Source organism: Ambystoma mexicanum, chromosome 7q, assembly GCF_040938575.1.
Source record: "Ambystoma mexicanum isolate Mex_15411 chromosome 7q, UKY_AmexF1_1, whole genome shotgun sequence".
NCBI lineage: Eukaryota > Metazoa > Chordata > Amphibia > Caudata > Ambystomatidae > Ambystoma > Ambystoma mexicanum.
In genome coordinates, this window is record NC_090941.1 from 352,645,743 (window position 1) to 352,717,831 (window position 72,089).

Genomic DNA, 72,089 nt, shown 5'->3' on the forward strand with positions numbered 1-72,089 from the left:
GGATCGGCACTCAGCATGCATTTCAGTGTGGCAGGGTTTGCCCCTCCATCTGGACAAGGATATGTTCATGTGTGTGTTGGGACATGCATTGCCTTGACTAGACTCTCTTCCACATCACTTGTGCTACATCATGGTTTCCCCTACAGGGATCGGCAGGGTCACTCACCTCCATCTGCTGATGTTGTGGTACCCGTCTCCATCTCCCCAAATCCCTCGATGCACTCCAGATTGATGAAGGTGCTTGCTGTCTCCTCCCAGGTGGTCAGTTTGGCAGGAGAGTGGGGACCCCACCTGTAGCCATGGCCTCCCTCCTGTTGTTTGCAAGGATATTGCGGACCCTGAGGCAAGGTCATCCCACCTCTTCTTGCAATCCATCACTGTCGTGGGGTGGTTCCAACTTCGGAGACCTTGCGGGCTACCTCCTGCCAGATCTCCTTCTTGCACTGTTGCACCTCACGCTTCAGGTTCTGGTCTTTAATCACATCAGCATGTGCGGCAAGGGTGTCCGCAAGCATGTTCAATTCTGCATCAGAAAAGCGTTTTTTTCACAGGCGGGGGGTACTCTTCTGGGTTGCCTTCGACATGGTGTATGTATTGCCACTGGTCTCTCCTGTAAACCACTGTTGGTTTGGGAGGACTGCAATGGATTGTGTTTTTAAAGATGGCTGCCGGCACATTTCTCGTTACGACGCGATGACGTTACTTCTGGGTCCGGTATTACGAGCCCGGTATTAGCATGTTGTTATTACCGGGTTGGTATTAAGGGGTTCCTCCTAGGCACAGGCAGTATTGGCGGGTCCCGCGATGGTGCTATCCGGGGGTTGTAGGGCCTTTAGCGGCATGCCGGTATGGCCATTACCAGCATGGGGGTTCGTGCGTGCTCGCGCACTCGTAATCACCCGCTATTAGCAGCGTCATACGAGCACGGACCCGCTCTTACCTCCATGCCAGTAATGACCCAGTTTTTACCGCGCTACCCGTAATGAGACCAATGTGTTTTAAATTAATAAAAATATATATATAATGTCCTGACAGGGCTACAGATCACACTGGTAATTACATTCGCACCTGATCCTTCCAAGGTTGATTAAAGATATGTCCATCCTTTCTTTCTGAAATTTGGTCAAGTTCAGTTTTGAAAAGCATGTTGAGATATATCGGTACATTTAAGATAAGGCATGTTCAAGAGGCATGGCTTATGACCCCAAATTATTTTTACCAGTTTGAAGCCCATGCCCAAACCATTGCATTTTTTTGAGTACTGAATGATGCCCCACTCACCCAAAAATGTTCTCACATTATGGCCTTGGAAAATCTCACTACATGATTAGATCTGACAGACTAAATCCAGAAAAACACTCGTCTTAACTGTCAGTTTACCTCTCCCTTATACACCTTTTACTGGAAGGTCAACTTTTACGTTGACCTCACTGCATACAGTATTACAATATTTGAACTTTCAAAAAGATAGTGTATTTTAATGCAGAAATAATAGGTTTGATGCACAAGCTGTAATTAGGAACTAAACTTTATTTCGGTGGCCACCATGAGTTATCATGCCAGCTGACAAGACTGGAACTGATGGCTCGGAATACAGAGACCAATAATTAGGGGAAATAGAACAGGGATGGACAGGTCAATTGCAAAACATGATAAATAATGCAAAAAACGGATTGCCTACTGGAAGGTTCCAGTAAAAACACTTAAGTTTAATAAATAGATGAAGGTTAAAACAAGTATTAAATCCAAAGAAATGTGACAGTATAATCACAATCAAACACAATAGTGTGGTTTGTACAATATCAAAGAACACAACACAGTACTTAATGGCCACTGAACAAAACTCCAGGAATGGACTAAAATGTTCACAGAGTAAAATATAAGGTATATTATAAGGTATTTGCATAGGATGTGCCATTTCAACAGAATATACTGATATCACACACTGCACGAGCCATTCAGGTAATTGTTTAAAGCATGGTACATGCATCAGATCACTCTGAATCACTCCCCTGGTGTTTCATCAGTATCCGTCTTTTTCTCTACACTTCCAAGAAGAAATAGTCACTGAATATCTGCTGCAATGTAGTGACGTTTATGATGCAGCACATCCAGACCGTGCAAATGTATCAATGAAAGTATTTGCACAACTATAACTCCACCTGCAACAACCTCACACATGCCATCACCAAACACATCACCAATTCCATAATTTATTACATAATATGCAATATCAGCTATGAAATATCCAATGACATTGATGACAGTGCTTATGAAAAACCAATGGCATCATTGATAACATCATGGACGACAGCACACTCTATTAACACAATCTGGATATTCCAATTTCAACATTAAATCCCTCTTAAACTGATAATTTTGTAACATATTTGCATTTAAGATGAGCAAAGTTAGGCACCAAGTATTAAGAAATGCATTAGCCCCAATTAGCCATTCAAACCATCTACATTTTTCCGTACAACATTTATGTTCTGTCAGAGATTGTTGTGTATTTTCCAGGTTGCCCGAGAGACGGAGAACTCATGGTGCTTGCAGCATTACCGGTTTGATTCTTCATAGTGGTCTATGCGCCTCATTACGAGGCTTGCGCTCACGGAATGAAGGGGGCTGGTACGGGATTGTCCACATACAGGTGATGCCGGGTATCCACTGAAGAGATGGCTCCTTACACCAGTCCGCAACCCACGGGACCAGCATGAGGAGGACTACAACCATGCCCACTCACGTACCCGTGTAGTCATTGAACAGGCATTCGGCCTACTGAAGACTCGTTTCCGCTGCCTCAGCAGGTCTGGCGGGGCACTCCTGTACCGACATGAGAAGGTTGCAAAGATGGTCATGGCATGTGTCATGCTACACAACATGTGCGTACGTAGAAATGTGCCCATGCCCCCTGACGCAGAACTGCAAGCACCTGAAGATGGTCATGATGAGGGTGGGGATGTGGCAGCACCTTGAGGAGTCTGCGAGGCACAGGAGGGCCGTGACATTCGTCAGCATATCATAGATGCATGCTTCTAGCACTCACGCCTGGTGGCTGATACATGGACACGGGACTTGTGGCACTGTGTGTGTCTGGAACATGCACAATATGGACTGTACGCCTATAATGGCCTCGTACACAAAGATCAATGTCCACGCATCTCATTGTATGATCGTTCATTGTTTATGGCATATGTGATATCATGTTAAACACCCTATCGACCCGCCACCCAAGTGAGCCCAACACACCCCCTCCACCCTCCTACCCCCCCCCCGAACACCAGTGTCCAAAGATGCTCATTGTCAGTGGGCAGACGCTATTGCAAGCCCCCTCTCCGGGTATCAGGGGCACCCCTGCCTGTGGAGCGCAGGTTCCTCCCAGATCTACGTTGGGGGCTGCCCTGGACGGAACTTGCAACGGATGATGTCTCTGCCTGCTCACGTCCATGCATGTCCCTAAGGGTTTGTGAGAGCTCAGTGAGCACACGGCGCACAGCGGCAAGTTCATCACATACGTCTTTGGACGTCGCATGTAGTTCCCCCCTCAGGCTCTCGGTGCTTCTCTCCATTTGTGCCCTTAGTGTCTCTGTGCTTCTCTCCATTTGTGCCCTTAGTGTCTCTGTGCTTCTCTCCATTTCTGCCCTAAGTGTCTCAGTTGATGTTGGTTGATGTTGCTGGTGTCACAGAGGGGCTGGTCACCTCATGTTGCCTTGCCACAGGGCTTGTGGGGGATGGCCAGTCGCCGTCTTGTGGGTGCCCCTGCGTGGTATCCTCATGGTGTACGGGATGAAACAGACAGGGGGATTGAGACAGGTCATGGATGGATGTAACTTCGACATCCCCGTTTTCTGTGTCGGAGCATGCTGCCATTAATGCAGTGTCACCTATGGTGCTGCTGCCACCAGAAGCAGTGCCTACTGTGGCATCCATTGGGGGGACCTGTGGTGGTGCTGTTGTCGGCATGCTGGCTGCTGGGGTGCCTGTTGGAGTTCCCTCCTGTGTGCTGCCACTCGATTTGTGCTGCTGCCGTGTCTTGATGCGTGCAGCTGAGGTGGAGGGTCTTTGGCCGTTGGTCTTGGCCCTCTTTGCAGGTGTGCTGGTAGGGGTGTCCTGGAGCTCGTCGTTTGAATCGGACCCTGTGGTGGAGTAAAGGAGGGCGAGCGTTATAAATGGGTCTGTGGAAATTGGAATGGCAATGTATCACATGCATTGGGGTGGTACCTGAGGGTGATTTGGGTTGGGGCCTTGGAGGTGGTTTCATTTGTGTGTGGAGTGAGGGTGCAGTTGTTTTGCAGCCTGCAGTTAGGGTGTGCCTGCTGCACGTGTAGAGGGTGTTTTTAGGATTTTTAATTATTTATGTATTTAATGTGACTTTTAAAGTGTGCTATCAGGCCTATGCATGTGGCCGTTCTCCTGGACATGTGTTACTGTTGCACTATGTGGACACGTGGTACTTCACATGATTGGACATTGTGGCTTTGGCATTGTTTTATTTGGGGCACCTACCTGATTCTTCGGTTGTCTGCACTCCTTTCTCCATCCCTCCGACTCCCTCTATACTCTCCATTCCAATGGTGGAGGCACAGATTTCTTCCCAGGGGGTCAACTTGATGGGTGATTCCGATCCCCCACCGGTAGCTGTGGCAATGTTGCGGTTGGCAGAAAGTATGCTACGGACGCGGATCCGCAGGTCGTCCCATTGCTTTCTGCATTGCTGTGGGTTGCGGGGTGCGGTCCCCACCGCACTTACCCGCTGTGCCACCAGGGCCCATATGGCCTTCTTGTTCGCAAGTGCCGTCCTGGTCATTTGCGTGGAGAAGACGGCGGCAGCATTCTCCTGGAGGGTCTCTGTGAGCACGGTGAGTTCCTCACGGGAGAAGTGGACCTGCCGCTTGCGGTCGCACGCTTTCTTCGCTACTTTTCCCATTATTCTTGGTTTCACTAGGGTGGCTAACGGGTTGGGATGTGTCTCAGGGTAGTGTTTTTAATGGTTGTGTGGAAATAGTGTTTTTATAGGTGTACGGCATGATGTTTCCCGTTCCGGGACCATGTTTTTACTTCCGTTTCCGTATATTTCCGGTCACCGTACTTTCCGGTTGCCGCTCATTGCGGTGACCGCTAAGATGGGTGGCGGATTTGCACCTAGGGTGCCGTACGGCGGCGGTGTGGGCCGTTTTGGGGTCATTTCCGCCATCGCGGACTTTGCACTTCCGCCATGGCGTGGTGCTCGTGCCCGATGGGTCGGAATGAGCCGCACTTTGCTCCGTCGTGCAATGGCGGAAACGCTATTTACGCTATGGCGGTCCGGTCGGTCGATTTCCGCAAGGGTCGTAATGAGGGCCAATGTCAATTGGGATTAGCCATGGTGTTAGCATTTGAGGAATATAATCTGTTCATAGGTGTTGGGCTGATTTACCTTGGGGGGGGGGGGGCGAATGCAAAAATGATCCCTATGCAACTCACTAAAAATCAATAGTTCTGGTCAAAGGTCAACAGACAGAGTCCTTTGGCGACTGAAATGCCTCAAAACAGCACAAATCTGAATTTACTGCCAGGAAAAAAGGTGGAACTTCAGTCCCTCCTCGCTGCAAGGGCTCAGTGCTTCTCCATTGTCCATCCTTCTGTCTGCCTCCTGTCTTCGTGCCAGCTCCGGTTGGGCCTGCACACAGCAAAGGTCTCCCTCTCTGCCTTTCAAATGCAGCTCTTTATAATTTCTGGGCTCCCAAAGTTAGTATCCTCTATTAGCAAAACCATCTGTCAGCAGCTAAAAGATGCTTAAACAAACACCCTGGCTCATTATCAGTGTTCAACATTTTCCCTGCGAAGCACACAAAGTTTGTTTGTGTCTTGAACCATTCACCCATTTCCGTTAGCTGCTAGGCATCAAAAAGCTCTGCAGGAAGTTCTATAGTATTTTCATAGTTTTATAATTCTTTCTGTTTGCTATCTCAGTCTTGTTTACTATTTACCATTGCACTTGGCCAACTTCTCAGGAAGTCTGGAGCGCAGCCAGAGGGTTCGTTTACATTAAGTGTGCACACTTATGATGTTATAACAAGAAGGTCACTTGGCACCCATCCCAGACTCCAAAACAAACACAATTGTCTGTTCGATGTACAATTATGAACTCTTTTGCTTAGCCTAGCCTCCAATGTAATGTAATTCAAAGGGCATTACTGAGGCATTGCTCGTGTTTAATAAATATGCCTTTGTACTTGCATAATGGCTTGGGATTATTGGTCAAACATCATGGCTATATGTGAGGTTGCATGTCAGGACAGGGCTGCCTTCAAGGTGGCCCAATCATCAGCATGGCTTCACCACTCTTGCTTGTCCTCTCTGCCCTGACTCAGCCATGTATTGCTGCACTACAACAGAACCATTACAGCAGAGGATGTGATGACCCAAGGCTCACATGAACTGCTCCATGCATCTCTGCCCGCCCCTCCTTCCTGCTCCCAGATCATGGAGCACAGGGCAGCTGCCCAATGCGCAACCATAATCAGCCTGTCTTTACCACTCTATGCTCTCCCCTTTGTCCCAATCACCATGGTGAATCACGTGACAGTCAATGTGTCTTTTCTCTGTCCTCATCTGTACCTGTGCTTGGGCGTCCTTGCCCTGGACATCCCTCTCTATGGATGACCCTTCTACCTCTTGTTTGTGCCAAGTGCATCTGCTATTTTTCATTTCTCATCTTTGACTCCTGTAGTCATCATCTTCATCTGTCTCTGTATCCAGTGCTCATGTCATGAGCCCTTCACTTCTAATGTTCCTTTATTTCCCTTTGACTTTCCTCATGATTTCTTCAATGCCAGTACTTCATACTTCAATATCTATATTAGTTTCCCCCACTCAATTTCATAACTCCTTGAATTGTATCCACCTTCGTATTGCACACTTTCCTTCTCCCTCTATTTATATTGGTTTTTAGAGTATTCTGTTAATCTGTAACAAATTCCACTTAGTTCCCAATGTTTTCTTTAGACGTAACTTGTTGTTTTTATGTCTCACAGAAACCAGGATACATTTCTTCAACACTGTCATCACAGCTTTCCTTTCTTCTGCTCTAACTAAATTCTCTCATATTGTCCATCTTAATGACATAACTGATGCAGCTGACATATTTTACCATTGCTTTTGGACACTTCCCCCCCTCTGCCCTCAACGTTCCCATCCTTTTCCTGTTTTTTTAATATCACTAAGCTTGCTTTTCTAGTCCCTATTCTCTGGCTTTTCTTATTCTATATCAATTCCCTGCCCCTTATCAAGTTTCTATCATGACTTATGCTCTCTCCTCTCCACTCTGCTCCTCCGATCTCTTTATTCCATTTTCTTGGTGACTTTAATCTCCATCACTCATCTCTCCACCAATAATTTTTCTTCACTTCTGCTACCTCTTCTATAATCTTTTCAGATCAAATATTTTCCCTCTCCCCCTTGCCATGTTTCCGGCCTCTTTATCACCCTCTTCTCTTCCCATCCTTCTTATATTTTTGAGTATACTAACTCTATTTACTCGTCTGACCATCTTCTCTTGTCATTTTTCTGTTCTCTTTTCAATCTATATGCCACTTTGATACTTCTCTCCTTCTCTCATCCATTTCTTCTTCTCTACCTTCTACCAGCATGTTCTATACCTTCTCTCCTGATGATGCATCTTTCACTCACCCTCCATCCCCAGCTATGGCACCCATTCTCTCATCTAATTGTCCTACTGCTCACTTAGCCCTGTTGTCTTTTCTCCCCTCACTGACTTTGACTCTACCTCCTTTCTTTCCCAAGCCCATCCTACAGCCTCACCTATTCCTTCCTCCTAATATCTTCGATCCTTTAATCATCCCCTACCTGACTTATTTTCTTGATATTTCTTTTGCTAGGTATTTCCATCATCATGTAAGCACGATGTCATCTTCCCTATTCTCAATAATCGTACTCTAGATCCATCCTCCCCTGCTAATTTCCAACCAATCTCCATTACTCTATTCTACTTTTTCTCTCCAACATCTAGGAAGAGTTGTTTATGCTCAAATCTCATCCTTCTTTTTTTCCCATTCTCTACTTACCTCTCTCTGGTCAAGCGATCATTCTCCACACTCCACTGAGACTGCCCTGCTCCACATTTCTAACTCTATTCTATATACTGGTCGCAAAACGTTCTCATCTATACTGATCCTCCAGAACTGCCCTGTGACTTTCGACACAGTTGATGGTCCCACTGTCCTTTACGTTCCCACTTCTCTAAGGTTTTCTGTTGGCATCCTCAGTGGTTCTGGTCTTACCTATCTCGCTATTTCTACTCTGTCCCCTCCTTATACACATCTTTTCAGTGTCCTTAGGGTACAGTACTCAGTTATCTCCTTTTCACTTTCTATAATATTCCACTCTTTGCAGTTATCATTTCCTTTACACTTTCCTGCTACCTATCTGCACACGATTCACAGATTTTCCTCTCTCTTTCTTCCTTGTCTGACTCTTTACACTCTACCATGTCAGTCTGTCTGTCGGCTATCCAAACTTGATTGAATCCCACTTTTACCATTTGTCCTTTGTCTTCTACTTTGCCCACCCCTCCTGCCTCTGGTATTTTCTTTCCTCCTGTGTTTCTTCAATTCTCTTACTCAGCACGTAAACTTGGCATCACATTTGATCCCTCTCTTTCTTTTTCTCATCACATTTCTACCACTGCCTGGATCTGCTGTTGTAAGTTTTTCAATATTTGTCAAATTCACTCCTTTTCCTCTTTTTACACCACTAAACTTGTTATCACTTCTTTTGTGATTTTACAACTTTATTATTGCTCTGCCCTTCTCTTTGGGCTCCTGGCTTCCTATATTATACTTCTTCCCTCTGTCTTCAATTCGACTATTCGTCTTCTGTCCTCTCTACCTCTCACTCCTCTATTACTCCAACCCGTGATGCCAATTCAATTCTGCCTTTTGACTTTTGCTTTCACTTCCACTTTCTTTATATTGTATGCACATGTGTCCATATTCCTGTCGCCTCTTAATTATCTGACGCGGTCCCTATCGATGCCACCACCAAATCCATGTGTTCTCAATATCTCCATTTCCTGTTCACTTCTAGACCTCCTTGCACACCCACTCATTTTCTCTCTTTTTACCTGTTTGCGCTAAAAGCATTGAAATAATTTGCATTTAAATACTCGCTCTTCACCCTCCTTTGACGCTCTCCGTACCTGACTTAAAGCCTATCTATATTCTTTTCTCACTGCCCCTTAAATCCACAGTTAATTTTATTTGACCTTTTCCATTTAAATCTGCACCACATTTTAGTAATTTTTTGCACATAACTTTGGTAAACATGCTATATAAACTTCAATAAACACAATCCCAAGACAATAAGGTTGAGCCTCAGAACACAAAACCATCAAATTCAAACCAGCTAATGTTAACCATGCAGTGTAACTTACACACACACTACAGATAAAATCACAAATGCCATTATCTATAAACTCACGTATGACACCGCTAAGGACATTATCGTAATATAAGTGGTGACTTAACACTACTCAAACTATAATTAACGTTTCTGATGTATAACTGACTCAATTAAAGGATACGTTTAGTACTTGTGAGGTGGCCATAAAATCGCCTGAAATCAAATGATGTTATGAAATGTGAGAGAGTTTTCCAGTTTAAACCACAACCTGTAATCAACAAAAGCATATGCAGAATATCGATCTCTGCAAGTAGAGCCATGAAAAATGTGTTCAGAATATGTGAACAGTTCTTCAAAACGTTTCATGCAAGCGAATCCTTGTGTATTAGTTGAGATGGAAACCTCACAAAATGATTTTTTTTAAAAAAACAAGTCACTACAGAACGTATTAGCATAATTGACCTAAAAACATTTGACCTAAAACATTTGATCACATTTTGTTTTACTTTTTCAGTGAATGTAATTAAATATATATATGGGGGTGGGTAAGGTCATAGATTAGGTTGAGGGGAAGTAGGGTGGGTTGCAGGGGGCTCCCCGCATTTTAGACCAAAAAGAAGGTCAAATAAATTCCATCAAACGTGATTAGGTCAAATGTTTTTGATGAAATAGACCCAACCCGACACAGACACAAAAGCAAAATATAGGAGCACAGAAGTTCATGGAACAGATTTGTTTTCTAAGTAAGCACATAAAATAAATGATAAGTGCAAGCAAATGCTCTTTTAGGAAAAGGTAACATTGCGCCCAAACATTGTTAACATTGCACGATTTGAAGACGTCATTTTCAATTTAGTGGTGAAATGAGCATGGGGAAGTTCACCCAATTGTTTAGTGAAAGGACACACATCGCTATTACATCCGGTCCGGTTGACAAGGCATGGAAGTATTATTAGACACAATGAAACCAGTCAATGTGTGAATCGGGAGCCTACGTGCCCCATGATCCCCGTCGGCATACAGAAAAGGAAGAGCCTTACTTGACTCCACTCTGCTGTTTCTCAAATAGACAAAAAAAATGATATATGGCTTGCACAGGTGTGTGAACCATAAGAGGAGGAAGAAGCACCAGGCGCAACAAATGCCCAGTCCACTGAAGTCCGTTGGTCCGGAATAACTGCAGGAACAACCTGAGACATAATAAGATACCACAAGGGAATACAACCAAGCATTGGCAATGCCAACCGTTTTTTTGTTTTTGTGTAGGCATGGGAAGTGCATTTGCCAGGCACTGCCGTAGTACTATCAACTGGCAATCAATGGTAGCAACTGCAAAATGGTAGGGCTGGACAAGGGTATACCAAAGCAGTGCCTGGCAAACGACTAATACTTAAAGACAAGCCAAAACTGTTGTGTTTCCCAATGCGTATTTATAACAGGACTTCAGTGAAGGACAACATTGTGCTTATACATCGAGTGGCTGAAGGCTAACATGGTTACAACATTTTTATTATGCCAGAAGCATGTTTACAGCTTGAATTAACTCATTAACTCTCAGATGACTGCTTCAAAAAACACTGGCAGCATCATCGAGCACAATGTTTGATGATAAGGCTTGATAACGCTGTTTCAAAGAGACCCTAGTAGAATGTGTTTTGAGTGGGGAGAGGCAGTATGTGCGTGGCAATGGGCATGGGGATTAGCATAGTCACGGCTAGTCAATCGGTGGGTAAATAACCAAACAACAGCTACAAGCTTTGTGTCCCTCTTCATATTCCATGTCCTTCTACCTTTACTGCAATGCAATAGTTTGGCTTTAATGTGGTGCTTCAACACCACGTAATAGCCACAACTAAAAAGGAAGAGTTGACACACATCTTCCTTCCTGACTAGGAGTGAATCTACTACAATCTAATGACTTGATGGTAAGGGCACACACAGTTGCCTTAACGTTTTTTGATTTTCCCAAAAGCAAAGACTAGGAACCAAGAACATGAGGAAAACATTTACAGGCAGCACTAAAGACCACAAGTTATCTTGTTGATTCCAGAGTATGACATTCAGAAAGTAAATAGGCACTGAAATCAGATCTAAATCCCTTTGTGTAACCCACTGTCTGTTACTTTGAACTCTAACAGAAAACCCGGCTAAGTGTTGAAATATTCGATTTTGGCAGGCCTTGAGGCATTTAATGAATTATAATCACAACATGTTTACACTGCACACTGTAGACCAGGGTTCCGAACTATGTGCCTCTTTGCCTGTCAAGATAGTTTGTACTACAGCTCTCTGTATTGTCAACGGTGAGTGATCCTGGGAGTCATAGTTCAATACACCTAGAAAGTCGCAGGTTGCAGACAGCTGATGTATACAGATTAACCAAACCATATGTGGAAACACTAAGGAATCAGCAGTAACTCAGACTTGGCAAAGAGAACATTCATTCTACTGTCCAAACACGTGAAGAAGAACACGTGCAGGGGTAAGCAGGAAGTGCATTCAATGCTTCATGCTAACATGTCCTAATTATGAGGACAGTGGGACTAGGTAATTGATCTCCCGAATGAGATATTGGAATAACAGCAAAAACTGCGAATGCAATTCCCTTTATGGTGGGCATGGTGCTTTTCTTTAATAGGAGATACGAATTGTGGGCCAATGTATGATCCAGACAGAAACATCTAAAAACGGGGTTTGTAGGGGGATCCTTGACTTTCGGAGGACGTCTGGAAGTAGTCTTTATGATAAGAGTATGAAGCAGTGACAGTGTCAAGAACGAATTACCCAGATGACTGGTAGTATGTGCATTTCCTGGTATCCTTCCTCCCTGCCAATCAAACGTGATCATGACTTTCGAGCACGCATTGCACCCTGACTTTTACCAGACACTATAATCTATAGGACAATGTGGCTCCTTTGAATAGCAGTGCCTCACAAAAGTCTCAATCCGCAGTTTACAGAAACGTTGCCTGTTGCATGTGCAAAGTTGCTTGGTATTAGCACTAAGAAAAAGATGTTCCTAGTGCAAACAACATTGCTGCCATATAAGAAAACATTTGCACCACGACAAGTACAGTTTTACATGGCATTAGCACTATTCTTTTAATGCAGTTTTTAACCAAGGCAAAAATTGCCCTAGTGTTAATAGGAAATGGTATTAGCATTAGGGCAAAATTGCCCTGGTGCAAACATGCATTAAAAGTATATGTTTATGAACTAGGAACATTTTTGCCCAAATGCTAATAACATACAAAATTGCAAAGGTGTTCTTACATGGACCCGATGTTCTTTACTTTAGGGCAAACAATGCCCTAGTGTTAGCACCGTGCAAAATTACTTTTGCACTGGTAACATGTTTCTGTAATCTGGCATGGTAGCTTACAATAAAGCCATGTAAGGCTCAAAAGATGGTATCCCTTGATTACTAGTCTTTTTTATCTTGGGGCTGTACACTTCTGGTTTTTGCTGTTTATTTCTCTGTTTTGTATTTTAAGTGCAATTGGAAATTACCTTATAACCCCCCTCCTTTTCGGTTCTCCACTAACAATAACCCTTTTGTTGACATGCTGATGAATAAGTCAATCATAGCCACTGCCCCTTCCCCACCCCAATATCACACAGTTGAAAAACTTTACCCACTAATGTGACAGTACCACCCTTATCCCAGGCAGGTGCAGCAGGAAATGGACCTAATGTAACTACAGATGGCGCGAATAAACAAACTCACAGTGAAATAACACACGTGCATCCAGGGCTGTCACAGGATGAGGTGAGGCCCGGGGCAAACATTTGGTGAGGCCCCTTCATTTCTTGCACTTGGCCAGTGACACCGTAAATAAGTAAAGCAAGAAATCTCTACTTGAGACATGACCTTTCACCCCTTGACAACACATCAAATAGCATTGTTCACTACACTACGAAAAATATGGTTATGATTTCACTAATGTGATATACATTTCATACAAGAATGGATCGCCATATGTATCATTAATATCTGTGTGTACAGTTCCATATTGTCAAATGACTGTGAATACAAGCTAACGCCCAAGGCCAAATGATAATGTCAACTTATAGCACTTACACTTAAGCTCTTTTTTATAGAACAAATATGCATACAATATCACCCAACCTGTGTTGATACTAATTTATCGACCTCAGAAGGATGAAAGACTGAGATGGCATTGCTGGGATTCAAACCTGCAACCTGCAGAACACACACACATCACAGCAGCGAGTGCTCAACCCACTGAGCTATCATATCGGCCATAGTAAAATGAGCAACTATTCTGTAGTGGATTATACCATTAAACTGGTAACTGAGATTTAACAGCAGACCAGTTAAGTTCATCTGCCGGTGTGGTGTAAATGTGGCCACATCATGTCAGGCCTGCATGCATCTACTTTTCAGGCTAGTCTATTGTGCTATCTTCAAACAAAAGTCTTCAATTGCATGAACCAATGGAGAGCTCCAGGCAGAGAGGAAAAAGCATTGTTCACATTCGCTATTGCCGATAGAATTCTAATCAAGCTGTGAACTGAAGAACAAAAGCAGGGCAGACTCCCCCTTTGTAAGCATGTAGACATGTGCTCCCGGAAGTGGGAATGGAGTGGGCAGATTGCGGGAAGGATGGCCTCTGCTGCCTGGCATTACTCAAAATAACTGCATTACCAAACAGTACAATTCAAATACGTGACTTAAAAGCCAATAGAGGAAAGAGTTGCATCTCCAGACTCCAGCAGCTCACCTGGCGTCTATGTGGTGGTGGTGGGCGAGGCTGAGCTGGGCTGTGTGTTGGGTAGAGGGTCAGTAGGTCAGAAACACAAGGGAAATAGATGTGCCATTGGTACGGAAGATTAAAAAAAAGCAAGCTGCATAACATTTCACCTGCTGCTGCCTAGCTTCACCCAGTCTGTTTCAACATTGCCCTGTAAGATCAATACTGCGCAGGCGGTGTCATACTGCCTACACAAAGCGTCCAATATATGGTATCCTTATGGGGGAGTTTCATTGAGCGTGGGCCGGGCTGCGGCAATCACGCAGTGGGAATCTGCCATCTGGGCGCTCAGCACTGTCAGTGTAGTCCTCACCCGCCGCCACCAAATACATGTAAACTCACACACATTGTGTTGCAATACACACACTCAGAGACACACACATTCATACAGACGCACAGCACACACCATTTGTGTACATTGTATTCACAACATTCAGGCATGTATTTTTTTCCCTACTTACCTTTTCAAGTGTGGGTCGCCTGTCCTGTGCCGGCCGCCGGCCTGGGTCAGGTTGGCTGCCTCACTAGTGCCGCTCTCTGTGCCCTCCTTGGCTGGCTGGGGGAGCATTGAGCGGCCCTCTCTTGCTGCTGCTGCTTGGTGTGCTGTCTGTGCTTTGGTCCTCGATGGTCTGGGGACTCCTGACTGACTCCTGTGGACAGAGGCCTGGCCTCCTCCTGATAGCGGCCTCCTCCTCGACCTGGTCCTGGACCTTGACTCGCCTGGCCACGGCTGAGGTCTGTCCTGGACTCCTGGCACTGGTCCTCCTCTTCCTCCTTTCTGTTTCTGTGCATGGCTGAGAGGCTCTCTCCAGCCCAGCCCAAGTCCTCTCTGTGTAGCTCCTGTTGTCAGCTAGTGTCAGGGCAGCAGTGTCAGAGCAAAATATAGGGGCGGCCCACCAGGCAGTGAGGGCTGGTGGCGGCACAGAGTCTCGCCGGCCGGCGCTGGATTTTCATTGACCATTGTTGCTTTCAACTTTGCAAAGTGGCGTGCAACAAATTTGTTGCTTTCTTCCTGCAATGCAAAGTTGAAAGCAACCTTCATGTGCACGCCGCTTCGCCAGCCCGGCAGGCAGCCAGGCTCTAGGCTCCTCCAGCAGCCCAGGAGGCCAGGTGTGAATCTCACACCGACACGCAATTGCAAAGAGGCACTTGTTCTCTGTGTGAGCCGATGGAGCGGTAGCCTGGCACGAGCACGGTTCGTGGACCCCGGCCCTCTTGTTGTTTTTTGCATAATTGGATTGCATGCTTGCTGCCTGATGCATGCATCATGCTGCAAATCAAAGCAAGGTAACAATGAGTGTTACCTTGCTTTGATGATTTATGCTGCCGCCCCCACCGCCCCAGGCCCCAGCCAACCCAACCCCTCTGCTCCCTCCCCCCCTGCATAGCATCCGAACCGACACCAACGCCATCCTGCCTGCTGGGGTGGCCGCGGCCTGCTGCGTGGGCAAAAGCAAGTTGCAAGTTGCAAGAGCCTTCCAGCCCAGAGGTTCTTTGCCTGTGGGTGGTGCCATGCTTGAGCATCGAGCGTGAGCGTGAAAGAGAAAGATTCAAACAAACAATTAAAACCATGTTCTGGTGTCACTGGTGGTGTTCAATAAAATGCACACAATGCTGCGACGCGGCCCCGTCTGTGCGGCAAACTACTTGTAATGTTCATAGAAGGATAAATTAAAATTTCATAAAACCGGCCCAGGCAGGCCAGCAAGAAAACTGATACCCCCCACCCCCTCCCAAGTCTTCAAGATCCTTGACAGATAGCCCCAATCTGACCCTGCATCCAAGGCAGGCAGCAGTGAGGCCAGGCCCGCCTGTTGTTCATGGTGTGATTCACACCTTGGAAGTTAACAAGTCTTCAGTGGGCGGACCACCCTCCCACCCCCCACTTAACTTTTTTATTGTTGTCTGTGACTGCCTGTAGGCTTGCACTGCCCCTGCAGCCAGCAAATTATCAATGTATTAATGGCACAAACACCTTGCACAAATCTTTCCTTTCTCTTGTGACATAACAGCAGCAGCTGTGCGAGGCCCCCCTGAGCGCGAGGCCCGGAGCAGTTTGCCCCCCCTAAGCCCCCTTATGACGGCCCTGCGTGCATGCAACAGACACAAAGCAAATATACACTCACCATGAAGAAACAAGAGCAATAGGTCAAATATACATTTATACACAAAGAATAGTGATTGCATCCATTTAGTCATGAAGAATATTAACATAAAGTGTGTTTAAACTGAATGCAACATGAGGTATACGCATATATAGCTCACTAACATAGGAATGCGACAGTAATGGGCAGCCATCGTTTCCAAAATGGAAGCCACAGCACACATTTAAGTGAATGAAAGGCCTCGAGACTCAACAGTAACTTAAACTGCTGAATTAACAAAATACAGACCGATTGTTGCATGGCAGAGACAGTAGCTATACAACCCAAGCCAAGGTTACCTAGAAATTAAGGAAGGTTTGTACGGCTCGGAGAGAACACAAGATGATAATTCCCAAGGCATAACCCATATTTTTAAGATTACTTAAAAGAACAACCAGTCTTTGAGATTCAGGTGCAGAATAATTATATGCCCATAAACATCACAGGGAAGGAACAATGCAAGTCCCTTGTGGTAGAAAAAGTAATAACATTACCATTTTTATTAGTTAAATTCCCATTAAATGCAAGATGAAATAATTTCAAGTGTGGTCTCATCACATGTGACGCATAGCTAGAAGACATTATTCATTAGCCCCAGACACAGATAGGACATCTATCTTACTCCTTACACATATTTCCAGACATGAGGCACCTTACAAGGTTAACTGCACACAAGTCACTCTGGCTCATAGCCTAGGAATAGTGGATAGTATATTTTTTAATTGAAAGGAATGCAGTCCGCAGACCTATCTCCCTCTACTACAAACCTATCAGTTGCCCACGATTGGTCGGGAGACTGGCAACCAATCAGGAGCCTCAATGTTGAACCGCCCAGTAGATGTTGTGCTAGCCAATTATGTATTTTAGAGATGACATATATTAACTACTAGCAGAGGTTGCTGTTCTTTGAACGGGTTCTGTTGACAGACATAATAACACTGATCCTGTAGGTCTCTATTCTGATTCACTTCTTGTTTGATGTGCTTTTCACTCTGAAGTAAACGTCACTGAGAATGAGTGCATGTGGCTGGCTGACAAATCCCAGAGCAGACGTTTGGGGGAGGCGAGAGTTGGTGTGTTGTTGCATACTGGGACCTTCTGTACTCTCTCCCCAACTGTCACCTCACCCTGGAATGGTGCAGTTCATTGCGGTGCAAATGACTTGGAAACCATGCATCCGAGGAGCTGGACCTCGAGTTTTGTTCCTTGTCTCGGGACCAATCCTTCTACAACCACATTGATGTTTTGCCAATTTCAGGCAACCGTTTCATGTGTGAAGATGCTGAACTCTGTGGATAGGGGTGGGGTGTCTAAATATCATGTAACTAGTAATGTCCGGTGGGTACTAACAGGTTACTATGCAAAATTTGGTGCAGATTGGTGAAACGGTTTGCAATTGTATAAGGAACAACGCTTTTCCACAAACCCACAAACACATGTTCACTTGAGCTGAAATCACAGGAGTACGGTGGGTTGTCCAAATGTCATGTAGCTAGTAATGTCCGGAGGGTCCTAACCGGTAACTATGCACAATTTGGTGCAGATTGGTGAAACGGTTTGGAAATGTATAAGGAACAACGCTTTTCCACAAACCCACAAACACATGTTCACTTGAGCTGAAATCACAGGAGTACGGTGGGTTGTCCAAATGTCATGTAGCTAGTAATGTCCGGAGGGTCCTAACCGGTAACTATGAGCCTTCCAGCCCAGAGGTTCGTTGCCTGTGGGTGGTGCCATGCTTGAGCACCGAGCGTGAGCGTGAAAGGGAAAGATTCAAACAAACAATTAAAACCATGTTCTGGTGTCACTGGTGGTGTTCAATAAAATGCACACAATGCTGCGACGCGGCCCCGTCTGTGCGGCAAACTACTTGTAATGTTCATAGAAGGATAAATTAAAATTTCATAAAACCGGCCCAGGCAGGCCAGCAAGAAAACTGATACCCCCCACCCCCTCCCAAGTCTTCAAGGTCCTTGACAGATAGCACCAATCTGACCCTGCATCCAAGGCAGGCAGCAGTGAGGCCAGGCCCGCCAGTTGTTCATGGTGTGATTCACACCTTGGAAATTAACAAGTCTTCAGTGGGCGGACCACCCTCCCACCCCCCACTTAACTTTTTTATTGTTGTCTGTGACTGCCTGTAGGCTTGCACTGCCCCTGCAGCCAGCAAATTATCAATGTATTAATGGCACAAACACCTTGCACAAATCTTTCCTTTCTCTTGTGACATAACAGCAGCAGCTGCGCGAGGCCCCCCCTGAGCGCGAGGCCCGGAGCAGTTTGCCCCCCCTAATCCCCCTTATGACGGCCCTGCGTGCATGCAACAGACACAAAGCAAATATACACTCACCATGAAGAAACAAGAGCACTAGGTCAAATATACATTTATACACAAAGAATAGTGATTGCATCCATTTAGTCATGAAGAATATTAACATAAGGTGTGTTTAAACTGAATGCAACATGAGGTATACGCATATATAGCTCACTAACATAGGAATGCGACAGTAACGGGCAGCCATCGTTTCCAAAATGGAAGCCACAGCACACATTTAAGTGAATGAAAGGCTTCGAGACTCAACAGTAACTTAAACTGCTGAATTAACAAAATACAGACCGATTGTTGCATGGCACAGACAGTAGCTATACAACCCAAGCCAAGGTTACCTAGAAATTAAGGAAGGTTTGTACGGCTCGGAGAGAACACAAGATGATAATTCCCAAGGCATAACCCATATTTTTAAGATTACTTAAAAGAACAACCAGTCTTTGAGATTCAGGCGCAGGATATTTATATGCCCATAAACATCACAGGGAAGGAACAATGCAAGTCCCTAGTGGTAGAAAAAGTAATAACATTACCATTTGTATTAGTTAAATTCCCATTAAATGCAAGATGAAATCATTTCAAATGTGGTCTCATCACATGTGACGCATAGCTAGAAGACATTATTCATTAGCCCCAGACACAGATAGGACATCTACCTTACTCCTTACACATATTTCCAGACATGAGGCACCTTACAAGGTTAACTACACACAAGTCACTCTGGCTCATGGCCTAGGAATAGGGGATAGTATATTTTTTAATTGAAAGGAATGCAGTCCGCAGACCTATCTCCCTCTACTACAAACCTATCAGTTGCCCACGATTGGTCGGGAGACTGGCAACCAATCAGGAGCCTCAATGTTGAACCGCCCAGTAGATGTTGTGCTAGCCAATTATGTATTTTAGAGATGACATATATTAACTACTAGCAGAGGTTGCTGTTCTTTGAACGGGTTCTGTTGACAGACATAATAACACTGATCCTGTAGGTCTCTGTTCTGATTCGCTTCTTGTTTGATGTGCTTTTCACTCTGAAGTAAACGTCACTGAGAATGAGTGCATGTGGCTGGCTGACAAACCCCAGAGCAGACGTTTGGGGGAGGCGAGAGTTGGTGTGTTGTTGCATACTGGGACCTTCTGTACTCTCTCCCCAACTGTCACCTCACCCTGGCATGGTGCAGTTCATTGCGGTGCAAATGTCTTGGAAACCATGCATCCTAGGAGCTGGACCTCGAGTTTTGTTCTTTGTCTCGGGACCAATCCTTCTACAACCACATTGATGTTTTGCCAATTTCAGGCAACCGTTTCATGTGTGAAGATGCTGAACTCTGTGGATAGGGGTGGGGTGTCTAAATATCATGTAACTAGTAATGTCCAGAGGGTGCTAACAGGTTACTATGCAAAATTTGGTGCAGATTGGTGAAACGGTTTGCAATTGTATAAGGAACAACGCTTTTCCACAAACCCACAAACACATGTTCACTTGAGCTGAAATCACAGGAGTACGGTGGGTTGTCCAAATGTCATGTAGCTAGTAATGTCCGGAGGGTCCTAACCGGTAACTATGCACAATTTGGTGCAGATTGGTGCAACGGTGTTGAATTGCAAATGGAACAACGCTTTGCCAAGAAACAAACCCACAAATACATTTTGACTTGTGCTGAAATCCGGAAAACGGGTTGGGGTGTCCAAATGTCAGGTAGCCAGTAATGTCCAGAGGGTCCAAACAGGCAACTATGCAAAATCTTGTGCAGATTGGTGAAACGGTGTGGAACTGCATAAGGAACAACGTTTTGCCACAAACCCACAAACACATTTTGACTTTTGCTGAAATTTGGGGAAAGGGCAGGGTGTCCCAATGTCATGTAGCCAGTAATGTCCGGAGGGTCCTAACAACTATGTAAAATGTGGTGCAATTGGGTGAAACAGTGTGGAATTGTATAAGGAACAATGCTTTGCCACAAATCCTACCACAAACACATTTTTTATTTTATATGTATAGATTATCAATTTCGAGGTGATATATAATGCCCGATTAGAAGACTAAACTGCACATCATGTGTACATAGTCTATCCCTTTGCCCCATAGGTTTTTAGTGTTATGTCATTATGATGACATGTTTTTTGTTTATAATCTGTTGTTTTGCACGAGAACCTTGGCGAGGCGCAAGATCCAATGCTTGTATGCTGTCCCTGCTTTATGTTGGATTGTGAATAAAGCAGGTTTTGCCTTTCACTTTGACTATTTCCGTTATTGAGTGTGGGATTTCCTGACCTCTCATTTCTGCTTAAACTTGGGTTTTCCAAACCATCTGAACACTTTCCTGTATCTTTGTTGTATTTATTGTTGTATGTAGTTTTAATGTGATTCTTACCGAACAGAGATGAAACTGCCACTGATGAGAAGATATTTCGCTCGTCTTGTAATGGTGACTGGGCTTTTATGTTATGTGATTCACGCTCATTATGCTAGATGTTATGGTAAAATACACAGAATTCCACTCTGCCACGCAATACAAAATAATCATGTCATCTCAATAAAAATTAATCCACAAACCAACTTTTCATTATTTTGTTTAACAGCGGCTCTATACCTAAAAAAGTCAGATGCAGAATGTATAGGTGCATTTTAAATAAAGGATGCCACTTGTTTCTGGAACTAGTAGCATCATCTCGGAATAGTCGTACTTCTCATATGGCTGAGGCAGCCCAATGCACACACCTATTAACAATACTGAGAGGCACAGCATCCGCTGTAAGCGGTGTCTCCCATTTCAGTGTCTGCTGAATTTATGATAATAAAGTCCCCAACCGCCAATAGGGCTGCAGCTATCTGGAATAGGCATCCGCTTCCGCCGGGTGACTTTTCCGGTCACCTGTCTCAACTTCCCCGCCTCCTTCATGTCTGCGCATAGTGCTGCATCTCAAAAGGTGCATTGTGAAACATGTCCCATTCGTTAGAAGTACCTTTTGACATAAAAAGCTGATCCCTCAGAGCCAACGAGTGCTCAAAATCTAGCACTCTAGCCCATAGTAGCTCTTAGGTGTCCCTCAGCCTTCCTTATCGACCCTCACTTTGGTGGGCCATTAAGTCTCGCTTTACATGCACCTTATGCCCGCCACCCCCTGCCCCCCAAAGGCTAATTCGTCAGCATAGGCAGCAGAAGCAACGAGCTGGCTTTTCGCTTTAAATGAATGAAGGATGGAGACTCCACTCTGGTCACACAGGGTTTTAGAGAAAAAGGGAGAACACCAATTGCTCAGTAAGGAACAAAGTTGCCGAAAAATCCCTCAGGGGAATAACTGGATATATCACCTAAGATGAACTTGGGGGATCAGGCGCAATTCAACAATACAATAAATAGCCAATGCCATTCAGTTTTAAAGAGACAGTCAAGAAACGTTAGGCAGCTTAAAGATAAGATGTATCAAAAATGGAAATAGTTTCACAGGAGGCTTCACTGATTTTTATGGTAGAGAAACAAAAGTTGGCAGTCACTTCGTAAACACATCCGCTAAATACTTGCTGGTTGTACTCATGAGTTAAATTCCAGATGTCTTGCTTCTTTGCACAATGATGTATACACTAAGCACGGATTCTTATGTATTGGTGGATTTATGTGATGTAAAAGGGATTGTTAATTTGGAATATGTCATTAGCATCGGTTTTTTGTTTATAGGACTTTTTTTGGCAGGCTCATGAATGCTACTATTAATACTACCATTCATACTACTACCACTAACCACTACTACTACTGCTAATAATAAGAACAGCATTAATGATACTACTACTACTACTACTACTACTAATAATAATAATAATAATAATAATAATAATAATAATAATCTGTGCGTAATGCATCCGTGTGTACTATGATGTATTGTGTAGGGGTCACATTGCTAGTTATACACAACTGTGTCGTTCCAAATGCCTTGCTACTTTTGCATGCCTCCACAATTAAAACAAAAGTAAACTGCTTTACTAAGGATTTTCACTTAAGCAACTAATTAAGGAAGATGATTGGCATCTATTTCAAGGGCTCATTGCATCATTAATTCAAGGCAAAATGCAGTATAAGGAAATATGTATTACACTCCGAAGTAAGCAACCATTAGATTACCTTTGTGTCTTTTTTAGGCAGTTCAACGCGCAATAATAAGAGATGAAAACTCTCTTCAATACAGATAGGTGCAGACATATATATTGAACTCTTATATTACGATAGAAAGTGAAATAATGTTCATTAGATATTCAAGAACCCTCTACTGCCTAATGTGACTAATAATGGAACATCAAGTTTGCACAGCGATCACTAGAAGCACATTTGGCAAATTACTTTCCTTTTATGATTCATTTATCTTTTATGACTAGGGACATTATTTGACATTATAATTCCCAAGGGGCTCAACTATGTGAAGTAACACATTTAGCTTAACATGTGCAATTTTCCGAATTCAGATAAAGCAACTACCCTGGGCCATGCCAACACTGTATGCGAGGCTGCTGCAGTTGTACATAATTCGCTTCAAAAGTACATACTCTTAAATATGTATTTATGTTTGATGTTGTTTGCAGTGCATTTTAAGAGTTGACTTAATTGGAACTGCTGTTTCTGCGCAAATTAGAACCAGTCTTGGAAACGAGTGCTCTTGTTTGGCCTTCAAATAAAGTAACTGTTTGTATCCACCAATGCAGAATCTTTCTCCTGCAGCTTCTGGAAAGCTGTGGATAAAGGGCTATAGCTGTCTTATACGAAAGATTCCCCTTGAAGTGTCCATAATGTCTTCTAGTGACACCAACGATGTATTCTCACAACATTCTTCAGAATTTGACATTATTTCTTGATGTAATGATTTCAGTCTTACATGGAAAAAATCATAAATTCCAAGATGACACCAAATGAGTTTGCTTATGGGTGATCTCGCATAACCTGCTTAGCTGTTTTAAGTCTTGGTGAGTGCAATTGTTAGATTCCGCTCTGCCAGCCGCGAAGACGAAATCTGTCAGATTTAGATCCGCTTCCTGTTGCCCGTCTGCCGGGACGCAAGTTTTCCGATCGTGTGCCAGCTTCCTTCACCCTTACAGCAAACCCATTCTAAGCAAAGCTCAAACATGTTTGTGCCGCATTTTGCACGCAACGGACGATTTGCTTTCACGCCCCTCTGCCCATTTCTGGTTCGGTTTCATGCCAATGATGGACATCCATGTGTGATTGCGCGCATGGGCTTTGCATCGCGTTTCGGACACGTTGTTTTCGGTACATGTTTGTTCCCTGTTTCACGCAGGATGCCCAATTCGCTTTTGCGCGCACGAGCGTCTCTGTCCAATATCGGTTTCATTTTTGGTTCCGGGCCAATGACTCGCACTCCATGGACCAGATTACAGAAACCTTGCGCCAATGCAAGGGCAACGTTGGACTGTATTAGCACTAGGGCAATACCGTGCAACTTTGCACTTGCACCAGTGCACAGTTTCTGTAATCTGGCCCCATATATGTTTTGTGTGCGCCACAGTCATGATTAACGTGACCCGTGCTGGTGAATGCTTCGCGCTACATTTTGCAGCAAAACTAAGTGAGAATGGAAAACATACCAAGCACAAAATAGTGTCCCACGATTGGCTACCTTGTCTATAGCAATGCATATATAAATGTAGCCTTACCTCCAAGTCTCCACCGCAACTCCTGTTTGGGAGAGGAGTGCTAGGAGCAGCAGCATCCCCAGCACCTTCATCCAGCAGCAGCTGAACTTTTTTGCAGCACCAGCAGCCAGGACAACCACCTGCAGCAGGACCATCAGCAGGCAGGAGGAGTAGCGTTGGCAGGCACCAGCTCATGATGGTGATAGGAGGTGATTCACCACCGTATGCAGCCAGCAGCAGCAGCAGCACACCACCACAGGAGAGGCAGGACCTGTTTCCTGGTGCAGAGCAACATCAGCGGATGACAGCCTTGGCTGCCTACTGTCCAATGTGGGCTTCAGTGACAGAATGTATGGCAGCCCAGCGCTGCTGCCTGCATTCTGCGCCACCACCACGGAAGCAGACCCTGAGGAGGAGGCCGCATCATCAAACAGCAAGAGGAAGCAGAGGAGGAGGAGGTGGGATACCAGGGTGCTACTCCTTCAACCTTCTACTTTGCAGTGCACACAAGTCCTTCACCAGTCTTGAGGAAGACTCGCAGCAGCCACCACCAGTACAGAATCAGAAGAGGAAAGCCTTCACTGCACCAGCAACCATCGCCCCCACCACCACCACACCAGGAGACAACACCACCAACAAATCAGACTCTGAGGATTCCAACACCATTGTCTTGGAGCATGATGATAAAGGGGAGGAGACATTCATCACAGGGCTTGACCTTCCTTTTCGAGTCAAAGGACTTGTAAGCAGTGTCTGCTTCACTGACAGCGAGCAGGTGGAGGAAGATGAGTGCCCAGTGACACCACCAGAAAAGAAGCAGAGAGGGGCACTAACTACCACCACCCCTAACCCAGAAAATGGAACTAGCACAACAGCACCAATATTGGCAAAAGCAGCAGCCACCCTCTGCATTCCAGGATCAGTAGCCACGGCACTATCAGCTACAACAACCACTGCCGGACAATCAGCTCCCACCATCACTGCCAGTCCATCAGCTTCCAGTACCTCTGCACGACCATTAGCACTCACCACCACTGCCAGACCATCAGCCAGCATCACCATACCAGTACTACCTGGTGCTGCCGCTTGAGGCAAGTCATGGACCTGAAATCACTTTGCCTTTCTGCCTAGACTCAACATGATCAAGGCTGCTGTAACTGTCATCTGCTTTCAATGTGCAAAGTTCATGAGGAGTTGTTTCTGGGAAATGCTCGCTTGGCCTATTGCCCATGTCCCTACACCAAATGGGCTGTCACAAGATCTCCAGAGGTTCCGAGGACCTAGCTCCACCAGTGGTGACGACATCAGGCAGCACATCCACCACTGTAAGAACGATGATTGGCACAGCAGCAATGAGGGACAACGCTCCTCAAGGTGACTCATTAAGGAGCCTTGAACCTCTGGTTATGACCACAAGCAAGCCACTGAAACACATGCATCAGGGTCCTAATGTTTCTGCTCTATTGGGTTGTGGGATCTCAGGAGTGGGGACACAGAATTGCAAGGCGTTCCTTGGTGGCTTGGGTCAATCATGCTGGTTCTTTGGGTTGCTTCTGGGGTGTGGCCAGATGCTGCTTCAAAATGTCTTGACTATTGTCCATGAACACATGAAGAAGAACCACCCTGAATAGTGCCAGGCAATGAGGAATGAAGAACAATGCATCAAGCAGAGCAGTGCCCTACCACCGTGTGACACTCAGCAGAGGAGAAAGACGGGACTAGTATGAGACAGATGATGCTTAGGCACATATACACACACACACATACACCTTATTAACTAACCAACACTTTTTCTTTTTCTTTCTCACGAGAACCATTGAAAGGGAGTGGTGGTGTTGGAGAGGCCCCATCACAAGACAAGGAAATTAGTAGACCAGAACTCCAGGATAGAATAAGTAACACACACACACACACACCCGTGTGTTGGCAGTGCAAGGGGTGGTGATGGTTCCCTGCCAGAAGACAAGGAAGCTGTCAAAACCAGCACTCCAGGAAAGGCCAATACCTACCTAGTCTTTCTTAACTGTTTTATTTACTCTCTCTCTTTTTTCTCTTTTACCCTCACAAACACACAGGCAGTGCCCCAACTAAACTCCAAAAAGGGGAGCACAACGTTTCTTGGTTCGCTGCGTGAAACCAACATGGATCGAAAAGAACCCTTCAAAGTTTCATAGCCACAGCAAAAATGTAGCACAAATTGAAATTGGTTGCGCATAGTTTCTTGTTTCTTTCCATGAAACAGACATGGGTCAAACAAGAACAGCACAAAATGTTGTGTGTGGCTGCACAAAACCAGCACTGGTTGCGAAAGAACCACACAAAGCTTCTTGTAATGCACTGCAAAACCATCATGGGTCGGGAAAAAACCTCCCACAGTTGTTGGTGTTGCTGCACCAAACCAGCATGGGTTGGAAAAGAACCACAGAGAGTTTCTCGTGCTGTTGTGCGAAAATAGCACAGATCGAAATCCCACACAAAGCATCTATTTCCGCTACACGAAACTAACATGAAAATAAAACAACACACGGTTGGTACAAAACGAAACCAGAACTGGTCTATTGTTTCATTGTGCATACAGCACAATGGGTAATGAAAAGTACCGGGGTGGGCGGTGGTTGGTTTGCTCAGATAAAAGAGGTAATTGGTACATGTATTTCCTGAAGCTCTGAATGAAACCACAAAAAACGCGATGAAAATGCGTCAGCGTTCGAGGTGGTGAAATATCAGTGGTGAAAGAAACAGTCATGCTAATTATGCAAACGGGTGGAAGTGGATTCCAATGCAAATTTCGCACTTTTTCACCTCGCAGGCAGCATTTTCACCCAGAACTAATTTTAAGTACAACTGATTAAGTCAGATCTTTTAATGAGCTTTACATATATATATACACTTCCACATGCAGAATAAATGTTTCATGTCCAAGTTTCAAGTCACTTCCAAATGGTTCTATGAGTATCTCAATATTTGATCAATGGCTTACAACTATCCCTACCATGTTGTGTGCAATGTCACATTTGCTCTGAGGCCTAATGGAAAGGCTCATTCTTAACAGCCTTATACTGGATATTTTACACTTTGTGCTTGCTGTATTGGTGCTGTCGAGTGTATCATTATCAACTTGGATTCATTTTATAATGCTGCAACAACAGACACAATCATTGTATTGTCTTGATTAGAGTACTGTTGTCTCTTCAAGAAAAACGAGCTTTGGTGTTTTATCTACTGAGTCTGGAAGCAGACTGTTGGTCCTGCTTTTTCATTAAGACTGTTCATCTGTTCTATTGAATGGGGCTTGGATGGGGCTGGTTAAAGGATAAGCATTCTCTCATCTCAGAGGAGATTGTTAACACACATCTTCAATGATGACAGCTAAATTGGACCTCCCATCAAGATGGAGGACGCTATGGGTATTCCTGTTGCCACCAGATATATATATATTGTGTATAAATGGTTGTTTTAAGCATAATAGTTTGTATTCTAAATAATGTTCTCCTGACAAAGCCATTAAGCTAATTTTACATGTGGTAATTAAATAATTAGCACCCAGAGGAAATCTTAAATTCTGCTAACCAATCAGGTTCCAGGGCTTTTGTGAAATATGTGCGAGTGTAGCTGTTATACCCCATTACTCGTGGGATTCTTTTGGCCACTCTGGGTGTCACGCCTTTTCCCCCACCTCATCCAAGGTGCTCATACTCACCTCTCTTCATCCCTGCCACATCCCTGCACCTCTGCCAGGCACTCCTCCTTTCCTGACCTCAGGTTTCAGTTTCCTTCTCCCTAGGCCTCTCTCGGTATAGCTCTGGCATTGAAGCTGCCTCCTCCCTCCTCGTCTACCCCATCGCTGAAGAGTGAAAAGGCATAAGGGCTAAGTCATGCAGGCTGCCAAGTGCCATTGTACAGTGGAAGCACATGTTTCTATTTTGTTAAATTTCTTGCTTCAAAGCATGCCATCCAGCTGGTACTTAATAGTCCTTTTGTTTGCAATTGCTAGAGAACCTGTCCTCTTATGTTCCCTCAGCTCTCCTTATGCACCCTCACTTCAGTCTGGCCCATAATTCAGGATTCCGGGCAGATAAGTAGCCATATTGCCCGCATCTCCAGGCAAAAGTCTTAAAGATTTTACAATTAACTCTACCTAACAATAGAAATACCAACAATAGTAATAATATGAATAACAAACATTACTTATTCTCTACTCTGTACAGATTGTCAAGTGCATTAAAGGCCTTTATCAGACTCTTTAATGCATTTCTAAAACGCAGGTTAGTATTCCTATTACAAAAGGGATGAGAATAGGGGTGGTAAGAGCAAAGACTTATTGCAAAATAAAGCATCAGGGAGACTGTGTGACCCATAGTTTTATATTTAAAAAAAACATACAATGATGGCTGGGGATGTCTGCAGAGCCCCACTTACCCTTCACAATGAGTCATGGTTGGGTACTTCTGCACTGACATTGTGAACATTTAAAATTGAACATTTATGGGTGAAGAAAGCAGGGGTAAAATACATTCAGGATGGAGGTGCTGATGCACAGCTAAGTATGACAGGTGTGTGGGGGATAATGGGGGCTGTTGGAAGTGATGTCATCTTTGATGTCCTGGGTGTTAGTCTTAGCAGTGCACGGTGGTGGCACGAGTTATGATTGCTTAGCGTACCATAACTGACGAATTTCAGGTTTTTTTTTCGGTTTGACTTGTAACCATAACATCCCTTTAACAAAGTTTTTTCGCTGAATTTCATAGGTTTCTAGTAGCGCAACTTAACCATAACGTCCCATTAACAACGGTTTTTCACTGAATTTCATAGGTTTATAGGAGCGCAACTCAACCATAACGTCCCTTTAACAAGGCTTTTTCACTGAATATTATTGTTTTTTTGGAGTGCAACTTAACTATAACATCCTCTTAAAAATGTTGTTTCACTGAATCTAGATATAGAAATAGATATAGCATGATATGATATGGCATTTATAACGCGCCTATACACAAGTGTTTCAAGGCGTGACGAGGCAAGGGAGGGAAAAAAGTGGAAAGACAGACAACAATCCTACTATGCCAGGTGTCATTCAGATCGCGCAATTGCAAGGTTAGGGAGACAGGGAAAAGTGCCTGGGGGAAGGGAGAGGGGGAAGTGCAGCACAAGGGAGAGAAGAATAAATACGATAGGTAAAAGCGGCCTGATGGTGGCAAGTGCAAGGTAAGAGCAGACATAAGTGCTGGTAGGGGGACTGTAGGGATACAGAAAACCAGTCCCTAAATGCGGGGGTTGCCAGGGAGGCAGGGCAGGAGTGCAAAAGGCGGGACCTGACCCCAAGATCAGAAAGGGTGGCCAGGTAACCAGTGCAGATTCGGCCGGGAATTGCAGCAGGGGAGAGAGACAGAGAAAGCAGAAGCAAAGAGGAAGGTTTTGAGGTGTTTCCGGAACCGGAGATGGTTCTCCTCAAGTTTTAGGGAGGCAGGAAGGCTGTCCCAGAGGGAGGCCCCTGCCGAAGAGAGAGTTCGACCACCAACTCATTGCTTGGAGAAGCGGCTGACCCTGAGGGAGTTGGAGGCAGATGAGCGAAGAGCCCGAGAAGGAAGGTATTTAGGAAGAGAGAGTTGAAGGTAATGCGGCCCCAGCCCCCAGGCCCCAGAAGGCCTTGTGGATAATGCAGAGTATTTTTAACTTAATCCTTGCAGCCACTGGGAGCAGTGCAGAGATTTCAGTCCTGGAGAGATATGATCCCTGGGCTTGAGGCCAAGGACAAGTCTCGCAGTCCTGTTTTGGATAAGTTGCAGAGGGCGAAGAGTAGAGGCAGCCAAGTTTAGATAGAGGCTGTTGCAATAGTCCAGCCTAGAGATAACCAGGGCTCTCGAGACGGTGAGTTTCTGGGGGAAGGAGAGGAGAGGGAGAGGAATAATAAGTCTGAGGAGGTGCAGCTGGTAGTGTGACTTCTTAGAGACGTCGGAGATGTGAGGAGAGAAGGAGAGTGTGGAGTCGAAGATGACCCCAAGTTTTTTACCCTTGCAGGTGGGAGCAGGAAGATGGCCAAGAGAGGCATTGTTGTGTTCTAAAAGTGTTGGGACTCGAAGCTCTGACGTTCCCATTGCTCTGCTCCACACGGCATTGCGAGCCGTAGCTCTTGCCGTACCGCTTCCTGGAGGAGGCGTGTCTTCAGCGCTCCACGTGACCAAGCACGTGACTAGCCCACGGGCTTTTAATCAGTCTGGAAGCGCCCGAGCGGCGCATTGTTGTGTTCTAAAAGTGTTGGGACTCGAAGCTCTGACGTTCCCATTGCTCTGCTCCACACGGCATTGCGAGCCGTAGCTCTTGCCGTACCGCTTCCTGGAGGAGGCGTGTCTTCAGCGCTCCACGTGACCAAGCACGTGACTAGCCCACGGGCTTTTAATCAGTCTGGAAGCGCCCGAGCGGCGCATTGTTGTGTTCTAAAAGTGTTGGGACTCGAAGCTCTGACGTTCCCATTGCTCTGCTCCACACGGCATTGCGAGCCGTAGCTCTTGCCGTACCGCTTCCTGGAGGAGGCGTGTCTTCAGCGCTCCACGTGACCAAGCACGTGACTAGCCCACGGGCTTTTAATCAGTCTGGAAGCGCCCGAGCAGCGCATTGTTGTGTTCTAAAAGTGTTGGGACTCGAAGCTCTGACGTTCCCATTGCTCTGCTCCACACGGCATTGCGAGCCGTAGCTCTTGCCGTACCGCTTCCTGGAGGAGGCGTGTCTTCAGCGCTCCACGTGACCAAGCACGTGACTAGCCCACGGGCTTTTAATCAGTCTGGAAGCACCCTCGCGGCGTTAAGCCCGGAGGAGTAAAGTCCAGCTACTGTTGTGCGGCTGTTTTGCGGATGGTGGCGAGGTGACATATTTATTGACTGGTAGTTTTTGATGATTTCTATTTTCTAACCATTGTCTAGCTTTTACTTTAATTGTCTTCAGTCCATCTTCTCTGCTTGTCATAATATTAGGTTTTAACAGGTGTAATATATTAACTGTTGGTTCGTTTTTAAATGTTCACTTTGAAGACAGGTATGCCCTCTGATAGTACTAGAGATTCTATGTTGCAACAGTCTAGTGAGAGGCAGGGTCCATCGGCTCAAGTATCCCCCCTACAAACTCCTCTTAATAAGAATACTCCAAAAACACAGGAGAAGCCTAAAAGTGGCACACGAGTGTCCAAAAAAAAGATTATCTTGACACCAATTAGTAATAGCCCTTGTCAGAATGATATACGTAAATTTTATGAAAAAGTACAAAGCGGGAGAACGTTGATTGAGCCGATGAACTCGCCGCTTCCGGTGGCCAAAACCGTAAAACTGGGTATCCCTATGTCAGTTTTAACTGATGGGAACACATCTATAAATCAATTAAATAGTGTCATTACTGCTTCCACCCTAAGCACTACCATCTCAGATCAGACGCTATTAACTGCTATGCATTCCCCTACAAGAATCCGCAAACCTATTCAAACCTTTGCTACACTTTTAGAAGAATCAATGCAAGAGAGTGAAGACCCATTAAACTCAAATCTCATTGCAGTACAAGAAACAACAACTTTGAATGATTCGGGTGCTTCTGTAATCATTGAAACTGTGGGACATGTTAGTCCCATTAAATCCCTTTTGCCCTCTCAAACTGATCCCATTGACTGTAGGGATTTAGAAAGCTCGAGGGCTTCAATTGGGACTAATTATGCCCAATCTTGCTCCTTGCATTCATCTAGAGAGGAGGAGGTGTCCTTTTTACAACCAACACCTCGTCGCTGTCTAGCAACTGACAGGGATAAATTAAGCAGCCCAGTAGCTGCAAATCCGGCCCTTTTAGAGGTCACTCTGGGGGCAATTAATACTACTATATATAGCCTATTTAAGCTTTTTAATTCTTTGGAGCAGAAAATAACTGCTCAAACAAATAAGCTAAACAACGTCAGTGAATGGATGAGAGAAAGCGCAGCGAAAACCAATGTAAATCTTTCTCTAGGAAATCTGGAGCAAAGAGTTCTCTTCTTGAAACATATGTCTCATCTCAGCAAGTCTTGCTTGCAAATCCTGGTGCGCCTATTACGCACCACATTCGCACAGTGGAAGTCCCCTGCGTAGAACCTGTGAGCTTAACCTCTGCATTACCAACATTCTCCAATGTTATTCGTCCAATTGAGTGTGCGGAAGATGCCGGGACTGCAAAAAATAATGAGTCTTGGATCAGCGTAGACTCTCCACCTAAGAATGCTGTTCAACATTCTGACAATTTTAACTCACACGGCTTTTTTAAGCCTAATCTCCAAAAGAATGGTCGTACAGCGGCGAGTAACAAAAAATCAAAAATTGCAGCCACTAAGATTGGGGCTAAAAAACAGCCTCAAAAGCGTCCCGTGACAGAAGCTCAAAAAAGCAATTCTTGTATTCCGAGTATATCTATAGACAGTGGTGCTGATATTATACAGTCTGAATCAGACACCAGCCCGAATGTACCCTCGGCAATTAAAGCTACGGCAGATATTTCTTCAATTCCACAAGTGGCCTCCAAGGAGGCTTCAATCCCGCCCGTGGAATATGATCCTCTGAATGAGTTGGTAAACTTATTGTTAACATCCCCCGACAAGATACAAACGTCGCCTGCTGTGCAGACGACTCTATCCGTACATCCACAAACAACTCTAAGCGGGTATGTCAAACATGTCAAAACAGGTATCCCATCAGCAGGTAGTATCGATCGATTAACCTCATTGAGAGCTGTAGTAGATTCTTATTTAGTAAAAAGAATCGCAGAGGCCCTGCCAGAAATTTCAAGTGGTAGGGCCCCCCCTTCTCAGATCCATGAGCCACATAATGAGAGTGTCATCGAAGTACCTTCTAACAATAGAACTGATATGAGTCTAAATCAGAATCCACTTCCAGGAAATACTTGTTGTAAACAAGATATTGTAAAAGAAAACATTAGAAAGAGCTCAGAAACTGGCAAAGCTATCAATAAACATTATACAGATGATGTTAGCACTGCATTGTCAAAAAAGTTCAACTCGTTTCATACCTTAATTTTGAAGTGTCGAGATGGGTCTTACCCAAAATATGACTTATGTCGTGCCAGTGTCCTCAATATCTTTGGAGACGTTGAAGGTTTGGATGCCATCTCGTCTTCTGATATAAATCAAATAGAGTTTTTGTGCGACAAGAATCTCTCCGTAGTAAGATTGTGGATTAAATCTGGAATAGTCCGCAATACACTTTGGAATGCAAGAATGGAACTATTTAATCTTGGCTTCTTATTAGCTCAAGATCCAGCACGCCAACTCCCGAATGAGTCAAATAATAAAGAAGCTTCAAAATTTAAACCGCAATCAGTATGTAGTTGTAACTTCTGTATCAATGTCTCACATATAGGCGTGTCGGCTTCTGTCAATCATAACTCATAACCACTAATAAATCCTCCTCTCACTGAAATTTTACTAGCCTGCTGGAATACCCGAGGTCACTCCCACTTGCAATGGACATTAAATAATCAATTGAATACATATGACATTGTAGCACTACAAGAAACATGGTTATTAAAGCCGCCAATCTGGGATGACCACGATATCAGTCTACTTCCAGCCGAACATAGCGGCAAAGGTAGACCCACTGCCGGCCTATTAGTTGCGGTGAAAGCAAGCAAGGGTTATAAAATCTTCCCCTGGCAAGCGCCAAATAAATACATACAATTGGTCAAGATTTGCTATCAGACGCAGACATATGCTCTTATCAATGTGTATAGAAACCCCGCAGGCATCACTGATGAAAGCTTTTACACAACCCTGTCGTCTCTCTTTGAATTGATCTCTATTCAGGGCAATATATCTGGAATTCTTGTAATGGGCGATCTAAACTTTTCATGTGTCGAGCATAATTCAAGGAGCAAAAACCTCAATGGAGCAAGATGGATGTCTTTTATGAAAGATCTTGACTTAAAAATTGCAAATGGCACAATTATAGGAGATATCCCCTCAATGAACACCTGGGAGAGAGGTAATTCAAAATCTACAATTGATTATGTTTTTATATCTAACAACATTTTCATGAATGCCTCTAAATTTGTCGTTGTAAAACAGACAACCAGTGATCACCATCTTTTAGCTCTATCTTGGTTAGTCCCAACGACTGATTGCTCAAAAAACGCACATTATTATAAACAAATCTTGGTAGTAAATAATGGCAAAAATAGATTTAAGTGGTCCACGAATAAATTGTTGGCTTTGAATGAAGCAATTTCATTAAACAATCATAGAGCTCAAGGGACCACAACTTATATAGATGTCTTAAGTACTTTTTCAAATATCCAGCCTGTTCACGACAGGCCGCTGAAAAGCCATGCTCATGGGTTTGATCTGGCTCTCTGTGAGAGAAAGAAAGCCTATCGCAAAGAGATCAGAAAACTACGAAAATTACCAATAATTGAACAGACTAAAGCGGTCAGGTCTGCCAACACAAAATATCGAAATTGGACACGGTCAAGGAAAGCTGCACTATACCAACTAGACAGTGAAAGGTTTTTACAAATATGTTGTAATAAAAACTCTGGTTTGATCTGGGAACTGCTGAATAAATGTAGCACAGCACCACAAATGTCCTTTCAACTCAATGGTGTTCCTGAATCTGTGTGGCTTAAACATTTCTCCACACTATATGACGATCCTAAGATGAGTAGCTATATTTACAATGGCAGTTCTGCAAGAAGTTGGGAGCTGCAATATACTGAAAACACCATCCAGACCCTCATCAAAACAGCATCCTCGTCAAGAGCAGCAGGCCCTGACGGACTTACAAACTGGATGTTTAAACAAAACATAAATGAATGGGCTCTCATTCTTAGCAATGTATTTCATCACATTTTGCAAACCAAAAGCTTACCAGACTCTTGGCGCTCATCCGTGATTATCCCGATTTATAAAAAGGGTGATCGCATGGACGCCAAAAGTTATCGTCCGATAGCGCTATTAGACGCCCCAGGGAAGTTGTTCACCACGTTGGTATTAAGAGATTTCAATCTCTGGTCATCCATAGCCTGTCAACGCGATCCAGCACAAACTGGTTTTGTGGCTGGTTTGGGTACTAGTTTTAATTTACTCTCTTTAAATGCTATTCGACAACAAGCCCAGTGTAAGAGACAGCCCAGATATTTTGCATTTGTGGATTTACATTCCGCCTTTGATTCGGTATCAAGACCTAAACTCATCAATAAGTTAATCAAGGCGGAGTGCCCCTCCACCCTTATAGACATCATTTTTGCTTTGCATTCCAAAACTAAGATCTTTGTAAGATTAAATGCTGAAGGTCTTTTATCATCCCCTGTTCAAACGTATAGAGGGTTAAAGCAGGGATGTAGCCTAGCGTCAGCCTTGTTCAATTTCTTTATCAATGATGTTCGGTGGATCTTTACTAAAATAGTGGCTGACGCTCCAAAGCTAAATGGTGTCAAAATTAGTGCCTTATGGTATGCAGATGATCTTGTGCTTGTGTCAAAAACATCTAGTGGCCTACGCAATCTTCTGTCAGCACTATGCAGTTATTTTAAAGAAAATGAATTAACTATAAATACTGCTAAAACACAGATTGTCACGTTCATCCCTAAAGGTCTACACAAGCATTTGTTAGAATGGCAAATTGAGAGAATACCCATAAAGATAGTTCCAAATTATGTTTATTTGGGTGTCATTTTTGACGGCTGTCCCACATTACATTCACAGTTGAACAAAATTAAGCAGAAGCTAATTATAGCAATCTGTCAAACTCGAATAATTGTATCTAGGTATGGTAAATTCACACTCAAAGCAGCCCTTCTATTTTGGAATCAAAATGTTGTTCCAACTATTCTTTATGGTTTGGAAACACAAATCCTACCAAATGGTTTTCTTAATCAATTAGAATCCAAATTTTGGCGAGCCATTCTACATTTACCACAATGTATTCCTGGGGCGATGATGCGATATGAATTGGGCATAATTTCATTAACTGCCCAATATAATTGGCGCTTATGCACATTGTTTCGTAAGTGTTTGCTCTCAACACAAGACAATTCTGCTTTGTCATCTATCTCCAAAATATACTAAACTCAGCAGAAATATTCCCGAAACAGTGGTCCACAAATGTTCTCTCTGTCATGGTGAAGGCCGATATTTCACTGAGCCTTTTATTAGACCATCCACAGAGAGCAAAAAAGAAAGTCCATATGATGGACTGGATTGAGACCCGTGAAAAATGTTTAACTTATAAAGATTTTGACACTGCTATATTTGGACCTAAACCATATAAAGACACTGCCTCGTACTTGTGCTTGGCTCCCTCCTCTGCTATTAGATCTGATATCTTGAGGCTGCGGTTTAATATCTGGCCTACTAGGGAAGTCAAACTAAGAAGGAGACAAATTACACCAGACCTTAATTGGTGCAGGTTTTGTCAAGATACAGCAATTGTTGAAACCTTGCAACATTTATTACTGGAGTGTACAGCCCCTAAACTCTTGAGTCTAAGAAACATCCACTTTTCCAAATATTTTGCGTACTTTGCACAAATAGACCCAAGCAACAGATGGGTCGCTTTGGCTGCAACTGAATGTATGGGCATAAGGATTGCTACCAGTAATTTTTTAAAATCCTTAAATATGGAATGACCGATATACAGTATATTAAATTAAATGTCAACACTTGAAAGATGGATGTAACTGTAATTGCAAATGTATGTTTAATTGACTTATTGTTCATGTCAGTGTTTTTACTTATGAAAGAATGAATTTTTGTAATATGTATAAATTGAAAAAGTTGTTGTAAATGCAACTATATTCAATAAATAAAAAAAAATAAAAAAAAAGAGGCCGGCCAGAGAGCTGCAGGGAAGGAGGGAGAGGGTGTGTGTGCCGATGAGTAGAATCTCAGTCTTACTGGCATTAAGGCAGAGGTCCTTGGCGGCACACCACTCCTGAATAGTAGACAGACAGTCAGAGATGAGGGAAGGAGAGGAGGAGGCCGAGGGTAGCCTGAAAATGTGCTGGGTATCATCCGCATAGCACTGAAAATTGGGGCAGAGAGTGGCGATGCAGTGGGCAAGGAGTGTCAGGTATTGGTCGAACAGCCAAGGAGAGAGGTTAGATCCCTGGGGGACACCACAGGTAGACAACAAGATATCCGAGAGGAAGGACCCAAGTTGGACCTGGGAGGGTCGGTCAGAGAGGAAAGAAGTCAGCCACGCCAGAGCCTGTCCAGTGATACCCAGGTTATCATGGAGACGGTTGGGCAGGATGGCGTGGTTGACAGTGTCAAAGGCAGAAGAGAGATCAAGCAAGATGAGGACACACAGGGTGTTGGAGTCAAGGTTGGAGAGCAGGTCTTCATGGATGTTCAGGAGAGCAGTTTCTGTGCTTCTGGCAGCCCTGAAACCAGACTGCTGTTCATGAAGACAACCAACAGATTTGGAGCGGAGATTAAGATGGGAGATGGCCAGTTTCTCCAGGAGCTTGCCCAGGAAGGGAGTGATGGAGATTGGGCGATAGTTAGCCGGGCAGGAGGGGTCAGCAGAGGGTTTCTTAAGAAGAGGGTGCACAAGGGAGTGCTTCAGGGGGGATGGGAAGACTCCAGTGGCAAAGGAGTGATTGCAGAAATCAGCCAGGGCAGGAGCCAGGGAGTTGATTTGGTCCTTGATAGTTTTGGAAAACAGGGGTGAACCTGTTTTGACGAGACTTTCATAGATCAGACTTGTCGAGAAACCTTGTCTGCAGAGAAAAGGGGAAAGGCAGAGAGGGGGGGTGTCAGCAGAAGGGCCAGAGGAAGAGTAGGGGATAGAGGGAGGGAGACGGTAGGAGGAGAGTGAGGACAGGATGTCCCAAGTTTTTGAAATGAAGTGAGAAGCCAGAGCTGTGCAGAGGGCCTGGGAAGGGACAGGAGAGGTAGAGACAGCAGCAGGATTGGCCAGTTCCTTGCAGATTTTAAAGAGTTCAGCCGAGTTGTTAGATGCCGCAGAGATCCGGGCTTGGATATGGGCTCTCTTCTTGGTGAGAACGGAGAGGCGGTATTGCTGTTGCAGCAGGCGGCAGGCCAGTTTGTCAGAGGATGAACATGAAGCACGCCATTTACTCTTGGCCACCCTGCACTCGCGTTTTAGGGTGACACGATCGGAGTCATACCAGGAGTTACACTTGGCTTTGGGCTTCAGGTGGATTCTTATGACAGGGGCAAGGATATCAAGAGTATCAGATATAGCAGAGTGGAGCATGGAGAGGGCTGTGTCAGGGTGGGAGTGAGCCAAAGGGGGAGGAGCGTGTGAGAAGGTGGCGGCTAAAGCCTCTACTGACATGTGCTTCATTGGTCGGATGACCGCAAAGGTGGGTGGCAGTGATGAAGGTGGCTTGGCCTGAGGGGTAGGGAGGGCGAGGTGGGAGGATAGGAGAAAGTGATCACTCCAGGAGAGAGGAGTGGAGAGAGGGACATAGAGGGGAAGGTCAGAGGGGATCAGAGCATCGAGAGTGTGTCCTGCAGAATAAGTCGGGCCGGAGGGGAGAATGGTGAGTGAGAGAGAGTCGCAGAGGTCACAGAAATGTATCCAGAGGGGGAACAGGAGGCATCCAAGTGGATGTTGAAGTCTCCAAGAAGGAAGAGTTGAGTGGTTGAGGCCAAGAGAGAGGAGGAGAGGTCCGCCCACGTGGCGAGGAAGGAGGAAATCTGCCAGGTGGCCGATAGTAGCCACAGTAAGGGAATGGCTAGGAGAGAGAGAGAGCCGGCAGACAAGGCATTCAAAAGAGGAGTAGGTCTGCGAAGGAGTGACAGAGGCAGGAATCCACTCAGGGAAGATAAGGGCAACACCCCCACCAGAGTGGTTGGGCCTGGGCACAGAGAGGATCTTGTAGCCGTCAGGTAGAAGCATGTCAAAGCTGGTGACAGAGCTGGTCGTGAACCATGTCTTAGTGAGACCGAGGACATCTAGGTCAAGTTCTTCAAGAAGGCAGCAGATATCAGAGGAATGTTTGACAGCAGAGCAAGAGTTAAGAGTGGCAATGTGGAGAAGGTTGCCATCCTTGAAGGACTTCTGGGGAGGGGTACAGATCAGAGGTACGCCCTGTGGAGTTGTAGAGGTAGCCCAAGAGGAGGCAGAGAGGGAGGAGGAAGGCAAGGTAGCCAAGGAAAGGGGATGGGGGACAGCAGGAGAAGAAAGGAAGTTGATGAGGCGCAGGAAGCGTCTATCAAAGAGGTGAAGGTTGGCCTGAGGACCTTGGACCAAGATGGTCCCATTAGAGTAAACATTAATGATGACCTTAGAGGAGTGGAAGGAGGCCAAGAGGACATCCTAACGGGTTCCACCATTAATGGGAGAAGAGGAGAAAGGAGCGAGCACAGAGACCATATGAAGGGGCCATAAATCAGGTGAAGACACGACAAAGAGGATGTTGGTGATGGTTTCCTTGGAGGAGGCACTGGTGTAGGTGTCAGCGATAGGGAGGCCTGGATTGGAGACCAGGATGTCCTTTTTAAACTTTTTCCTACCAGATTTAGTGAGGAGAGCAGGATAGTCAATAGAGAAGCAGTTAGAGAAGATAGGAGAGATAGAGAGCACCATAGAGTAGGTGATGAGGAGGGGGCAGAGGGGGGAGGCGAGAGGTGAAGACACAGGCGAGAGCAGGCGGACAAGATAGCGAACGACAATTAAGTTGTGCAGTAGGACAGACTCTCAGGGTAAAAGAGCTCACAATGCTCAAATATAGAACCGGGGAGAAGCCAACTAAGTTTGCGAATCCTGAAAGGGGAGAAAAGACCTAGTTCACACAGCGCAACATTTTAAATACTGGTACAGTGCGTATTAAACAACATGTGGAGAGACCACCTAAGTTTGAGAAACCTGAAAGGGGAGAAAAGGTCTAGTTCACAAAGCGCACATTTTTAAATACTGGTACAGTGTGTATTAAACAACATGTGGAGAGACCACCTAAGTTTGAGAAACCTGAAAGGGGAGAAAAGGCCTAGTTCACACAGCACAATTTTATTTAAATACTGTTACAGTGCGAATTAAACAACATGTTGAGAGACAACCTATGTTTGAGAATCCTGAAAGGGGAGAAAAAGGACTAGTTCACGCAATGCAAAATTTTAAATACTGGTACAGTGCATATTACACAACATGTGGAGAGACCACCTAAGATTGAGAATCCTGAAAGGGGAGAAAAAGGCCTAGTTCACACAGCGCTAAACATTTTAAATACTGGTACAGTGTGTATTAAACAACATGTGGAGAGACCACCTAAGTTTGAGAATCCTGAAAGGGGAGAAAAAGGCCAAGTTCACACAGCGCAAAATTTTAAGTACTAGTACAGTGCGTATTAAACAACATGTCGAGAGACCACCTAAGTTTGAGAAACCTGAAAGGGGAGAAAATGCCTAGTTCACACAGCGCAAATTTTTAAATACTGGTACAGTGCATGTTAAACAACATGTGGAGAGACCACCTAAGTTTGAGAATCATGAAAGGGGAGAAAAGGGACTAGTTCACACAACGCAACATTTTACATACTGGTACAGTGCGTATTAAACAACATGTGGAGGGACCACCTAAGTTTGAGAATCTGAAAGGGGAGAAAAAGGCCTAGTTCACACAGCGCTCAATGTTTTAAATACTGGTACAGTGTATATTAAAAAGCATGTGGAGAGACCACCTAAGTTTGAAAATCCTGAAAGGGGAGAAAAAGGCCTAGTTCACACAGCGAACATTTTTAAATACTGGTACAGTGCGTATTAAACAACATGTGGAGAGACAACCTAAGCTTGAGAATCCTGAAAGAGGAGAAAAAGGCCTAGTTCACACAGCGCAAAATGTTAAATACTGGTACAGTGCATATTAAACAACATGTGGAGAGACCACCTAAGTTTGAGAATCCTGAAAGAGGAGAAAAAGGCCTAGTTCACACAGCGAAAAATTTTAAATACTGGTACAGTGCGTATTAAACAACATGTGGAGAGACAACCTAAGCTTGAGAATTCTGAAAGGGGAGAAAAAGGCCTAGTTCACACAGCCCAACATTTTTAATACTGGTACAGTGTGTATTAAACAACATGTGGAGAGACCACCTAAGTTAGAGAATCCTGAAATGGGAGAAAAATGCCTAGTTCACACAGCGCTAAATGTTTTAAATACTGGTACAGTGTGTATTACACAACATGTGGAGAGACCACCGAAGTTTGAGAATCCTGAAAGGGGAGAAAAAGGCCTAGTTCACACAGCGCAAAATTTTAAATACTGGTACTGTGCATATTAAACAACATGTGGAGAGACCACCTAAGTTTGAGAATCCTGAAAGGGGAGAAAAAGGCCTAGTTCACACAGCGCAAAATTTTAAATACTTGTACAGTGCGTATTAAACAACATGTGGAGAGACAACCTAAGTTTGAGAATCCTGAAAGGGGAGAAAAAGGCCTAGTTCACACAGCGCAACATTTTTAATACTGGTACAGTGCGTATTAAACAACATGTGGAGAGGCCACCTAAGTTTGAGAATCCTGAAAGGGGAGAAAAAGGCCTAGTTTTGACACAGCACAAGTACTGGTGCAGTGCGTATTAAACAACATGGGGAATGGCACAGCCGTCTTTATGAGTCTGAAGGAGGGGTAGGCAGGGAGGCTAGTGGGACTAATCAGTGGAGACTGACTGGCAACTGGCGTCCCCTGCGGACACCTGCCGACACAACAAGAGCCACAGCTGTGGGAGCCGCCCTTTGCCTAAGGGGCCCTTAGCCGTGGGGGCTGCCGGGCAGGGGGCTGCCCAGGAGGGTCAGTTTAGACCAGATGTGCACCCAATAGGGGAGGGGAAGGGGGGTGGTGGGCGGGCAGGTAGGCTGGAGGGAAGTGGGGACCCAGAAGTGGCTGCAGGGGGAGGGGGGTGGGGAAGAACAATGCGTTCAGAGCGCAAAGCAGGACATTTAAAAAACAAAACAAAAGAACACTCACAAGAGGCCCCGAGGACCGAGCTAGGATCTAACCAGCAGCTGGACTGCCGGCGAGCTGCTCACACCCGCTACGTTCTGCAAAGAGGCGAGCGGGGAGAGCAGCCGTCGGGCAGTCCAGAGGGAAACCGACAAGCACCATTCAGAGGGGGGGTGGGCGTGCAGATAGGCAGGAGGGACGTGGGGACCAGGAAGTGGCTGCAGGGGGGGGGAGAACAACATGCTCGGAGCACAAAGCAGGAAATTTAAAAAACAAAACAAAAGAACACTCTCAAGAGGCCCCGAGGACCGAGCTGGGATCTAACCAGCAGCTTGACTGCCGGCGAGCTGCTCACACCCGCTACGTTCTGCAAAGAGGCGAGCGGGGAGAGCAGCCGTCGGGTAGCCCAGAGGGACACCGACAAGCACCAATCAGAGGGGTGGTGGGCAGGCAGGTAGGTGGGAGGGAAGTGGGGACCAGGAAGTGGCTGCAGGGGGGAGGGGAGGGGGAGAACAACGCACTCGGAGCACAAAGCAGGAAATTTAAAAAAGAAAACAAAAGAACACTCACAAGAGGCCCCAAGGACCGAGCTGGGATCTAACCAGCAGCTGGACTGGCGGCGAGCTGCTCACACCCGCTACGTTCTGCAAAGAGTATGAATATCATAGGTTTTTAGTAGGATTCCCTTACTTTATATACATGTAACATAGAACATACTGAAGCCCCTGTCCCACGCTAGTGATTCTGATGTCCCTGGACCGTGCGCATGTCCGCAGACGGACTCGGTCAACATCAACACTATCAAAACACTCAGGGGGTATCTTAGATTGTTGTATCATGCAATTAAAACACTGAACTTGTTCAAAGAGCAGCATAAAAATAAATTACATGAAAAAATAAATAAGAAGTGCATATGTAAGATACCAGCAGTCCAATTACACTACATTTCTCTAAATACACCAATTAATAACCATTATTTTATGTGTGTACTTTTTTAAACAGAACATACAGACAATAAGAATAATATTCTAACAGACACCAGACACAGACACAGCGTTTAGAACAAAAAATGGATGAACTAATATCCCAACTAATGTCCCAGCCAACCATCCCCAAAAAATCTCTATAAGGAAAAACGTTATGATGAGACTTCACTCCCTTCCTCCCCTACCATCCAACATGTACACATGTACACACCCCTAATTCCCCTGTATTTGTATCAATTTCTGCTTCCCCTCTATTTCATATTTTTTATATTTTTATACAATAATAAATTATGTGTACGGTTACTATATTCCTCTGTGTCTTGTTTTAAAAAAAAAAACAGTTAGGGTATCCATGGACAGCGTGGGTCTCAGGGATGTCCGCTTTTAACCAAAATGGGGGTGTCCTAAGGACACTATACCTGTTCGCACTTTCCGCAATCAAAATGGAGGTGTCCTTAGGACACATATGATGTCTGCATGTCCGCAATTAACCAAAATGGGGGTGTCCTAAGGACACTATGCCTGTTCGCACTGTCTGCAATCAAAATGGAGGTGTCCGCAGGACACTAAATCCGTCCGCATGTCCACAACTATTCAAAATAAAGTGTCCTAAGAACATCCCCCCTGTTTGCATTGTCCGCAACCAGAATGAATATGTCTGTAGAACACATAGCCCGTCCGTCTGTCCGCAAAGTTGAGACGCACATTTAATAGTTCGGAGACCTGAACACTGTCCGTAGAACAACCGCATGCATGCATATCACACCCATGGGTCCTACGAACATTGTGCCTGTCCGTAACTGTCCTCTGCATGTGTGTCACACTTTTAATTAGTTTGGGGACACAAACCCTGTCCGTAGAACAACTGCACACATGTGTACACCCAAGCCCGCACATTTGGTGTCCTATGGACACCCGTGCCATTCGCGAACGTGTCGGCAATGTCATCATGTGACCGCACCCACGGTAAGCATGGGTTCTTGTTCGCAAACACAGTCTGGGCCCCCAGACATTAAAAAAGTGCTACTTTGAGCACTCCAAGGTATTTTCCTGTGAAACTTCACCCTTGGACGTGTCTCAGACCATGTCACTAGCAATCTGCATACTTTTTTGAGCTTTTTAAAATCCTTTTTGGTGCTCGAAGTGTTCGCAGACAGCACAGGTGTCTGCTAAACATACACCAGAACCCATATAAAAGGCCACACCCCAGAGGTGATCCTCATTCTGATTTTGGATTTCCAGAACAGAGCATTGCTCCAGATTGCTGGTGGTCACAAATTGCTTTTGCTGTGCTGTGCTCCTTTACATTTGGAGTCTCAACATCAGCACCACCCCAACCCCTCCAACACCACCACATCCCCAAGGGCCTGCAAAGGGGAACATGCATGAGGATGCAGAGGAGGATGAAAAGGATGACAAGGATGAGGTAGTGGAAGTCCCTACTACTAGCACTCACCGTGAATCTTGGGTTTGAAGGTTGTTGCCACTCTTGATGGAGTACCGAAAGCTTGTGCAAACAAGGTGCGCTGCACTCAGTGCAGTTGGTGCTGAGTCGTGGCAAACCGGGTTTGTACAGTTACAGTACTACCTCAATGAAGCAACACCTAAGGTTGTTCCATGGTGGGTCTATTCTGAAGGTTGTACCTTGCGATAAACGTATTAGGTTGAGTTCCCCTGCAGCATCTTCCGTTTCTGCTCATGCCACCACAAGAGGCACTCCTGTGGGGCAGCACATCCCTCCAGCTGCCTCACAGGCCATACGTGATGCCGTTGACTCTTACCTTTCGAGGGTCACAGTATTGTGTATGTACTGCAACACAGTACTCTGAAGGGGGGAGACCCTTCAAAGTGCTTTTTGAGGCTGTGGTCCGGGAGCATGAGACGGACTGCCCACTACCTGAATAAGGCCCACCCTACATCTTCCTCTCTCCATCTGCCCTTTCATATCCCCATGGTTGGTGACCCTTCCTTACCCTCCCTTCCCTTCCTTTCCTGATGTGTCATGTCTAATAAAAAATAATACTAAACAACAAAAATCAGAGCCGCCTTTCACAGTACAAAAATAGAGGTGCCAATGAAATGCTACAGGGCCCTGTGCATTTTAGAAGTCCACGGATATTTAAATTCTTTGGGGTGCTGCCGTATCAAAACCATTGCACTCTTCTCCAGGAGGAAGTGGTGGCTCTGAAAAGAGACTTTTGGTGGTGTTTTTGTGTGTTTTGAAAACTTCAAATGGTCAACAACTTTGGAAAAAAGATTGCTCTAATTCCAAAAAGGGTTGCAATGCATTTTGTATATTTCACAGAAAAATCTGATTGCCAGCATAAGTAAGATGTACTCCATCTCTGCGAAAAATGAGTGTACTACGGAACATCATATTTTCATTGTGAAAAGAGGACATGCCAACATCTCCCAAAAAGGCACAAACAGCCTTGTTGACATTGTGCTTGCTTTCTCCATTTGTGGACAAAATGTAGAAGAATGCAGCCACATTTGTCTCTGCACAATACGGGAACAAATTACTCAGAACTTTGGAAACATGTCCATGACTTTCCCAAGTCCTTCTTTCATTGCTCATTGCAAAGAGATTTCAGAGACATGTCCTAAACTGTTCCCTCCACAATCAATAATAACAATGTCTGGATGACACTGTGTCACCAAAGTAGCACAAAGAGGTACCAAATCCTGCCACTTCATTCCACGCACTCCATGCCAGTGCACTTCCACATGAGGGAATCCAAGATGTGCAGCCACTCCACAGCTATCTCCATGTACCTCCAACCAATTTATCCATGAGTCCCGCAAAATCCAGACAATCTGCCTTCTGAAAGACTCAGCCATAGCTATCTGCTATCCTCTCAGGAAACAGATTTTCTGCCAAAGTCTCTCCTTACACATAACACCCAGTAAACCTTATTGACCAACCCCTCGTCATGCACAGTCTCATTTGCATGCCTCTCAGCCTCAAAATCCCCATATGTAATACACGCTGAACAAATTGTAAAATCTGAGAGTGGGGAATGAAAATTTAAATAGTGTGCCCCATTTCCCCTTTGAGGTTAGCTCTGAAAAGAGCCTTGTTTTGGTTTGTTTTTAAGATGCTACAGAAACACCTTTTATTTTATATTTTTATTGTTTGTTTTTTCCTTATTTTTCTCCAAATAGCTTCACATTAGCTTTTCCAAAGCAATCCTTCTATTCCAAAACAGAATGGCATTTCCCATGAAAGATAAAGACATGCCAATTTCTTTAAAGTATACGACATTACCAGATTCAATGTTGTCATTATTGCAAAACAAAATCCCAGCTCTAATCATAAAAGCAAGCATGCCTTGGATAATTAAACACCTAGCAACATTTTGCTGAGGACAAAAAACAGAACTATTGTACCATACTGCCCTAGGTAACAAAGCAGAAGAAATAACCTTGGCATTTGGAAGGACTTTGATGACTGCCTGAACCAAGTTTTGCAGATCTTGCAACAAAGTAGGGGCACTGACATAGCCCAAATGCACAGCACCACAATGCAGGATAACTACATCTGGACTATTGAACCTAGCCATATCCTGACAAACTTCCAGCATTGCCTGCAAATTGAAACCGGACACAGTGCACCACACCACCTCCACTCCTTTTATGACTTTTTCCACCTTTGCCATCTTCACTACACAAAGCCTCTCTCAATACAAAGTAGAACCTCAATACCTGATTGGCTAATCCCCAAAATACACTCCCATTTCAAGTTTAGAAGCCCCGAATGTGGCACGCCCTGTCCACAAACACCCACGGTGTCTGCGGAATGCGTAATTCTGGGGCAGCCCTTCTACCCTTTCCACTTCACTCTCTGCACCATTCCCTCAATGGCTACTGCTAAGCAGTCACACAACCATCCACCAATCACATCCAAGAACTCTACATCTAACTCCATCATCACAGTTCAGCACTTTAGATGTACTGTTGATCGCTCTGAGTACAATTGTGATGCGATTGCAAAGCACCTACAGCAAACAACTACTATAAAACTCTCCAAGATTTCTTCTTGCAGATTCATGCATATCCACATGCATGAACACAAACTACATGTATGAATATTTTCTGCACAGTACATGTACAGCTCTTGTATAAATGCATATATGCAGGGTAACTGCCACTTACCCTGTATAACCTATAACAAAAAGCTTACTGTACTTTCTCCCATCTGCTATGATCAAGTGTCACTTGCAAAACTGTCTGCTGTCCACATTTCTATTTACCATATTACTAACTGTAATGTGCAAACTGTTATTTTGTTTCATTCATTCTGTCATGTGTGTAACCACTGCCACCTATTTATCCACATTCCAACCATAATAGCATTTAATGCATTATAGTGCATAGGATGTACATACAAATTCCTTTCTATACTTTCAGAATATTTAACATACATTCAATCATTTGAACTTCCTTTAGGAATTATTATAATAGTAATCAGACAAAACACACACAGCTGTCTAATAAAGTGTCATTTCATGTTAAAAGATGGGAGAAATAACAGTATAATTGTGGTAGAAGGTTTTCTAGTGTGTTATACAGTGACACGTAGCCAGGATGAGTACATGCATATTTATTCATGCACACAGATAGCCAATATCATTTGAAAGGCTCCCAGCTGAAACAAGACCACTGCCTCTACAACTGTTCTTCACACCTAGACAGCTCTCTCATTCCAGCTGGTTCCCCATTCCATTCTAGATTTTACAACAACATTCAACTATACACAGGTGCAGTCATGCCTATCACATCATGTAAAACTATGTACAAACAGTGTAGTAAACCAAAACATACAACATCTTCCCCATTCCCACCAGTCTGCAATGCAAGCACCAGACCCTTCATTGCATTCCTTACTTTATTTCAGACTCTCCCATCTCCAAGCACCACAGCATCACCCAGTAGTTTGCTAATCACTTGCAGTCTGGTAAACTTGCTTTGTCCCTTTGACACATCTCCAGGCTTTCTTATTTGAACCTTCTCCCCTACAACTATCCTGGAGAGTAATAAGCTCCCAAACCCATCAAATCCTTCTGCTTTATTTCCCACACCTTCACAAAAACATACATTGCATGCTGTTCAACGCAGTTCCTGCCATTTACCCTGTTTAAATAGCAAGAAAAGCATACGGTTATTTCTCCTATCTCCTAACATCCAATAACACAGCCTTAAAAAGCAAAGTGTGCTCTGTGTGCTTACTATTGTAATAATTTCTAAGACAAGTTGAACTAACAGTATCTAAGTAAAATATACAGAATGCACATAGACAAAGGAAACTGCAACTACATGCTATGCACACTTGTCAAACATCACTACTACTGCTAAAACAAACAAATGCATGTCTACATTAACAACAGTTCTATTAACAAACACATTTACTAACTACGTTCTTTAACAATTGCAGTGAAGACCACTCTCCTGAAAACAAGCAGTGTCTGAAGTACGAACCAGAACTCAGAATAAACCTACTCTTTCCATCCAAAAAAGAAAGTGCAATACTGCAATAATGTACTGTTACTCAAAACCTTTAGAATTCTAGTATTGTAGAACAAACAATTGTATTAAACCTGCAGCATTAGATTCAGTATTACTGCTTGCCCTTCAGCAGCAGCATACTTTGTATTGTCATCTGAACACCAGTTTAGTAATACACACATACGAGAATAGACTTGCCAACCTGTAGTAACAGTCCATTGCACAATCACACACCTCTACATACATGTTTACCATCATACTCAGACACTCATGACAAACTACACATACACTGCACAACATCCCAATCCACATTTTCCTTTTTTCTCCAACAGACCCCAAAGAATGCCTACCAAAAAGCAACTCTGTAGAAAGCAACGCATAAGTAGACAAAATCAAAATAAAAGTGTCTAAAATAAATATCCACTTCTAGCAGAATTTGTACAAAAAATTCAAACAAAACAGCTAGCATAGTCACTATGCGAAAAACAAAACCAGCTTCCAGTAAAGAAACTTTACCTCCTCTTTCAAAATGTAAAACGAAACAGAAACTGATTAACAAGACTGCAGCTATCACTAGTGCTAACACTGCACCTATAAATTTCAATGTAGCCACAAGTAAGCATACCAAAACATTTTTTTTACAAACTATGTTCCACCCACAGAGACCTTCAGAAACGTATCAAAACAAGAGAGAAATCATGCAATGACCCTTAAAACCTACCTTAGAAAATGTATCTTAGAAGCTCTCATAGACAGTGCAATCCTTCTCAAAAGGAAATGATTTATTTTAGTTTTAAACATAATGAAACCACTAACAAAACTAAGTACTAAACTACAAAAAAGACTTCTCAATAAACGGAATATCAACAAAGATAGCTTTGCAAACATCTGTGGGGGTGAATGGAGTCACACCACCAGCAGAGAACCATATTTCAATGAAGAAGCATACAAACAAAAGCAAAGAAACCCAATTGCCATACATAGCAGTGGGCGAGGGTATGAAAAAAAGCAATACCATTATGGAACAAGAAACACTGCTCACAAAAATATCCCCAAAAAACTTAGTATCAACTCTCCATTCCACTGAACCAATGCGTACAGTCTTCAAATGGCCGTGCACATCAATGTGTAACATAGACAAAAAATATTTCAGATCTTTACACCAGTTCCTCAATCAGTATGTGAAAGGCAAAGACACATTGAAAATAAAACTATTACAAAGTATGGACTCCGGCCCAGTGCGCAAATACACAGGACTACAAGGACATTCATTATCCTGCATTTCTGGACCTATTTGCAAAAGCACCTTCCACCATATCAAAATGATATCAACACTCCATTCAACTTAAGAAATCTGGATCATAAACTGTACTATGCCAAAAGTCCTGCTTTAGCACTAGCCAATCTAAATAACAATCTTCTAAATGGTACAGCCAAAGAACTACTCAAAGAAACAGAGCATATCCAGAGAAAATATTTTGGAAGTGAAAGCCACTTACAAAATTCAATAGCTTTACTACAGACTAGCAACAACTTTACAGATAGCAACCTTCTACTACACAAATACAAAAAATAAATACTAAAGTTTAAACGTACATCTGCTTTAGTAACAAACCATGTGTGTGTGTTGCAGCAGGCCTTTTTATAAGAATAGCACAAAAACTGTAGACATAATGCACAAAATAGAATACAATGAAATTCAAAGTGGTTCCAATTAGCTATCTATCTTATACCAGAAAACACATACAAAATTACTGACTGCTTAATACTTGACAACAACCAAACACATTCACGTGCTATCACAAATAACTTGGAATTATTCCCACTACCAAAACCCCTGCAACAGCTTAACTTGTATGAGAGCATCATAATTCAAACAGTGCACCCATTTCAAGCAATAATATGCCTTCAACCAAAAACCGCAAAACTAGCTCCCTCTGAATTACTGAAAGGCATTCATGGCAAAGTAGTTTATTTGCCATTAGATCACAAAGGAAATGTACACACTCTGGGAGTACAAAGTCCAATAGATCAATCTTTAATTATCATGGTAAATGGCATACCTACAAAAGACAACAAAAAAAATAATTGGCAACAAGTCGTGGACTTACATAAATTTAGACACGCCCTGCAATATCTAAAAGACAACAGGGAATACTACAAAGAATATTTAAGAAAACGTGAGGGAAACCACTGAAATAATTCAAGACTCATCATAAACTGGTCAGTTTCAACTTCTAGATCCTGCTACAGAATCCAATATTTTAGACCATTATACAATTCACCCATTGCACTCTAAAGACACCATAGATGATGCACTGGAAACATACCAAATGCGACAAGCCAAAGGGTCTCCAATCAGCATATGGGAAAAAAGTATAGAAGCACAATACTTTCCTCTAGTCTTTCCTACTGGAAAAGGAGGAATGTACGATGATAGACCAACACAAATAACAGCATCAGAATACCACTCTTTACGAATGACCCCAGATTCAGACAAACGTGGAATACATATTCCACCTTCTCTTTTAAAGTGAACTAGCAACTCTATGCTATGGAGTTGCACACACATTAAAATGAGGTACCAATTTTAAAAAAATGTCAGCTACGCATTTACTCAAAAAAGTGCAAGAAGAAATTGAGGTTTTAAAGTCAAGCATTATAAATCTTTTAGCAAACATGCGTGGTACAAAAGAATACTGGTTCCGACGTCACAGAGATGTACGCTGTATGATAAGAAACATTGGCCCACCCACTTGGTTTGTGACATTAAGTTGTGCAGAATATGCATGGGAAGATTTACACGATTTCCTATGCCTAGCAACCAAAATCAAAACAAATATAGATATAGAAACACCAGGAGAACTCTCTAGATCCTGTAAATGTATCAAGATATTTCCATCATTGCTTCATTGCTATTCTACACTTCATTTGTAATAAAACTGTTCCTCCCCTCTGAGAATTGCAACACTTCTTTTGGAGAAAAGAATACCAAGCAAGAGGAGCACAACACATCCACATGTTTTTGTGGATTAAAGAGGTTCCTAAATGTGGTCAGGACAGTGATGACACTGTTTTGCAGTTCACCCAAAAATATGTCACTTTTGAAATCCCTTCACAAACGACACATAGTCACTTTAATGCACAAATTTTACAATTTAAAAGACACAAATGCAGGAAGTATTGTCGTCGCAAATATATACACAAAGGGAAATACTACACTAAATGCTGATTTGGTTTCCCTAGACCAGTTTCCACAACAGGCCAAGTAAACTACTTCATGTCTTAAGTTAGACATAGGATCAAAGGTAAATCACATTAGAATACATATACCATAAAAATAACAGAATGATCAAAATACATCAATGATTACAATGCTATCATTGCCCTCCTATGAATTGCGAATGTAGATGTGCAGCACATTGCAGACAATTCCACTTCAGTTGCACGATATGTCAAAGCCTACTTAACCAAAGCAGAAAAAACAGAGCTCCAAGACCTCTGTGATGACATATCATCCGACAAAACACAATCACAGAAATTGTACAGCTTAGACATACAAATGCTCTCCCATAGAGAATGTGGCTGCTATGAAGCTGCAGACCATTTATCTGATGACCATTTATCTGGTACTGCCTTGTATGGAAAACATGAAAATATAGTATGTAGTATATAGTAGTAATATAAGCCTTGGTCCTGCTAAATCTAAAAAATAAGTTCTGAAATCATAGAAGACATAGAAACAATAGCCAAAAATGATTCCAACAGCCAAGACATTTAAAAACAATTTACTAGACACATACTACCCAAACAGGAGTACCACTTTGGAAACCATGTGTCTCTACCACATAGCCCAAAATTTCACATGCAAAAATAATATTAAATCAGATAAAGAACTGTATTACATAACCCTGCTACAACGTTTTAAACCATGAAGAAAAGAAGATTTACTAGATACCTATGACTCCTATGAAGACGCTTTCAAATTAGAATGAACGCACTATAACAGATGTAAACTTTACAAGTACAAAACAATGTTGCACAATGAACAGCAACAAGAAGAAGAACTCCAGGCGAAACTAGATGTGGACACTCCTGACTGTAGTCAACCTTCTGTAACAGGAAGCCAAGAACCACGTGGACAGCCACTAATAGCAAATGAGGCAGAATTAGCCAAGACAGAAGTAGAAAACACCATGTATCAGTGTGAACAAACTACAAAAGACTTTGCTCTACTAAAATCATAACCAAACAATGAGCAGCATAGCATTGTCCAAGAAATACAGCACAAATTAAACATGGTGTGCAGCATGAAAGTAAAAATTGTACCTGCCAAGACTACAAACCTAAACTGCTATATGTGAGTGGTGAAGCTAGTTCAGGCAAACGTTCTTAATCAAAATCATCAGCAAGTTCCTCCAACCATCGACACACAACAAACTGTTAGCTGTTGTAACTGCCCCCACAGGTGTAGCTGCCTACAACATCTATCACTTTACACCGATTACTACTCCTTCCAGTAGTACACCAAAACCAATTAGACTATTGCAAACTTTCCCCAGAAGCTGCAATGGAACTACGCAGAGTTTTCAAACAAATAAAAATGCTGCTAATAGATGAGGTAATCATGGTCTCCAACCTAATGTTAGCCTTCATTCACCTCAGATTACAAGAGGTACTGAACAAAGACTATGAAGAACTCTTTGGAGGAAAACACATTATAGTTTTCGGAGATCTTCTTCAATTAACACCAGTTAAAGGTGAACCTAGTTTTAAAACCTTAGGTCACAAACTATGCCGTAAAACTCTTGGCAGCATAGGAAATGTCAACCTTTGGCAACATTTCCAATAGAGAAAATTAACTGAAAACATGCGTCAGTCTGCAGACCTCACATACACCAACATTTTAAAAAGTATCGGAGTTGGTGTACTATCTCAAGAAGCACACTCTATATTAAAAACCAGGTGCACCCATGCACTCTACAGCCATAACTCATGTGCTACTGATGTCATGGAACAATTAGCACACAAAAATGTAAACTGTATGTCCTTGATGCCAACTCATGCAAGCTGTACAAAATGTAATGAAACAATGTTAAAAAAAGAAATGCAACCAATAATTTAAATTTGCTCCACAGACAAACTGGATGTACATGGTATGAGACTACCCATGTGTCAACAAGCCACAACAAGGCTAAATACCTCATCTCTAACACAGCTGGTTATGGAGAAAATATTAAAATTATCTTTAAACTGTAGAGTAATTCTGAAACTTAACATTGACGTGGACCAAGGACTAGTTAATGGAGTACTTAGTACAGTTGTTGCCTTTCAAATATACCCACGTGACAACAACATTCAGTTTTTTCAATATTCTCTTTGACAAACTATCAAAAGTTAAAGGGATAGGACACTCAATAGCCCGCTTCCTTCTTTTCAAAGACATGTATGTACGCAAAGAACAATTTTCTCTAACTCTAGCATACGCAGTCACCATTCACAAATCACAAGGTCTTACCCTAGATAAAGCATTGATAGATATTGGTAGCACAGTGTTTAAAGAAGGCATGAGCTATGTAGCAGTATCACACTTACATACACTTGATGGACTATTTCTAATCAACTTTGATGCAAGTAAAGTAAATTCTGATATTCCTTGCATTCTAGAAAACAATAGACTGTGTTCACTCTACACTCCCATATAAAAACCTATCCTGTTCCGCAACAAGCAAAACTTTGTAAAAGAAAACTACTTCAGACTCAAATTATGCAGGATATCACATTAATTCCTCCAAAGAAATTAAAAGAAGCTAATACTTCATCAAGGACCACAACCAAAGAAGAATCTACTGCACAAACAAGTTCAACTACCTCTTCAAAGAAACAACGTGCACTCTGAACAAATGACTTGGACAGAGAACTATCTGGTCCATTCAAATTTTCAAATACAACTGGTGTAAATTGCTACGCAAATGTAGCAATCAATATTCTATTCAAATTGCCACCAATTATTGACAACATTTACTTACACGGGACAGACCGATTATGTTTGCAAATGTTAGTCCTTCATAGAAATGCAACTACCAATCCTGACAACACTTACAGGGGGTAATTCATAGAATTTAGTGCACAAGTGCGCACGCGGCTGGCGCACAGTGTGCGTGTGCGATAGTCTGCGCCAGCCGCATGCGCTAAAATCCATTTCGGCGCACAGCGTATTCATGGATTTTAGCCACCAAAAGCAGCCGCGGCGCAGAGTGGCGCAGCGACCCTGCAGCAGCGCCAGTACGCCCCCAAGAACGCCACTCGCGCAAGGAAAAGCCATCAAAATCCCCAATCCAGCGCAAAGGGCTGCGCTAACCCTGGGCCAGTATACAGGGCCACCACACAGCACACGGCAAGCGGGGAACGTGTCTTACTGGGGTTCGTGGGAAGTTTCACCCGCGATTTCAGCAGGGTACGTGTATTTCTGGGGTGCGGGGAAGTTTAACATGCGATTTCAGCAGGGTACATGTATTTCTGGGGTGCGGGGAAGTTTAACACGCGATTTCAGCAGGGTACGTGTATTTCTGGGGTGTGCGGGAAGTTCCACACGCGATTTCAGCAGGGTACGTGTATTTCTGGGGTGCGGGGAAGTTTAACATGCGATATCAGCAGGGTACGTGTATTACTGGTGTGTGCGGGAACTTCCACACGCGATTTCAGCAGGGTACGTGTATTTCTGGGGTGCGGGGAAGTTCCACACACGATTTCAGCAGGGTACGTGTATTACTGGGGTGTGCGGGAAGTTCCACAAGCGATTTCAGCAGGGTACGTGTATTTCTGGGGTGCGGGGAAGTTTAACACGCGATTTCGGCAGGGTACGTGTATTACTGGGGTGCGTGGGAAGTTCCACACATGATAGGCCCTGTGCGAGTGGGGTATGTGTATTTCGGGGTGCAGGGGATTCCTACACGTGAATTGGCAGTGTGGGTCCTCCCAGGTGTTCCAACTACACCCTCCACAGCCCCTGCAGGCAGACCACACCACAGGGGACTACCGAGCACCCCTGGTCATGTCCCGCAGACAGCCCATCCACCATAGGCATGCCCCCCCAGCCAAGCCACATGTCACCTTGCACTAGTGATCACCAACGCATTACCCCCTTGCACTCCCACCCCCCAGCTGTGCAGGGCACCTGCCTGCAGGCCCCCACTCATGTCCCCCAGCACCCCCACCCCCCAGCAGTCAGGGGCACCTGCCTGCAGGCCCCCACTCATGTCCCCCAGCACCCCTACCCCCCAGCAGTCAGGGGCACCTGCCAGCAGGCCCCCACTCATGTCCCACTCATGTCACCTTGCACCCCCACCCCCCAAGCAGTGCAGGGCACCTACCAGCAGGCCCCGACACATGTCCCCCAGCCAACACGTCATCACAATCTAGATCCCTGGCCCTTATGGGCAGCCTCCACATGCCAATGACCTACACAAGTATTGCATCCACCACATAGAAATGCCAATTACATGATACAACCCCAATGGAAAGTATGTAAATGAACACATGTCTGTCACACACACACAATGGGTGCAAGTGAATGTCAAAACCCATATCATGACATGCATGAAAACAATGAGATAATACCACACACCGAAGTATGAAGAAAAGAATGTATTAAAAACAACATGAATGTAATTAAAATCAAACAAACAACAATGTGAATAAAAAAAGAAAAGCTGCATGTCCATAAAATAATGAAAAACAAGAAATCATAAGCCAAAGGAAAGGTGTCCAAAGTCACAGTCCAACAAAGCAAATCCAAGGGAAAAACAAAACCATTGCTCCATGGGGTAATCCGAAAAAAAAAAGATGAATCCAATAGTGAACTATATACAGATGAACAATCCAGGGTCCATGATCCCAACTGAAGAAATGAAACCTACCAAAAACTACCTAATAAAAAAAAACTATATACAGAAACGTGGTGCATTGTCCAAGCACAACCAAAATAAAGAAAAAACGAAAGGAAACCTAATAGTAAATAACTAACTATTTACAAGGGCAGCGGGCAAGTCCAACGGCTCACATGTTGATGTCCCAGGCCAGGGCATCATCGAACTCCTGCTCGATGTCCCGGAGGCGGTCCTCTTCCATGGCCCCGAGGGTTCACAGGGACGATGACATCTGGATCTCCAGGTCCCTGCGAATGGCCCCGAGGCACTCGGCCTGCCTCAGGGCCCTACGCATGGAGTTCTCCGCCCTGACCATCGTGAGCCGTGACTCTTCCACCCGCCGCTGCTCCGCATCTATTGCATGGCCCAACCGCTGCCACACGGAAGACACTTCCCGTCCAGGGTCCTCCTGCCCTCCGGCCGATGCCTGCCCCTCCGATGATGAAGGCCCCGAGCCATCATGGCTCCCACCCTGTTGCTGCTGCTGCTGTGCCGCTGCCTGTGCCCTGGCTCCTGCTGCCTGCACATCCTCCTCCAGCTGGGGTGCAGTTGTTGAGGTGGCCACCCCTGCTGGACGTCCGACTCCCGACTGTGGCAGGGATCTGTTGTCCACCAGCCTGGCTGCAGGGTCAGAGGCAGCTCCACAGGGCACCCAGGTGATACATGGGTGGGAAGATGGCATGGAGGACGACTGGGGCATAGGGGGTTCAGTTGAGGAGGGGGTCGGAACAAGGTCCAGGAAACAGAGGAATCTGGCCCTGGTGAGCTGTCCCAGTGGGTCACCGCGGTCAATGAGCCATGCAAGAAGACGTGCAGTCTCCTCATGAAAAGACTGCAGGTCAGCTCGCATGGCCCGTTGACGCAACGCCACCCCACCCAGGACAGGCTCAACCCGGTGCCGAATAGCCACATCCGCAGGCAGAGCAAGGCCAGTTGGATTAAGCCAATCCCCTCCCTGAGAACGGGTCTGGACGTAGGCATCCCTGCTGGTGCGAGATGATGCAGTGACAGGATCAGGGACAGGATTGCACACAGGCACCTCCGTGGTGGCCTGTGCTGCCTCCTGTCCCTGGTCCTGCACTGCACCACTAGCACCAGTGGAATACCCACCTCCAGACCCCGTCTCTGTCCCTTTCACGGCCTCCTCCTCCACCAAACCCCCCACTAACATGGATGACTCCATGCCATCTTCCTCCGTTGGGCCCTGTGGGGTCTCAGCTGCCCCTTCTGCTGCCGAGGAGTCCAACTCCGACCTCCGCCTCTTGGACCTCCCCTCGGCAGCTGCGGCCTGGGACGCGGCACCAGACTCCTCACTCCCCGACGAGATGACAACCTGGGAGGGGAGCCGGGCCTTGAGTCTACGGCTGGCGGTGCAATACCTGCCGCTTTGCTCCACAGCACCTTCTCCGCCCTCTTCATCAGTTATCAGTTGACGCTGCAGACAGGGAGAAATAAAACACAGGCATCAGGGCACTGTACAATGGACTCATACACACATGACAGTTGTACATGAGTGGCATTGTCAAACTTCAGACATGACATCACAATCCCCAACACACATGTCATTTCGACTCACACACATGAGCTATTCCACAGCCATATCGCAACAGCCAGCACCATCCATACACATACAACAGCATGAGCAGCCAAAGGTGAGCCAGACATCACATGAAACACAGGGAGTGCACTACACATGCACACACGCCACCACACTTACATGCATGTGTACACCTCCGCCAACTGTCGCAGCGTTGAGATCGGCATCCATGTCACATCTGCCAATCAGTCTTCCACATATCAGTGTCACATGCATCCATGTTGCATCACTGTTGCACCCTTGTCAAATACACACACATGCACATGTACACGGTGCAGATACATGCAGCTGGAACCAACATCCATGTGTGACACCACAACCATGCCAACTGACATAGACAGTAATCCAAACATGTGTGCTCACACATCTGCATTTGGCTTGCATGCTTACCCACACATACACCATCCATGTGTCTCACACATGAAAGGACTTGTATGTGTCAGCCTCACAGCCCTGTACATACACATCCATACATGGCCCACAGCTTCCAATCAGTATGCATGTACACTTACTGCTCAACTCCAGACGGCTCTGCCTCTCAAGGACCTGGACGTGGAGCGCTGGGCATATACGTTACAGGACCCTCATCTGATGTTCTAACAGGTGGCCCTGGCACCCCTTAGCATCTGCTGCCTTCAAGAGGCGCCGGGCCTTGTTGAGGGTCCTGGACCTGAAGTCCTCCCAGCGCTTCTTGACATGTTGGAAGTCACGGACTGCCACCCCCTCCGCGTTGATGGCAGTCACGATGTCCGTCCAGATCCGAGTCCGTCCTTCCTTGTTGGCGCGTCCTGTTCCGAAGAGGGCATCATACTGCCCCAGGACTTGCTCCACCAGGACACCAACTTCGGTGGCAGTGAAGCTGGTGCCCCTCTGCCTCTCTGGCTGGGGGTTGCCAGTGGTGCCAGATGGTGTAGTGCCCGATATGGCAACCCCAGAGGCAGGTGTGGGTGGACAACTGGGTCCTGGGGCTGGGCTGTGGAGCGATGGTATCCCAGTCGGGAGTCTAAAGTTCCAGCAGGGATGGTCACAGCAACTGCACCCCTGGCTGATGTGCAGGCAGCAAATAGCAGGGCACGTGGGCTGCAGGCAGTCAGGCAGCAGCAGATGGCAGGTGGGAGCGTGCTCAGGGCTCTGGGGGCAGTGATTCGGCCTTTTGGGCAGGAGCGTGGTCTTCCGTGTGTTTTCACGTGGCCAGCTTGATATGGAGTGATTTGGCACGTGAAAAATGTGCACGTCAGCGTGTAATTCGAGGAAAGGCCCCTAGCGCGTAAGCGCGTCAGCACTCGTACGCGCTTTCATTGGACCAAAGGCCCTTCAAGCGTAAGCACCTCTGTGACGTGACACGCGTGATGTTAGCATAGTGGTTCAGCACGCGTGAAAAAACTGCACGTCCGCATGTGAATGCGTGTAATCCACGTAAGTGACATGACGCGCACGGGCGTTTCCCTCAGCACGGGTTAAAGGTGAGCGGGGGCAGCAGTTCACTGTACGTGCCTTTTGCGGAGACTGACGTATGTTGCTGCTTCCTGTGTTTCGCGCGCCATCACAACTTCACAGCTATCAAGGACGTATCTCTTCTTTTGGTGGGGGTATTGGCTACGCGTGTTTTTCTGCATCGCGCTAGTCAGACGGTGAGTCGCACACGCTATTTTTCCCACTGCGGGTGCCCCTGTGTATCGCACCCATTTTCGAGGTCATAATAGCCTGCGTGTCCCACGCGTACGCGTTAATCGTGTTACTGGGTGCCACCGTGTACTGCAGGAGGTTGATTCCACGCACGTAGGCTGCAGGGTTGCGTGCACAGTTTTACTGCAGTCTTGGGGTACCTGAGCATTGCGTGACCCGTCACTACATCACCGGGGTCACATACAGCCTTGCAGGTGCAGGGGGACTGTTAACATCTTGCTTCCCACCCCCTTCACCCCAATTGCCCAGGTCAATTGTGGTGTACACCTCCCATTGGCACTACTCCATCTGTGCCGGCACTACTACATCTGTGCCATGGTTGCGAGGCCACCAAAGGTGAGGGGCGCCTCAGCTGGGCGTACTCCTTGTGGCGGGCGTGGTCGGGGACGTGGCCGTGGTGACCAGGGAGTAGGGGGACTCCAGGGTATCCAGGGCGGCCACAGACGGGGAAGAGGCAGGGGTGCGCCACTTGAGCACAATGTTGTGCCATGTGTCGGTGCAGTCATGCCACCACCCCCTGTGGTTCCGGGAGATGCAGCTTCTGCATCTGGCACTGGCGCCCGTGTGACCCGGCAGTCCGTTCCATCGACTGCCGCGGGCCCAAGGGTAGTGGTAGCTGCAGGTGCAGCTGTGGACCCGCCACCCAGGCTCAGGGTCTGCCAGCGCAGGCTGCGTTGGCACTTGAGGAGCCCTTGGAAGATTTCCAACAGGCCAGGAGGGAAACCGTAGGGGCACGCAGGGCTGCTCTGACCAAGACACGTGTCCCTGCGGCAGGTATGTCATCTGCTGCCCCGAACAGCCGGGTGTTGGCAAGTGCAGGGGTTGATGCACCCAACAACACCCCGGTTGTGAGTCTGCCAACCAGGACCGTTGCGGTCAATGACCCTGCCACAGCGGATGTTGCTGCGCAGTGTCCATTAGAGGGCACCCAGCTGCCACTGACACAAGTCAGGCCTTTGGTCGTCCCTCCACCTGCCACTCCCTTGGCTCAATCCACCGAACCCACTGGCCATACTGGTCAGGGTGGCATTAGCCAGCCAGGGTCTGCGCCACAGTCCAAGAGGAGGAAGGTTGCACCTGCAGCACAGGCTGGGACTCCACACACAGCCACGACCTCCTGCACGTCGAGGAAGAAGCCTTTCTGCAAGCAGGAACTGGACTTCCTCGTGGACTATGTGCGGGGCCACAGCCGTGACATGGTAGTGGGTGCCAATAGTCAGACTACGGCTGCCCACCGTGACACCCACTGGAAGCAAGTTGCGGAACATGTCAGTTCATTCAGCCATGAGGTGCACATGGCGCAAGAGTGCAAAAAGCGTTGGAATGACCTCAAACGCAGCACTAAGGCTAAGCGTGCCTCAAATTACAACTTGACTCTGGTGACTGGCGGTGGGCCTGCACCAGAGGTGGAAGAGCTCACTCCGCATGAGTAACTCGTTGCGGAGTTCATACCATCTGAACCGGTCGAAGGAGTGGGAGAGATGCTGGACTTTGTCCAGTCCAGTGAGTGTTGATGCGTGTTTGTTGAGGACGTGTGTGTTTTATTTGTGGTATGTGTTGTGCATGATTGCCACTACATGTGACGTGTACATGGTTCTGATGTGCAAGTAATGCAATGCTTCCGTGATGCATGTCTGCTGTGCTGGATGGTGGACATGTGGAGCAGACGGGGAGTGTCCGCATCACCACTATTGCACCCTACTCACATGCTTGTTGCCAGTATACCCCTCCGGTCTATGTTCCAGCTCACTGGCCCTTCTGCATGTAGCGTGGGGTGACCTTCCTCTCAGCCCAGGCACAATGTCATGGCATGACTGACGTGCATGTGTCCTCTGCCTGCATGCAGGTACTCCATGTAGGCATGCTCCCTTGCCCCTCCTCTGCCACTCTGCACCCCAGTTCCATCTTTGCACTGGTCTGCTTCAATCTTGCCATTGGGTACTTTCCTGTTCATGCGTCCTGTGTACATGCTAACTTCCAGCGGACAATCTGCCAGACATATGCTGTGTGGTACAGCCTTAGTACTAGATGCCGGGTATCTCACTTGTACTGTGCAGAGGTCAGATGCCCCGCAGGGACATGAGTGCCCATTCATGCTCCATGTGCATTGCACGCATGCCCCTATGTGTCCTTGACTGGATGATCACTGTAATACAAGTCCTGGGTGACATACATTGCATGGCATCTCATCAGCCTTCCCATGTCAACTGTGGCTCAGTACTGCGTTACACACATGTTTAGGGTCTGACAATCTGTGTGGGTCACAAGCCTCAGCCTGTTTAATGGCCAATGACTCTGTCCGACTGTTGTAGTGTCTTCTTCACACGTGGGCGGCCTCCAGAGGTTTCATCATGTGTCCTGCTTACTGTCCCATCATCATTTGCAGTGTTGTCACTTGAATCACATTAAGCTGTTGATGCCAGTCAACACTTCCTGTCAATACACAGGTCTATGGTCAGCCTTTTGATAACATGCTAGGCATCCCTGCTTTTGCACTTGGGTGGAGGGGTGCTTTGTTTGTAGATATGCTACCCATTGAATGCACATTGCACGTGATGCATGAAGTTGACCTTGCACTGCCTTCACATTTCCTGACACACACCATGAAGTCCTTGTACATGTAGGTAGTGAGTGACATACACATTTGCTGCACTGCATAGACCCACTTCTATGCAAACTGCCACCTTTCAACAGGTCTGATCACAGAAGTAATTCAAAGCTGACCACTGCATGCATGCCATGTTCTATTTTGTGTGTCACATGTCTGCCTGATGTGTTTATTGTCGGTGTGAGTGTGTGTTGTGTACTTCTGACATGTGTAGTGACCTTTTTTCTCTCTATTTTTCAGATGATGACGCAATGGAGCCGGAGGATGGTGTTGTCATGCCAGACACAGGGTTGTTACCACTACATCAACCCGGCACAAGTGGGGGTCGTGGGGAGGTAGGCCACAAAAACCCCACAGTGCTACAGTACATCTTGTCTCTGGCTGCCTATGAGTGCAGCCCTGATGACGACTCTGTCGTCCATGTCGAGTTGGATGAGCATCAAGTCCATGTGTCAGGGGTGAGTGATTCTGATGTGGACACTCCTCTGTCCACGACACCTGCACTGAGGGGTCAGACAGTCTTTGTACCTCCACCCGTGGTGGATCGGGACGCAGGGTAACCCTCCACATCAGTCACTGATGTGCCTGGGACATCACGTTGACGGGGGCATGTAGTCGTGCAGCCGCGGGCGGTGCCAACACAGCGAGGACACCCGATCCTTGGGTCCTGCAGGGGTCAAGCCCAGCAACACGGTCGCCGCACGCAACCGCAGTATACTGAGTGGGAGCAAGACATGACTGCCAATTCTGAACGGCAGGGGGCAGCAATGGAGAACATCGCTGAGAGCATGGAGAGTGTGGCCCGATCTGTGCTCCTCCTGCAGCAGGCAGCACGGTCCACGGCCCGCTCGCTCAGGCAGGGCATGGCGGCCGCAGAAAGTACACGCCAGGCTGAAATGTCTTCTCTGCGCAAAGCAATTGCTGCTCACGCAGAGGCGCACATGGAGGCCCTGAGGGAGGAGTATGCTTCCCTCAAATCCACTCTGGGTGTCCTTCTGATGTCCCAGAGGCAGCGGGCAGAGGAGAGGTTTGCACAGCCTGAGCGTACCATCTCGACTGAGCTACAGGCTTGCCGGGAGGTGCAGCGGTTGCCCAGCCAGGCCTTGCAAGAGGAACTCCGTGTTACACGTGCTACCTTGCAAGAGGACGCACGTGTATCAAGTGAGGTTCTGCATGCAGACCTACGTCACATCGCCACACAGAACCAGGCTCACCCGTCCGGCAGACTTGCTGCCGTCGAGGGGCAAGCTGCGGCTAGGCATGGCCAGGCTACTGTGCCACGTCCTCCTTTCCAGGATGAGCCAGACTCGGATGACAATCTATCTCCCACATAGGTCGGGCTGTGCAGGCGTTGAGCCCATGGATTTTTTTTTTTGGCTCAGGATCATCGCATGTGGGTGTTGAGCAGCACCCTCTACCTCCCCCGTCCTGGGTGTCTCCCCCCCCCTTGGGTCGTATGTGGCCATTTTTGATTTTTCTAGTTTAGTTAGTTAAGTTTCTGTTTGATAGTTAGTTTAATTAGGTAATGTAGGTTTTTCATAGTTAGTGTAATTAGTTAATATAGTTTAAAATTGCTTGTCTATTCTGCTTTCATGTGACGGTGTGGTGCTTTGTGGCTTTTGAAAGCATCCACTGTCTGTTCCAGCTGGGTCCTTCAGGCTTGTCTTGTGTATGTGTTTGCTGCTTGGGGTCCTTGACTCACATATGCCACTACTGCTTCCATTATCCATGGGCTCGCAAGGATGGTTCGGTGTAACAGCCTATTACACAAGGGCTTTGGACTGTCATGCACACGAATGCGGTTATTAAGCCCAGCGCCCTACAGTCTAATTACTGCTCGCTAAGATAACCAAGGAGAAATCCACTTTAAACAAAATTCAAGACTGAGGGAATAGCTTTCTACCTCAGCACTTGCCATCCATAACAAGACCAATTTGGTACATTGAAGTTAAAACCTAACTTTTAAGCCATCTATCTACAAAATTCATAAATAAAGCATCTAACAAAAGATGTGAGCGGTCAGACATATTTGTTTGGATCCTCCCCTACTGAAACCGTTGTTGAACTAATTATAACAAAGGATGATACGGTCATGAATTGTGTGGCACAGAGTTAGTGGTGCACAGCTAAAGGTTCTTTTAAGATTAGATCTACCTCATGTGAAGAGATATTGTTTAAAGGGCACAGATGGTCCCCCTGATGAAGTTCTTTAACACTTTGTCAAACTGTATGGTTTTGAACGAAACATGTTGGGCAATGAAGTATATTGTGATTGAGTTACAATATAAACAGTATTCCGATTTTTCGGATACCTATCCTCCCCAAGGTAGCACAGATGGGGTTAGGAGCACATTCAAAAGATAGATGACTTGTAGAGTAGTATCCGTTATTAACGAGGAACTAATGAGCTACCGACCATTTGGTCTCTTTTTTTGATTAAGTGTTACCCTATTGTCATACATGATTAAGTTTTGTATAGGCAGGTAATGCAGGGGTGAACACGACAGAGGTGATTTGCATATGGGAATTGTTTTAGTAGAATTTTTGTAAAAAGGTTTTTATGTAATTTTACAAATTTTAATCAATGATGTTTTATGAAGTTGAGTTGATTTGTGTGATGTTTATGAAATTAAAAGATGTGATTTATAAATGTTAATTTGGACTGAGTGCCTATTTGTTAAAAGCACTTAGGTGTTAGCTGACTTGGATGATATAAGAGGGAGCAACAGGGAGACGTGGTTTGACCTTTGGTGTTAGGATTGTCCCGAATTTGCATTTAGGAGCCTGGTCATTACGTCTTTAAATTGGCTCCATGTCTCTAGATGGTGTTTGCTTTGGACTGTCATATCTGTGGCATGTCTGGTGCTGTGTAACTTGTGTTAACACCCCTAGTGGGGATGATTGTGGTGTTATTGACCACTGTTCTGCTTTTGCTAGATGGGGTGTTTCATGATTAATGTGTACATTCATTGCTATGCATTGTGTAGTATGTTTCTTATCTTTACTGTACACGTGCTTGTTGCAATTCATGCCGTAGATAGTGTGTTCCACACTTTGGATGTGAAAGACGGACTGATGGTGTGATTTCTGATGTACGTCTCTGACATGGTCCAGTAATGAGATGCCTGAAGAGACACACACAGATGACTCTAAAGCATTAATCATGTGTTTCATGCCCTTTCTGCAGGGGGATGAGCCTCCAGACCACCTTTGCCAGCAGACATGTCCCATTGGACGTCTGGATTCTGGACACGTTTGGTGCTGCCCACATGCACATGTGTGCACAAGCAGAGGCACAGGGACTGCAAACATACATCCTAGAACTGCTGACGTGTTTCAAGGGACTCCAGGCAAGGTGAGCAGCACAGGGGGGCCACAACACAGCAAAGCTTCCACCAGGCCAGTTGCACATGCATGCTTAGTAGCAGCACTGACGGTGAGCTTGGATGAATATTGGTGTTGAAGCAAACAATACAGCTCAGATGTGCTGGTGGACTGATGGCTAGTTGATTGTAAGGTTGTCTGGGGAACCTGCAGGGGCAGTGGCACATACCCTCCGGTCCACCATGGGCCATTGAGGCACGTGTATCACCCATGTAGCCTTCCGAGACATGGAAAGGAGCAACTCACAGGGACATACAGCAAGGGACAGACTTGGGTGCAGTGCATTTCATTTCCATGTACATTTTGAAACATGCACTGCCTACTTTGTTTCGGTCATGGTGGAACACGACTTTTTCTGAAGTCATACCTTGCTATATGCGTCTGTCTGCTTACTCAGGGAACATTGCATGTTGTGTGAATCGTGACACATTGGAGTTCCATTTGCCACGCACCAACCGGCTCCTGACTTACTGCATTGACTGTGTATGAACCATCACAGGGGTAATGTTACGTATGGGTACGAAGCATCCACACCAGATTGTCTGTTTGTAGAGCAGTTTGTTGCTATGGGGCATATTTGGTGGTGTGTTTGTGTGTTATGGGCACGCACAGATTATTAACTGTGGCTCTCTTTGCAGCATTAAAGTGCTCCTGTAACTGGACCTGAGAGTGCGCAGGCAGGAGTCCAGCACTCAAAACCAGAGCTAAGTGTCTTGTTGGTTTTCTTTGAAACTGCTCTGCATAGGTTTGCTGGGGGGTGCACTAATGCATGGATGAATGTGTAATTCAATTTGGTATGTTTTTTTTTCCCTAATCACCCCGAGTCCTATCCAATTCTAAACCCTGTATCCTCTACAGGTGTTCCTGCTTCCCGTACCTATCCAACCAACGTTCCCTAACCCTCTTTACCCGCTGGGGTTGCGGATGCCTGTGTAAGCCCCAAGCTTGCAGGCGCCAAACCCTAGAGGGGGTGGTTGGTTCGTGCCACTCCTGCACCTGTACTCCGGAAGGCCCTGACAATGATGTACAAGTTTGTTATGATTGTGTATGTGTTAATGCAAGTACTACATTTTAGTGCATTACCTACTTTCACGTGTCATTCCTACTCCCCTCTCCTGCCCCTCATTCCAGTTATCCAGTATGCCAACGCCTGTCCCAACTGCATATCCCTGACCCTCCTTCCCCACCAGGGTCTCAGAGGCCTGTGTGAGTTTGACCTTGCAGGCACCCAGGCAACGTTGGGGGTAGTTGGTTCGTGCCACTCCTGCGCCTGTACACGGGAGCTGTGACAGTACACATCCGTTCATGGTGCATCATTCTATGTTATGTACCACACATGGTTCACATCCTGTTGTGACATTGGCCCTCATTACGACCCTGGCGCTAAGGGGTTTGCGCCAGCGTTAGCTGCGCCGACCCCTTACCGCCAACTACGAGTTCCCAGAGCGCCATGGTCATTTTTCCGCCCGCTTTTTGCGGGCGTAAAAATCCATGGCGCTATGGGACCTCGGTGTTAATTACGCCACCGTAGTGTACGGTGGCGTAATTAACACCTTCCCCACTCCCATTGAGCCCTATGGGGCCGAAATGGGAATGGGGAAGGGTAAATGGGTCAATGGGGACTTACCGCCCCGCCGACCTCGGAATGGGGCGGTAAGTCCGCCATCCGCCATGGCGTAAAGGGACTTTGCGCCATGGCGGAAAAGTCCGCCGATGGCGGTAAAAATCCTCCAGGGTCGTAATGAGGGCCATTGTCTTACTGTGCTACCTTGGTTGTTACATCATTGTAGTAGTACTTGGCCTTTGTGAGGTACTGCTAATTCAAGTCATCTACTGGAGGCTGTTCTGGTTCGTTTTTCTGCCTTGGATTTTGTGTTTTGGCAAATGAAGGTGGACTCTGAGGGTGCAGGCAACTTTTTACACACAAGGTGGGAGATGGTGACGAAAGTGAAGGGTGATCCTGTGGCCAGGTGAAATTGAGGGTTGAAGGCTCCATGACCCAGGTGCAGTTGTTCAGTGGGTCATGGTCATTTGTGAGGGAGGGGGGTGTTTTGTTGTTGATAGTTGCCTTGCCCTGCAGTGTGATGGGAACCCTGACATTGTAATTGTGGTATCCTATGTACATGATGTGTTCTGCTAATCAATACCTGTTCATGTGTTGTGTTTACCTTTCAGGTGTGAGGGGATAGTTGTGGTTTGACATGCTGGGGTGTACACATGGTGAATGTTCACATGTGATGTGTAGAGGACACTGATGGTCACTTGATTGCACATGCATATGTTGAGTGCATGTCCTTACTGACCCACACACTCACACTATGATGCACTACATGTACAACCACCCTTCGATATCCACGTGTACACTCGGTTTGCCTTCTGCTGCCCACTGTGTCCCTGCAGCACATGTTCTGTGACCAGTTATGGATCCTGTACATGCCTAATTTGCTTTTTGATGTGGTTTGTGTATCACACACAATGGCTGTTCACTGTGCTGTGCACTGAGCAGTGTGTTGCAGGAGTTGGACACAGCACACAGAAGTTGCAGTGTTGATTTTTCAATGCACAATGTGCATGTAGACAGGCATTCATTGTTATGTTACGGCTACAACTTTTGTAATGCATTTGGGAATGACTTATTTTGGGTGGGAGGTTGTTGGACAGTCATTTCATCTGATTCCATGTCAGGCATCATTGTCTGGTGCCAATTTACATTTTTCACATGGCAATGTGTACCTTATTGGTACTGTGTTGGTGTATGGCTATTGCTTGCCATATCATGGTGTGGTTTGGGAGGGTTTGAGTGACATAACAGTGATGGTCATGGCCTGTTTTGCAGGTGTGTGTGATTCACACCTTGCATGTCAGGGTCAGCCGCTTCTCGAAGCAACGAGCTGGGGGTAGATCTTTCTCCACGGCAGGGGCCTCCCTCTGGAAAAGCCTTCCTGCCTCCCTGAAACTTGAGGAGAACCATCTCCGGTTCCGGAAGCACCTCAAAACCTTCCTCTTTGTTTCTGCTTTCTCTTTCCCTCTCGCTTGCTAATTTCTTCACTGAAACTGCACTGAATCTGCAACTGGGCCACTCTCACTAACCTCGGTCCCTGGCTCAGCCACTCTCCACTTGCACTGCCTCCCTGGCAACCCCTGCACTGCGGAACTGTCTCTGTATCCCTACAGCCCCCCCTTCCCAGCACTTGTCTGCACTTACCTTTGCACTTGCCACCAGCTGGCCTATTTATTTATTTTTTATTCTACTTACCCTGTACTGCACTCCCCCCTCCCCTTCCCCTTGCACTTTTCCCTTCCCCCTACCCCTGCACTTGCGCGATCTAAATGACACATGGCCTAGTAGGATCGTTGCATGTCTTCCCTTGTTCCCCCCTCCCTGCCTCGTCGCGCCTTGAAACACTTGTGAATAGGTGCGTTACAAATGCCATATCATATCATATATGTCATATGTGTGCCTTTTGGTCACACAGGATAGCTTGTGTTTAAGTAGCTAGGGATGCACACAATGTGGCACTTCCATGGCAACAATCTCAGGGTGGTAAGGTTCTGAGAGTTGACTGCCTCTTTGTCATCATCGATTGTCACCTGGTAGGTGCCAGGCCTGTGTGCACTCCGCAGGGGTGGGAGTTTAGGTGAAAAATGTGGCCACAAGCTGGGTCCGGCCTTCCTTGCCACGTGCCCTATCCCCTCCCATGGGCAGCGCCTTAGCCTGTGGTTGGGGATGTGGGGGCACCACCATGTCCACCGGTACGCCCTGCCGTGTTGCAACATTGTGCAGGACACATGCTGCCACAATGATCCTGCACACTACTGGGGGTGCATAGAGTAGCTGCCCGCCAGAACGGTCAAGGGAGCGGAAGCGTGACTTGAGCACTCCGAATGTGCGCTCCACTAAAGCCCTGGTTGCAATATGGGCCGCGTTGTATCTTACCTGGGGTGGTGTGGTGGGGTTCCGGATTGGCGTCATCATGTGGTTGCTCAGAGGGTAGGCACTGTCCCCTGGGGAGGTGAAAATGGTTGTGATTATTGGGGTTCGTGTATTTGTGTGTGTGTGTGACATGCATGCATGTGCAAGGGCATTTGTACTCACCTAGGAGCCATGTGTCGCCATGCTGCCCAGCTTCCAGGGCCCAGCTCAGGGCAGACATTCTGTAAATGAAACTGTCATGGGTGGAGCCAGGGTAGTTTGCATAGACAGAGGTGATGATTCCCTTTGCATCCCATACCACCTGTACATTGATGAAATGCCAGTGCTTGCGGTTTCGGTAGATGTGCTCAGTGGCCCTAGGTGGACGTAGGGCCACATGGGTGCAATCTATGGCACTGAGCACTTTGGGGAAGTGTGCCACCCTGTAAAAATCCAGGACAATGGCCTGCCTTTCTGGGGGGGTTCTGGGCATGTATATGTGCCTGCGGACTGAGGGGCGCGCTGTCATGATTGCCAAGACCTGGTGTAGGCAGCGTGACTGCATGGCCTGTGAGACCCCCCCCACTATGGCAGTAGTCCGCTGAAATGACCCAGTGGCCAAAAAATGCAGGACATTGAGCACCTTCTCCAAGGGGCTCAATGCTTGGGAGCAAAGGGTGGGGGATGTAAGGTCATCTTCCCACTCCCTGACCAGGTCTAGGATGATATGGGGTAGAAACCTATACCTGCCGTAGACCTGGTCGTCAGGCATCCCAAAAAGGCTTGCCCGTGGTGAGAAAATGCGTGCCCTGGCTATTCTCCTGCGGTGTCCCACGATCAGTGCTGCGACAAATGGGGCATTCATCGTAGCTGTATATACGTGTTTGTTGTTTGCGCGCACTTTTATACTGTGCGCGGGGACGCTTCCGCCTGCCTTTGTGTGGCGGACGCGTTGAAGTCTCTGCGCGTCTTTTGCCTTGCGTGGGTTTCTCATATTTGAATCCATGAATACGGGTTGTTCGCGTGCGTGTGTGCATTCCGTGTAGTTCCCTGCAGTACTTCCCCAGTTACGCCTTCTTTTTCACGTGTTGTTCTGCATTCCGCGTGTTACGCCCACTGTTCCAAACACTTTTGTTGTGTGCGCTGCGCGATGTGCACTTTTGCTGTGCGCGTAGCGCACGCTGTTTGATGACGTGTGTGCCCGTGTGAGACATGCATGGATTTGGCGCACGACCAGCAGGAAACAAGCGCAGCACCTTCCTTGAATCGCACGCGTGCGCATGTGCTTGATTTTTCATGCTTGCGCCACCTTGCGCCTGCTTGCGCCTGGATTTTCGGCGCACGTTTGTTCCATGAATCGACACCACAGTGTTTCTGGAATAAGACAGGATTTGGACTACTGTCCTGGAATGGTCAAATTCACTATAAACACACAAGAAGATCCACAAGAATTTCTAATGTACTTACTATAAGTACTAGAAAACAAAAACATAAATATAAATGAAATCTTCCAGATTTGAAACATGTGGAAACATACATGCACTCTGTGCAGCCATGTCCTACAAGACAAAGTTCCTGATGAACACTTCAGATATGTATTAATACCCAACTGTGAATCCATTCCATTTCTGCAACTCGTACAAAATGCAAACCATAGCAGATTATGTACTACCTGCAAGTCAGATAATCGCTCCACCTTACAAATACAGACACATAGTAAATACGTAATAACAATGATTTTACGTTACAATGCAGATGGTGCCAAAAACAACTGCAAGCTGACTGGATTCACACATGGTCAAGTATCACTTGGTGAGAAAACCGTCACAACAATAGGTATAATCTATTATGCAGGAGCCATAACCAATGCAGATCACTACACTGCATATATAAAAAAAGAATTGTGGATGGTTCCAATGTAATGATACTACCATTACTCTAAAACAGAGATTACCAGCAAATCTTTCAAACACTTATTTAATGTTCTTAAAACCAAAATGTATTAACTAAACTGTACTTAAAACTTAACTAAACTAGTAGTAAACAAATATAAACTGTTAGAATATTCCAACAGGTATCTAACTGCCCAAAGATTCTACAACAAGTAATTGATTTGCTACATTTGCGTAGCAATTTACACCAGTTGTATTTGAAAATTTGATTGGGCCAGACAGTTCTGTGTCCAAGTCATTTGTTCAGAGTGCACGTTGTTTCTTTGAAGAGGTAGTTGAATTTGTTTGTGCAGTAGATTCTTCTTTGGTT